A 60948-nucleotide genomic window follows, 5' to 3' on the forward strand; every position below is an offset into this window, starting at 1 on the left:
CAAATAAAACTGGAAAATATATGTAAAGTGCCATTACTTATGTTTACATAAGCTTCTCAGGTATTGACTGTGAATCTCAATGCTACAAATGCTGGTCTTTATATTGTTTAAAACTGATTCAATGAATATAGTGATAATAGAATATGGTAATGTGTTTGATTTATGCAAGTACAACCAAGTCCATTTTTAAAAATTTATTTATATAATGGCAAAGTCTAATACATTTTTAAACAATCTGGAGACATAAGAGCTGGCTAAAACAATCTATTTACAGTACATTACAGTACTCAAAGTATTTACATGTAACAGGGGTAACAGTAGTGGTTTTGTCTGTGAGGATCTGGAAATCAGTAAAGAATTGACCAGATACATTAGCCTGGTATGGCCACTTGTGAGGTCCCACACTGCCATGTAACATGACAGGACTGTCTGCTGTCGGCTACAGACCCCCCCTCAGGCGCGAAGCTCCCTCCTGCAAAGGCCAAGGTCCTCTGTGTTTGGTCCACAGGACGCCCCAGCTCCCTCCTCTCCCCGCCCATCTGCTCGACCCAAACATTCTTCTCATCCTCACTCCGACAACCCTCCTTACCTGGAAAGTTTGAGTTCCATCTACTCCTCCTGGCAATTTTGATGAAAACAGTGAGAGGCATAGGGGCAGAGGAGCAGAAGATTGTTAACTTCAACTCCACAGAGCAGAGGGATTTTGGACATTTTGTTGACTTTTTCACTGTGTGCGTCCATAGGAAACTGTAGGTTCATTGTGCTTTAATTATGTTACACATTTAAGTGTTTGCTGTCTAATTATGTTACATAGTTGAGTATTTGTTTTTAATTAGTCTGTTTGTTCCCTTTTGTTGCAGAACTACACACCCAAACACACATATATATGGACAAATAAAGTTTGAGAATCAAAAACTGCACTCTGCCTTTTTTATCATCAAACTCATCTGACCGCTGAAAGAGTCCTGACTTGACACCCTGAAGCAATTGCTACCACACAACCAGATACATACTTTCACACATTTACCAATGCCATTGGAGACAGGTGGCAGCATCTCATCATGTTTTCTGGCATCAGTGCAAGAGCCAATACCTGCCCTTCAAAGTTGCAGGAAGTGGCACTAGGAGACAAGAAGGGGATCTTGTGCTGCTAAGTAACATCCAAGTCAAGCAAAACCATTGGCCCATATGCATGGTGGTCAAAACCTTTCCCAGTTGTGACAGGAAGGTCAGGTGAGAAGAAGTCAAGGTTTCCTCTGTAGGAACCAGAAAACTTTTTTGAGACCCATAATGGACACTGTTATCCTTTTGCCAAACACCAACGACAAGGACAGAAAAAAAGAATTTGTAACATCCCATAGATGTCAGATGGGGAGTGTGCTGGCAGATTGTAACTCTTCCAGTAGATGGTGCTAATGTTTCATTTTGTTTGTCTTCTTCTACTGTTACAACAACAAATTGAAATTACTGCAGCTGGTCAGGTGACAGGAAGTATCACGTTTTAGTTTGGTCAGCAGAGATGGAGCCTTAAGCTGTGTCCCAATTCAGGGTCTGCATCCTTCGGAGGCTGCATTCGAAGGCCAATTACGTCACAGCGCTGCGCGAAGGCTGTCCCATTTGGTCACAATTCGAAGGCTCCTCCTTTCGCAGCCCACAAATGCGGCCTTCTTTTCCCTCTGTTTGGAGGACACATCGCTACTATCCTTCGCGGCCTTCCATTTCCCAAGATTCCTTGCGTGCCCGCGATCTTCAAAAATAATGGCGGCACAAAGCGGAGATCGGAGAATTGATTTAACTTAATGTGGGTTTTTACTCATTTGAAAATCAAACGCCAGATATGTTAAACTTAGAGGGACATTAAAATGTCATAATTTCATTCATAATACGTGACGTTAGTAATGCTAACACGTACCCACCTGGCAGCCCCGCTGTGCTGCCCGCAGCAGCGGAGAGCTCCGCCCGCTGACAGAGGCTCTACTGCGCGAAAAATCAGCTTCCGATGCGGACAGAGGCAATTGTCCTCCTTCTCCAGCAAAATTTAAATAAAAAGTAAATTTTAAAAATAAAATAATTTCTTTGCTTTAGTGACCCCCCCCCTCCCTCTCTCTCTCTCTCTCTCTCTCTCTCTCTCTCTCTCTCTCTCTCTCGCTCTCTTCCTCCTTCCCTCCCTCTCCCCCTCTCTCGGCCTCTCTCTCTCTTTTTCTCTCCCTCTCCCCCTCTCTCTCTGGCGAGCCTTGACGGCAGGAATCCACTGTCGTGGGGGTAAGGGCGGGAACATCTGGTGACGCAACCAGGCTAGACTGTCCCAATTAACAACCGTTAATGCCGCCTTCGGAGGTGCCTCCGAAGGCCGCGTAGGCTACGTCCTCCAAAGGATGCAGACCCTGAATTGGGACACAGCTTTAGTTAATTTCACGAAAATCCTCATCCATCCTTTTTTGTTGTTTTAACAGAGAGCATTGCCTGTAAGTGTTTTATCATCTCAATACATCCTTGAAACATTATCACCAATTAATTTAGCATTTTGATTGTTTTGTGGCTGTAGATGTTTTTACCATTCTCCCCTTTGTATATATTTCACGTTTGTTAAATGTCTGAAATTTGTGTTTTCACTCGGTCTGCAATGCAAATGTAACATGTGATTAAAGGAGATATACACAAGGCATTTGTTGCAGAGTTCATCTGCCTGCATAGCTGTTCTCAAGACAAACGGTGAGGGCAGAACAGTGTCAGAGAATAATATAAATGATGAATGGCTAATTTATGTAAATTGTTTACAATATATTATTTTTTAATTAAAAACAGGCATTTCATAAGTTAAGCATGCATTTTCTGTATTTAACATATACATTTAATTTACATGGTTTGGTCTACAGATGATGTAGACCAAGATGATGTACATTACCTAGTGGCCACAGGATGTATTACCGCATATGAAATATCTAACTAGAGGATGGAAACTCTCTGCCTGCTTGTTTCGAATTTCACTGAAATTAAAGATCCTGGGACATCAAAAGTCATTCAGTTTTTGAGTTTTTATCACACCATGTGGGCGTGGCTAGGTTTTTAAATTCAATGCTTCGCCATGACACAGTAAGTCGTTGTAACTCAGCCAGACAGGACTCCAGGACAGGACTCTCATGCTTGATGAGAGTCTACTACTGGCAACAGGAAGTATACCTTGTAACACAATTATCCTTTGATTTACATGAATTTTACATGGTTTGTTCTCTTAATGATGTTCACCAAGATGACATGGAAATTATGTCACCTCCACTGCCACCTAGTGGCCACTGGAAATACTATGCCATGTGACATTTCTCACTCCAGAGAGAAAACTCTGCGTGCATTATCTAACTTTCACAGAGATAAGCAACTGTGTCAGATGGAGTTCGGTGAGGAACCCCTACATGCATGGGGGTGCGAGAGCCCACTCATCGCTGCATGCAGCTTTAATAATTAATTAATGGTCTCTTGCGTGGGTGGGACGAAATGTATCAGTTGCGCCCCCTACTGATTTTCAACGCAGCAACTCCCGAAGCACGTTTTACCTCGAGCTGTGAAACTTTGACGGCCTGTGCAACACCCCAGTACCTACAAAAAAGTAATACCGTAAAACTAACAGGAAGTCATTTTAATTTGAAGTTGTAATTTTGGTGTATTTTTGGCCATTTTCAGGGGTCGTAATCTTGAGAATTTATCCTAGAGTTTTCATCAGATTGACTTTAAATGTTATGGCTACCTTCATAAGACATTTGACAGCAACAGGTATTCAAATCATGAGTTTTCATCACACCGTGTGATCTGTATGAGGCATCTAATTTGGATGTTCTGCCATGAACCAGGAAGTAAACAGGAAGTGGTATGTAACTCTGCTGTAAATGGTCCAATATGACCCAAACCTCCTGAACACATCAATATGACAATTTTAAGCGATAATGAGAGCACCACCTATTGACACAAGAAAGGCAAAGTTTTACAGCAAGATGTCCAGCACCTAGCAGGTTGACTCGATTGATCTCAAAATGGTCTCAAAAAGTCTTTACAATGTTGATGATGCTTTCGTTGAAAGGTGTTACCGAAGTCGAGTGGACAATTTCGATCTTTTGACATGACATCAAAAACTGTTGGAACTTCGCCCCAGATGGTTAGATCTTTACAAAATTTCACTGATTTGATGAGAGTCCAGGCCTGAAAACATCTGCAGTGCGATTTTGAATCACAGTCATAGCACCACCTATTGGTAGCAGGAAGTTACTTTTTTTACTCTTTGATTTTTTTCCCCTGTAGCAGTTTAACTTAATTGACCTCATATTCAATTAGAATACTGTTGTCATGGAGACCCAGTGGTTGCCACCAAAGAGGAAATTGTTGTAACTTCACTTTGCATCAACCGATTGGCCCCAGATTTCACAGTTGTGGTCAGGCTGCAGCACTTATCACATCAACAAGTCATTGAACTATGATACTCACTGAGCCACCTACTGGCGACAAGAACTAGTTTTTGATTTTCATGAAATCTACATGTTTTGGTCAACAAATTATGTAGATTTTGTGTGTCCAAAGGAAGTAATTCACCATGTGAAATATCTCACTCAAGGGTCCAAACTCTCTGTGTACCTTTTCAAACTTTCACTGAAATGGATGATTGCATCACTCAGAGTCGTGCCAGTATCCTCGACTTGCATTGGGGTGCGAGAGCCCATTCATCGCTGCTTGCAGCTTTAATTATTATTATTTTTCTCTCCAATGAATCTCATATTTGGAGGTCTAAACATGCTCAAAAACTCATTCAAGTTGGTACGATCGTCCGGTCTGGCGAAAGATTTCGTATTTCAGTAGTTTCGGAAATGGCCGTGGCAGAATGGCTCCATAGCACCCCCTTATGTGTAGTCCTATTGGCTGGTTTCACCTACAATTATGAAATTCGGTGCACATATGTATCATGCCCAGACACACAAAAAAACCGATTGGACCCACCCCCCAAACCCAAGAAGAAGTTGGACATTTTGAATTTTGTGCTAATTTTTGGTGATTTCAGGCCTCACACTTTTACTACAGGATTAATTTGATCCCTGCTTCCACCATTATGGGCTTCGGCTCACAGTGTGGTCTATCTTTGCTAGTCAAAGTGTGGAACGGTGGTAGCATGATGGCTCCACAGCGATGTTTTGACTGCATCATGCATCACGGGAGGCTTTCAGTAACCCTAATATTAACAACCAGGCGGTAACCAGGCGGTAACCAGGCGGTGTCTGACTTCACCAATATCTCTGTAGACACAATGCTACCCGCTAAGACCTATGTAATATCTAGAGAGTTATTGTAGATCATTACATATTAAACGAGTACTGCTCTGCACCACTGCATATAACGTTAAGTAAGTGAATAAATTACAGTGATAAATTACAGAGTTGTCATTTTATATCTGAAATATATGACAGCTACAAAATAAAAACTTACCACAGTGAAACGTCCTGCTCCAGTCTTTGTTGCGAAAGTGGTTCGGGTTTACTGGCTTGTGTTTTTCAGAATTAAACTGGGGCTCAAATTGGTGAGGGTAAACCGACACCATTGCCAGCTGTGTTTTAGCTCCACAGGTAGCCTCAGGATCTAAAAGAGTGAGATTCCAAACATGCGTTCTAAGTGGTGAACCAATCACAACAGAGTGTCAGAGAGAGCCAGCTGGCCAGTCAGAGCAAACCTGGCTTCTCGGGAGGTGGGACATAAGCTCAGACAGACTGTTTCAGACAGAGGTGCGGCAGTATGAGACACACAATGTGTTTTTTGAACATCAAAGTATGTAAACCTATTCTACTAGTCCCCCAAAATACAAATATGTTCCTGAAAGTGAGCATAATAGGGCCATTTTAAAGTGTAGCATGATGATAAGCCTTGGATGTCTAATATATTAAAGAAACTTAGAATTCAGAGTAAAAAAGCCACAGAAACCAGAATGAAACAGCTAGAAGGGACATGCAGAGAAAAATTAAAAGACAAATACAGACGGAAAAGTTAGTGGCCTTTCTGACTCCAGGCAATCCCTGAGAGGCATGGAAGGGAATTCAAACCGTGACCAATGTTCCACACAAGGGCAGATCCCTCTTCTATCACCTTGAGAGTGGCAACAGCTCTGAGGCTGCCACTGCAATACCCCCCATCTCCCACCATACATCTAATTTATCTATCAAGAAAGCAGAAGTCCTTCAACTCTTTAGAGGCTGTGACCCAAAAGCCCAGGCCCTGACAATATTTTGGGTAGGGTATTAAAGCATTGTGCTGAGCAACCAGCAGCAACATTTACTGACATGTTAGGTCCTCCTGTAATCTCCACAAAGTCCCTTCCTGATGGAAATCTTCCACAACTGCACCTGTGCCAAAAATTCCCAGACCTATAAAGCCAAATGAGTTTTGCCAATAGAACTGACATCACTGGTAATGGAGTACTTGCAGCATCTAGTCACAAACACCTCACTGACCCCTTGTTGTTAGCCTATAAAGCCTCTCTGGGACTGGAAGATGCTATGTTGACTTTACTGCACTTACTGCACACTCACCTTGAAACATGAAAGACTTGTGCTAAGATTTTAAATTGTGGACTTTTCATCCCCTTTTAACGCTATTCAACCCATTATTTTAGCAAACATTTTTGGCCTTTTTCTTTGTCCTGGGACCTCTGGTCTCTCATAAGCACCAAAAAACAGTAAAGAATGTACTTTTTAAAGAAATCAGTGTCTTTCAATGTTCATAACAAAATGCACAGAATGTTTTATTGTGCTTTTACTGAAAGTGTTTTTCCCCTCTGCATCATCTGCTGTTTTGGTAAAGGTTCCGAGACAGAAAATCAATAAACTGTTTGGAATTAGTTTACCAAATGTGGGATGCACCTACAGAGACAGAATGATGAGAAACAACAGACAGAGGTACCTCCTTGCCTGCTCATTTAATCTAATGCCATCTGGGCAATGATATTGTTCCCTCTATTGACTAAAAACTGAGCAAAGTTTCCATGTGTTCAACAAGCCATTATGTTTTGTACCAGGTAGTGCACAAGAACCTTATCCTTTCAACCTCCTTTTTTCCAGTATATTTATTGAGAAAAATGTGGTACAAGACAATGACATACAGTGATACACTTTCTTTTTTTTCCTTTTTCTCCCTGAGAAACATAATAATAAAGACATTTTAAAAAATAAAATAAAATTTAAGCTTCAAGCAGGGGCCTCAACGGGCCCTTGCACCCCCACGCAAGTCGGGATACTGGTGCGACTGTCCCGATCTTTAATTTTTAGTGAAAGTCGGAAAATGCATGCAGAGAATTTGGACCACTGAGTGAGATATTTCAAGGTGTAGTATTATCCTATGACCACTCGGTGGCGCTGGGGAACACAAAATCTAAGTCATCCTGGTCTACATCATCTGTGGACCGAAGTATGTTAATTCCATGTAATTCAAAGGATAATTGTCTTACAAGGTATACTTCCTGTTGCCAGTAGGTGGTGCATGGAGTATCATGGTTAACTGGCACGTTGATGTGTTCAGGGCTGCAACCTGATCACAACCGTAGCAAATTTGTGGCTAATCAGAAATGCAAACTGAAGTTAGAGCAGCTTCCTGTTTGGTGGCGAATACTGCATTGCCACGGCAACAGCGTTCATTAACAACATATGATCTTCACAAGGAGGCATCATGGAGGTCTTAAAGCAGCTTTTGTTACCAAGTTTGAGCTGAATGTGGTCAACCTGTGAGGGGATGCACATAAAAATATAAATAAAGACTTCTTGTTTCCAGTAGGTGGCAGTATGCTGATAAGTGAAATGAGCCATGCAGATGTGATGAGGTTGGGATTCACATCAAGCATGATAAGATTGGGGCAGATTAGACAGTGTCTGAATGAGTTACTATAACTTCCTGTTTCATGGCAATGCATGGAATTTGAAAACCTAGACACGTCCACATGGTATGAAAAAAACTCAGAAAGTGAATAACTTCACTTCACTTCACAAAGTCGGAACAAGCAGGCAGAGAGTTTTGATCCGTCAGATAGATATTTCATCTGGGGTAATACTTCCTGTGGCCACTAGATTGCTGTAGAGATCACATAGAATGTAAATCATCTTGGTCTACATAATTTGTAGACCATGGTAATGTGATGAAAATCAAAGTATAGTTGTGTTAAGAGGCTTATTTTCTTTTTACAGTTGGTGGCGCTGTGATCATTTTTTTTTTTTTTTTTTTTTAAACCTGTCCTGTTCGGCAGCTTAGGCATGCAGTATGAGAGGTCTGGATGCCTTGAGGTGCCATAACAGAATTGCTCTGCAAAGGATAAGTCTGACATACTTCTTCCTGTTGCAGTCTGCACTGAGATTTATTGGCAAGGCTACCGGACAGTACAACGTTAGAGTGGATAGGAAGAGAGAAAAGAGAGAGGTTGGGGGACACAGAGGGGAGGGGAGACACAAGAGACAACAAAAACAACAGCAACAATAACAACAACAACGACAATGAAAATGATGACAACAATGCTAACTACAATAATGACAGCTGCAAGTATTCACTTTTTTTTAATTTTTTTTTTTTATTGTGCAGTATGACATTACAGTGACAATACAGGACAGACAGAAAACAGGTGTGAACAACAAACAACAACAGATTTTGTGTGTGTGTGTGTGTGTGTGTGTGTGTGATTTGAGAGTAAGAAAGACAGTAATATATAATATAATAGTAGTAATAAATATTATAATCGTCAGACATGGAGATGGAGATGAGTATACAGATGGAAAAAATAAATACATAAACAAAATAACATAAGTAACAACAACAATAATAATGATAATAATAATAATAATAATAATAATAATAATAATAATAATAATAGTAATAACAATAATAATAATAATAAATAATAATAATGAGGGTGGAAGAGAAGGGAGGAAAGGGGGGGGTCTTTATGCGTCATGTCCCTACCCACCCACACATGACCAGCCTGCGGCCCCAACACCCCCGGACCCCCCCCAACCCCGCGTGCCCCGGACCGTATGTGGCACAACACCTTACCCTATGTCTAGATGTATATGTAGTCTTTATCATTATTATTTTTTTTTTTTAATCCATTGTATTTATTTATCTATTTTATTTATTTATTTGTATATTAATATATATATATATATATATATTTTTTATTTTTTTTTTTATTTTTTTTTTTTTTTATTTTAATTGAGATAATGAGATTGTCTTTTAAGTGGTATGTGGTGCATTAAAACCGAGGAGATGGGTTGTTATGAACTGACATTGTGTCCCCTTTCCTCTACCTAAACTAGTGTGTTGTGCATTAAAAAAGGTGATGTGCCACCTGAAAACAGTCCAGGGTGGGGGATTTTGGGTGGGGTGGGGGTGGATGGGGACCATAGGCCGTGGCCCAGCAAACGTGACCCAGCAGGGACCAGAGTGGTAATTAGTAAGTATAAATAAATAAATATATATATATATGTAAGTATAGTAAGTAAGTATATAAGTATATAAATAATTAATAAATGTTAATCATGTTAATCATAATAGTTATAGTAATAATGATGGTTGTATCAATTACCCCCCCCCCCCCCCCCCCCACCGCCCCCCCCCCCCCCCCCCCCCCCCCCCCCTCCCCCCCCCCCCCCCCCCCAAATACATAAATAAATAAATAGATAAATAAACAAACAAATATATAAATAGTGATCACAATGAATGGGAGTGAAGGTTACAGAAGCTGTAGTAATTGATGTAATAATAGCTTGTTGTAGGTGATGATTGTAAGAAAGTGATGAATGGTTGCCAAATAGTGTCATGATTATTGTCGGAGGAGTTTGTATTTTGTAAGGAGATATAACAATTTGTAGATATGTGTCCAGTGGTTATTGGTTGTCAGGCAGAAGAAGAAAGATAAAAATAAATAAATATATGAATCGGTGGTAATTACTAAGGATGGGAATGAAGGTGTCAGAGATCTGGGGCGGATGATGTGACTGGTTTGTGGCAGGTTATGATTGTAAAAAAGTGATGAATGATAGCCAGGTAGGGTTATGATTATTGTCAGAGGAGTTTGTACTTTCTAAAGAGATGTAGTCTGTGAGCAGGTTTTTCCAGTGTGTGATGTGTATGGAGTTCCGAGACTTCCAGTTCATGAGGATAGTTTTCTTGGCGACAGTCAGCGCCACTAGAAGTAAACGGATGTGTGTGTTGTCAAGTTTTAATGTGGATACGTCTCCTAATAAACAGAGGGAAGGGGAAAGTGGGATGTGGCAGCCCATAATCTGGGATAAAATTTCTGTGATGTTTCTCCAGAAGCGGTGAACAGGTGTGCAGTGCCAGGTTGCATGAATGTAGGTGTCAGTGCATTTTAGTGAGCAGTGTGCATTTTTAGTGAGCAGTGCTGCAAGTATTTACAACAGTATTAACGGTGGAAGCAGGCAGGAAATGAGTAAAAAAAAATTAAAAAATAAAAAATAAAAAAATAAACAAACATGTGTGTGATTGTATAACAGTTGTGTGCTGTGTGTGTGTGTGTGTGTGTGTGTGTGTGTGTGTGTGTGTGAGGGTTTGTCATTGGATGTGGTTTGTAGTTGACGGGGGGGGCGTAACAACACCCCCCAAACTCCCAAGGGCAAGCAGGCCAAGACCCAAGCCACCAGAGCACCCAACAGCCCCCCAAAACACGACAGACCCAACACCACGTGCCCCAGAGACAGCCACGCGCCCCACCCAAGGGGGAACACAGAGGCAACACACCCCCGGCGGGGGGAAGCCCACAGAGCGACAAGGGACAGGAGGCCCCCCGGCCCAGCCCAAGGCCACAAACCCCGGCACGATCTGAGCCCACAGCCACAGGGCCCCACCAACCCCCGGCCCCAACGGGGCGGGCCACGGCCCAATATGACAACCCAGCCCGCCGCCCCCGGGCCAACCCATATACCCCATGGGGAAGCCCCCCCACCCCCACCCCAGACAGGGGCAAAACCCCAGGGAGACCGGGGAGAGCAGGCCCCCAGCCCAGCCAGAAGCCAAACCCTCCACAGGTGCAGACAGTGTCCAGACCATCCCAGAGCTACCCAAACCCCCGGCAGGGCAACCGCCACACAGCAGCAGGGCCCAAGCAACCACCCAGCCCAGTCCCACACAGAGAGGCCAACCACCATCCCAGAATCACCGGCGACACCCCCGCAGCAGAACTGACACCACTCCCCCAGACCACAGACCCCCCTGTCCAGCCCTGCAGGGCCAGGGACAGAGGCAGTGGGAGACCCCCACCCTGCCCCCGCCGACCCCCTGTCCAACATGGATGCAGGGTGTATGCATGTGAAGGTGTGTGTATTTAGATATTTGTTATGAGATGTGTGTGTGTGACTACGGTGCAATTTAAAATTGGGGGGAATGGCTAGGGCATGGGCGCCCCACTGCTGGCAGACGGCGGAGTTTCCCAAAATGGGTTAGGGTTAGGGTCTCCTGTGCAATTAAAATTAAGGGGCGGTGCAATGACCAGAACAGGGAGGAGGGCCAGGCCGCCATAATGCAACCCCACCCCCCACCCACTGGCCCCGCCCCTCAAGGCCCTAGTGTCTTATGAGGTGGGATGTAATGGGATGGGGGTCGACAAGGAGGTAAAATGGGGGCTGTCCTCATGTGGCCAGCTTCCTGACTGGCCCTGAAACTTACCCCCATCACTGTCCCCACCTGGCCAACAGGGAGTCAGGCCTACCGGCCCAGGGGCCGCACCCAAACACCCAAGGGAGCCACCAGAGGACCCGAGACGGAGGCCCACCCCCCAATGCGGGAGCAGGCCAGGAGGACACCGACCCCCCGTGCACCACCCCCAGACACCCAACATGCCCCCCCACCCCCAACACCATCCCTCGGAGCACCCGGGGGCACGCCTGTCCCGAGACGCCAAAGCAGGCACCGACCCGCCCCCCGAGTACCGGGCCAGCGCAGGCACGGCCCCCCCCCGCATGCACACGACCCCCACGCCGGGGGACAGCACGGGCCCCAGGCCACCAGGCCCCAAAGCCTCAGACCCACCCGCACCAGCGAGGCAGCCCAGGCAGGGCCCAATGGCCACCAACCCCCCAACCCCCCAGAGCACCCCCCCCCACACCGAGGAGGCAGAGGCCCCGCTTTGGATTTCCAATTCATGAGGATAGTTTTCTTGGCAATGCTTAGAGCTGCAAGGAGCATGTAGGATTTATTAGTGTCCATATTGATGTTAGTGAGATCACCTAGCAAACAAAGTGAGGGGGAGGCAGGGATGGGGTGTCCTAGACATGTCAATAGGTCTTCACAAATCTTTTGCCAAAATATGTTGACCGGTGTACAAAGCCAAACAGCATGCATATACGTATCTAATGGGCCACCCGTGCAGTTCAAACAGACGTTTCTATGTGTAAGGCCCATCTTGAACATCCTTTGTCCTGTGTAGTGTGTTCTGTGAAGAACCTTGTACTGTATGAGTTGTAAGTTGGCGCTTTGGGTCATTTTGAAGGTATTTGAACAAATTTGCATCCAAAAATTTGGGTCTGTGTTGATGGATAAATCTTTCTCCCATTTGGAGATTGGTAGAGAGAGAGAGGTAGAGAGACTGTTAGATCTGTTTTAAATAATAATAAATTAATTTTGGAAAGTAATTTTGGAGGTGAGAGCTTTAGAAAATCTGTTATTATTGGTGGCAGCTCTAAGTTCAATTGGCTAAGGTTAAACCTTGCCTGAATTATGGATTTAAGTTGAAGATATTCCAGAAATTTGTTCTTAATACCATATAGTGCTACCAGCTCATTAAATGGAATGAAGTTACTGCCTTGGAGGATATGCTCCAGATGTCTTATCCCTTTATCGTACCATGTTGTGAAGTTTATTGTTTTTTTATTTCGCAGGATATCAGGATTGTTCCAGGTGGGCGTATGTCTGCATGGCATGGATGAAGACCTATTTATTTTAAGAAATTCCCACCAGGCTGTCAGAGAAGTGCTAATATTAATGCTCTTAAAGCAGCTATGTCTTTTGATAATGGGACTGATAAATGGCAGGTCAGCGATTTGGGTTTCTTTACAAAATGTCTGTTCAATATCTAACCATGCTTGATCTAGTGGACTTTTTGTAATCCATTTTAAGATATATTGTAGTCTATTGGCAAGGTAGTAATTATAAAAATCTGGTAGCTCCAAACCACCGTGATCTTTAGCCTTTTGAAGAGTTTTTAAACTTATACGTGGTGGTTTAGTTTTCCATAGAAATTTGGAAATGCTCGAGTCTAATGATTTGAACCAAGTGAGGGCGGGGTGAGATGGAACCATTGAGAAGATATAATTTATTTTCGGCAGGACCATCATTTTAACTGTTGCCTCTATCCTCTATTGTTTTAAGTAGGGGAATGTGATTTAGCCGTGTCAGGTCAGACAGCCTAGCGGAAATGTTGATACCTAAGTATCTAATGTTTCCCGATTGTAGTGGGGCGGTTGACCCACCTCTTGAAGTCAGAGTTTATAGGTAGGACTGTTGATTTGTTCCAATTAATAGAGTAGTGCTGTTGTCTCAGAGAGAGAAGCTTGTGCATTTTGAAGGAAAAGTAGTACATCATCAGCATAAAGGCTTATCTTATGGTTCACATTTGCTGTTCGAATCCCTTTGATATTATTATTTTGCCGAATTGCAGCTGCGAGTGGTTCGATAAATATGGCAAAAAGGGATGGAGAGAGTGGGCAACCCTGCCTGGTGCCCCTTTGGAGATTGAAGCTTGGAGAAGTTTGATCATTTGTTCTGACACAAGCACTGGGTGAACTTTATAATATTTTGATCCAGAATAGAAAGTTGTCTCCGAACCCAAATTTTTGTAATGCAGCGAAGAGAAATTTCCAATTCACCCGGTCAAAAGCTTTTTCAGCATCGTGAGACTATTATGGCTACCTTATTCTGTTGTGGGCTAACTCACAGCAACAAACATGGGAAAAAATGACAGTATATTTTTCCTATTTCCTGATTATATTTTTCCTTTTTCCTGATGATCTAAATAAGTCCCTAAATGTGTCTGTTGTTGTTGCTTAAATGTAATGCTGCACAGAGGGTCTGGAAAATTGCTAAATACAATAAAGTCAGTTGGTTTGTAGTCCTCTCCTCCTGTACCCTGGAACCTGAGGTCATCTTGTTCATTTGCAGGTAGATGAGGCCATTGTATTTTAACATCTTGTTTAACATGTTGCTTACCTTACCATTAAGTAAGAGAGGACTTTGACCCTCTCTCTCTCTCTCTCTCTCTTTCTCTCTCTTTCTGTGTGTGTGTGTGTGTGTGTGTGTGGTAGAGCCAAACAATGGGTGAACAATGGAGTAAGAGCTCTATCTAGTGGACAGCTATAGAAGGTAACTATTTCTAAAAACTCCCAGCATCATTTCCTGCATTATATGGTCTGTGAACAGAGTTTTCCTATTAGTGCATTTGGGAAAAATATGAGCCGAGGCTGATTTGCTCCATTTTTTCCGTGAAAGGCTTGTATCAGGTGATAATATGGGTGTATTGAAAAATCAGTCGGGCTCTAGCAGAAATTGCAAAAATTGGCCAAAAAATGTAAATGTAAATAAAATTTAAATTCTGTTGTGTTTAGGTCATGGCTCCAAGAGGCTTTTTTGTAGGTCTTAAGCTTTTACACATGTTTTTCAAGTTTCGTAGCTCTAGGTTAAACGGTTTGTGGGGGCTGCTTCGCTGAGTATTAGTGGGTGGCGCTACAGAGCATATTTTGGCACATCACAGCAAAAAAAATCATATCAAATAACACATCATAGGACTATTAATGTGTCTGCCATTTTTTCGTGAGTTTTTAAGCATTTTTAGCCCCTCATACACAACTTCCTGTTTTATGGCGAAGAACGCCACAGAACAGCAACAGCGTTCGATGAAATAAAAAACGGCAAGCAACTTAACATCACCATCTTTAGGAGACACTGGTGTCCAGATTTAAAGTCGATCAGCTGAAATCTGTAGCACAAGTGTTTCACCAAAGAGACACTAAAATTACTAAAAATGTGAAAATTCAAATTAAAATGGCGCACTTCCTGTTCGGTTTAGGGCATGGCTCCAAGAGGCTTTTTTTATAGGTCATGGGCTTTTGAACATGATTCTCAAGTTTCGTAGCTCTAGGTTAAACGGTCTGCAGGAGCTGCTTCAAAGAAATTTTCAAGAGGGTGCACAAGAACCATTTTTGCACATGAATACAAAAAAATCATATCAGATATCACAACTTAGGATTTTTGATGTCTGTGCCACTTTTGCTGAGTATTGGTGCACGACTTGGCCCTCAAAAAGTGCTTCCTGTTTTATGGCGAATAGTGCGTAACTATAGCGACAGCGTGTGATCAAAACTCAAAAGTATTTTTTCTGTGCATCATGAAAGTCTTTGCAGTATTATGAGCACATTTGAGGTTTCTCGGATGTATCTGCTACAGGAGACACATTAAAGTGTAAAAAAACTAACTTCCTGTTACTACTTGGTGGCGCTATGACTGTGATTCAAAATTGTGCTGCAGATGTGCTCAGGCCTGGACTGTCATCAAATGTGTGAAATTTTGTTGTCATGGATACACCGTTCAACAAAAACTGACAATATTCATTTTCCATCATCACCAACATCTTCATGATTTTTTGACACAATTTTGAGATCAGAGGTCCAGCTCCTAGCAGGTTGACTTGACTGAGTGTAAAACGGGACTCTTATCAAGCATGTGAAGTTTGGGGCATTTTAGATCATGTACAATAGTTTTAGTCTAGTTTTTTGGCCCCATCACTTCCACACCGTTACACAAAAGTGAAAAGTGGTCTCAAATTAGGGTCGCCCACATCTGAAGGTGGGATTTCCAAATTTTGAAGTCAATCCGTTGAAATCTGTAGGACTTTTGTTTCAAATTCCATCACCATGAAATCACAAAAAATAACATTTCAATACAAAATGGCAGACTTCCTGTTGGGTTTAGAGTATGGCTCCAACTGACTTTTTTTGTCCGTCCTGACATGTTCTATGTACCTCTAAATTTTCATCCCTCTACATGAAATGGTTTGTCGGGGCTGGCATTTAGGGGGCGCTGCTGAGCTCATTTTTTGACACCTATACACGACACCTATAAAATATAAAAAATTTCACCAGTCCCCATAAGCGTGCCAAGTTTTATGAGTTTTCGAGTATGATAAAGCCCTCAAAAAAGCGATCAATTTGAGGAAATAATAATAATAATAATATTAATAATAAAAAACTGACCAATTACAATAGGGTCCTCGCACCGTTTGGTGCTTGGGTCCTAATAATAAAAAATGGACCAATTACAATAGGGTCCTCGCACCCTTCGGTGCTTGGGCCCTAATAATAATCCCTACAGTTTCAATAGGGTCCTCACACCCTTCAGTGTTCGCGCCCTAATAATAATCCCTACAGTTTCAATATGGTCCTCGCACCCTTCGTTGCTCGGGCCCTAATAATAATCCCTACAGTTTCAACAGGGTCCTCACACCGTTCGGTGCTCAGGCCCTAATAATAATAATAATAATTAAAACTGCAAGCAGCGATGAACAGGCCCTCGCACCACCACATGTGTAGGGGTTCCTTACAGAACTCCATCTGACACAGCCGCTTATCTCTGTGAAAGTTAGATAATGCACGCAGAGTTTTCTAACTGGAGTGAGAAATGTCACATAGCATAGTATTTCCAGTGGCCACTAGGTAGCAGTGGAGGTGACATAATTTCCATGTCATCTTGGTGAACATCATTTATAGAATAAACCATGTAAAGTTCATGTAAATCAAAGATAATTGTTTTACAAGGTATACTTCCTGTTGCCAGTAGGTGGCTCATTAGGTATCATGGTTAACTTACATGTTGATGTGTTCAGGGCTGCTACCTGATCACACCCATAAAATTAGGGGAAAATCAGTTGATACAAAGTAAAGTTACATTAGCTTCCTGTTTGGTGGCAAAAACAGCATTGCCAAGGCAACAGCATTCATTGAAAACATGTGATCTTCACAAGGAGGCATCATGAAAGTCTTAAAGCAGCTTTTGTTACCAAGTTTGAGCTGAATGCAGTAAACCTGTAAGGGGATGCACCTAAAAATAGAAATCATGTAACTTCCTTTTTCCAGTAGGTTGCAGTATGCCAATAAGTAAACTGGGCAATGCAGATATGTTCAGGTCAGGACTCTCATCAAGCATGAGAGTCCTGTCCTGGAGTCCTGTCTGGCTGAATTACAACGACTTACTGTGTCATGGCGAAGCACTGAATTTAAAAACCTAGCGATGCCCGCACCGAAAAATATAAATCATATCTATATAGATATAGATTTATATAGATCTTTAAGATATCTTAAAATATAAATATCTTAAGTTTAAATAATTAAGTTGACCTACAGTGTGCATGTAAAGAAATCCAGTCCAGTGTGCGTTAATGTAACGCATAAAACCTGATTTAGCATAACAATAATGTAATGTTTTCAGACTCTGGGGCTGGATTAGGGCAGAGGGGAAGAAACTGTTCTCAAGTCTTGAGGTTTTGGTCCTGATGGACCTCAGCCTCTTGCCAGAGGGGAGGGTCTCAAAAAGTAGAAGTGTACAGGTCATGGAGAGATGGCAGGTGGCAGCCAATCACCCTCTGCAGCACGGATAATACATACCACACTATGATGGAGGAGGTGAGGATGGACTCAATGATGGTGGTGTAGAAGTGCACCATCATTGTCTCTGGTAGGTTGAATTTCTTCAGCTGCTACAGGAAGTACATCCTCTGCTGGGCTTTCTTGATAAAGGAGCTGATGTTCAGCTCCCACTTGAGGTCCTGGGTGATGATGGTCCCCAGGAGGTGAAAAGACTCCTCAGTGGAAACTGGGGAGTCACAGAGGGTCATGGAGGCAGGGGCAGCAGCGATCCTTCTGAAATCCACTACCATCTCCACTGTCTTCAGAGCATTGAGCTCTAAGTTGTTCTCACTGCACCAGGTCACCAGATGGTTAACCTCCCTACTGTCGGCAGACTCATCCGCACCAGAGATGAGTCCAGTGAGGATGGTGTCTTCCGTAAACTTGAGTAGCTTGATGGACTGATGACTTGAGGTGCAGCTGTTTGTGTACAGGGAGAAGAGGAGAGGAAAAAGAACACAGCCTTGAGGGGAGCCGGTGCTGATGGTTTTGCTGTCAGAAACATGCTTCCCCTGCTTCACCTGCTGCTTCCTGGCAGACAGGAAGTCTGTGATCCACCTGCAGGTGGAGTCAGGCACATTCAGCTTGAAGAACTTGTCCTGTAGCAGATCTGGAATAACTGTATTAAAAGCAGAGTTGAAATTCACAAACAGGATCCTGGCGTAGGTTCCTGCTGAGTCCAGATGCTCGAGGATGAAGTGGAGAGCCAGGTTGACAGCGTTGCCTACAAACCTGTTAGCTCAATAGGCGAACTGCAGGGGGTCCAGGAGAGGGTCTGTGATGTGTTTCAGGTGTGACAGTACCAGGTGCTGAAAGGACTTTATCACCACAGAGGTCAAGACGAAGGGTCTGTGCTCATTGAGTCCTGTGGTCCTTAGTTTTTTAGGGACAGGGATAATGGTGAAGGCCTTGAAGAAGGATGGCATGTGGCATGTCTTCAGCGAGATGTTAAAAATGTCTGTAAACAATGGAGAAAGCTGATAGGTGCAGTGCTTTAGGGTGGAGGAGGAAACAGAGCCCAGTCCAGCTGCTTTGCGGTGGTTCTGTCTCCTTATTAATATCTCTCTTCAGGACGGACAGAGGTGTTGCTGAGGTGAGGGGAAGGGGTAGCTGGGGTGGATGGTCGTGAAGAGTCCTGGGCTCCTGCTGTGATTGGGGCAGCACAGGTGATGAGTTGTGGAGTGGAGTCATCATGGGGGATGGTTCCAGGACTGTTCCATTATCTTTCAAATTGACAGTAAAACTCATTCAGGTCATTGGTGAGGCGTAAATTATTCACAGAGTGGGGGTTTTGGGCTTGGTGAGCTGTCTGAGGCCCTTCCAGACTGAGCAGCTGTGTTTTATCTTAAACTAAATATGCGAAAGATGCGGACAGGAAGACACAGCTCCTGACCTTCCAACTACCTCCTCCTACCAGTCATCATCAAACTGGAGACCCATCTCTTCCTCCCGAGCAGCCCTAGTTTTTCGGGTGGAATGATCGCTGAGGTCCAAAATGCGGTTATACAACACTGAAACAGTCCCTCTACTTGGTGTTTGAAATGAAAGTAAATCTTCCCACTGTTTTTGAAGGGGTAGATTAAGGAAAGCAAGAAAACATTTTGAAATTTAATTTTATTAATATAGTATTAATTTTATTTTCATTTTATTGTTGAGAGAGGCAAAGAGAGAGGCAAATTATTCCATCTCTGAAAGTCCAACTTTCGAAGGTAGGCTGGGTAGAAAAGCCCTCTCACCTCGTTGAAGGTTGCCAGAGCGCCCACCACCATAGCAGTGTGGTCGGGGAAGCCACACAAAGATCTGCTCATCTCCAATAGAAATTCTTTTAGCCTCTCTGGCATGTTGTAAAACATCCACACAGTCGCTGTAGTAATGGAACCTTGCGATGATCACTTCATGATGATCACATCATGGTCACTTGCATGGTCAGGGCTCCAGCTTTAACGCCCCCTTAACAGGACAGCAACTGTAACAGTGTCGGTGATCGTCTCAGTGACACCCACAAGCCTTATGTTATTGTGACGTGATCTGGACTCAAGATCCTCCCACTTGTTTTCCAGCTTGGATACGTGAGCCGCTAAACTTGATGCCTCAATTTCTCCCACAGTACTTTTCAGCGTGGTTTCAAATAGGGTTTTTACCGATTGAAGGTCAGCTCTGATAGCGGCCAAATCATCTCCCAACGCCACTCGGAGTTCGGTCCTGAAAATAGCTGCAATCTCCTGTCTCAACGACGCTAGCACTTCTAGCTTCAGTGCCTCCATGTCGGCAGTGCTGCCCTCTGCTGAAGGGATGGAGTCGCCCGGTGAACACGGAGCACCTGCGCTCGGTTTGCACACCAGGCCGCGTCTGCCTGGTTGTCTTACGAGACTCAGTGGGATATTTTTGCATGATGGCGCAGTCAAATAATGACAATGCGATAGAAAAACATATTTAGATAAAATTGCACTTAAAGAAATTCCAAATAAGTGCCAATGAATCACAATATTTACAGACGGGAGATTGTATAAAGGATTATAAAATCACCAATTGTTGATATTTGGATGTGCATGTGCCCATGCATGCATGTATGTGCATATAAGCACATGTGGCATATGATCATGTAATGTGTATAAGTATGTGGATCTAGTTGTTTGTGTTGTTTATGTACTCAGGTGCAGGTGTATCTATGTGCATGTGAAATTAAGTTTAGGTATACATGGATAGACATGTTTACATATGGTTTGCATGTTAGGTTCTTCTGTGTACATTATACAAGATGATTTAATTTAAGTTTAATTATTATATTTTAAACAAAATCAGTGTTACTACATGTATCCATATGTGTACACTTATTTTCAGTTTAGTCTGTCCACATGAACTAATAAAAAAAGTAATAATATTTACAGAAGTCCATCGGAATTTAAAAGAAGCATGTCCTACACCATTGTTGCGTCCTACACCATTGTTGCCCCCCCACCCCCCCCCCCCCCAACCCCCAAGTACAAGGACAAGTCGGTCTGGTTGTTCTCCCCTCCAAGTGTTTGTTTGAGCATATGAATGAGAATGTGTTATGTCAATGTATGCTGAAAACCAATTTGCCCACTGTGGCAAATAGCAAGTATCTATATTTTACCAGGGTTTTTTTTGTTTGTTTCATTTTAGCGTGTTACTATACATGCCATGTTCTGTAATTTAATGTGCGTGCATTAATGTCGTCCTTGCATTACTTGCAGCATATAGACCACCAGGAAGGTATTCCACAAAGGAGGTTCAACAAACTCTGAGTCTAACCCTGAACTCTGAGTGGATTTACACAGAGATGGGAAACTCTGAGTATTCAGTTCCAGAACAGTTGATCTGAATAAGTTCAATCAACTCTGACTATGTTCACCTTGACTTCAGCACATGCACGACCTATGTAAAAAGCCATCATCAATGGAGCCCCAATACCTCGATTGACCATGACAACTGCTGAGAAACACAAACCAAGCTACTTTACCCCAGTGGACCTAGAGGTCCTCATGCTGCCTACGGAGAATATGAGCCCATATTTAGAAAGAAAAGTAACACTGCTGCAGCAGCTAAAGAGAGAAAAGCGGCATGGGAGAAAATTGCTGCCTGTGTCATATGTGTCAATGCGTAAGTTTGAATGCATATGCCCATTGACCAAACATTAACCAACATTTTATTAAAATCATAGCATACAGGTGAAAAAGTGGTGGATTGAATAGCCTACATTTTGATTTTCATTTAGGTGCAATCCCACAGGGGAAAAATGCCCTTTGAAGCAACTGAAAATGAAATATAGAAAAACATAAGTCAGAAAGATAAGACATATTTCACTCAGCCATGATTGTAGGCCGACCTCACTTTGGTTTTATTCATATACAACCTTAAACAAAGTAAATATTTATTCAGTGGCTGTTTCAGCATGTAGTCATTTAAACCCCCAACAGAATGCATTTTAACACATATATGTCCTCTCACCTAATATCCTGCAGTATCCAGTAAATTATCATTTAATATTAATATAAAGCACACACCGTCAACACGATATTAACTTTCTTCATGGGACTGAGAATTACTATGATGATTGTGTATTGGATTGTGGTGCAAATGTGGGGATGGTACTTTTATTTAGCTAACTGATATTTGGGGTCATTGATTTGTAAACTAAAATCCTGGCGTTGTGTATATAACAATTCAATTAAACTAATTATAAAGCAACATTTCATTTTCGGAGAATGTTATTAAGATGAATGATTGAGTGTAATGAAAAACTGTGCCATTATAACAAATATTCATCGGGGAATGAGAGCACATCCATCGAGGTCTGAAAATCCTCTTCCGACGTAAGATACTGCGTGATAATTGTGCTCCGATATCTATCGGATTGCAAAAATACGGACAATCTGTGTCAGTTTTGCTTCAGGCGGAAGGAGACAGGTAGCAACTCGGTGTTTCTTCTAGAAAACCTGCCAGCGATGAGGTTTTGTTCACAGTCAGTTACCATGGTGACTGACTCCGAGTTTGACTTAACTGTCTTTGTAAAACGGATAACACCGTTTCCCTCATCGCAGGGTTAACATACTCATAGTTTTCACATAATTTACTTTCTGGCACACCCCAGCAAGTATCTGTATCTGTTCAGTCACAGCGGAACCACAGAGAAGCAGAAGTGAACAGAGTAACCCCAGTAACACCGTTCCACATTGTGCGTGACACCGGAAGCAAGTTTACCTTGGATTGCACAGTGTAAAAGAAGCCCGCAGCTTTGTCTAACAGGTAAACTAGCTCATATGAAAAGAAAGATGCTTAGGTAAATGCAAATAAAAACAATGTCTCGGAATGGCGGAAAAAATGCTAATGAATGCAATAATGATACTTAACTTACTTCTCGGAACATGTCCACTTTTTGCGTGTTGCTTTCTGGGAAGAGTTAACAAATCCTCTTGTGGCTTCTCCTGTAAGTCGGGCTGAGGGTGAATGCTGCTCCACAGCACGGACAGCATTTTCATTATTGCTCAGTTTTTAGTGCTGCGAGGACCTGCTCTCCTTTCCAACGTTAATACGGGGAAACTCCCTGCTTGGGGAATGAATTGAACAACAACGTTACTCTTGTAGAAATACTATGTAACTCAGTAATTACGGAATCAAGTACTCTCATCATGGTAGTTAGCTAACGTTAGCTACAACGCTAGGTTACTTGGACAATCCTTTGAACTTGCTTGCTGACAGGTTAGCTTCCGTCAGCTAACTTCGCTATGTGAACTAAGTAAGCCAGGGAAGTGGCGATAAAGAAACGCCCTGCAACTCACTGGTTGGTGGATATGCTTTACATGTTTAAATATAAATTTATTTGCTAAGCAGATGCTGTTAATGTATTGTTAGGGTGTTGTTTTATCAATAGCAGCTGTATGCTATGAAATTGTAATAACCTTAGGGTAACGTTGCTTAGCTAACGCCTGCAACAGAAGTTGCTAACTAGCCACGTAGCTAACCAAGACTGCATGTACAAGCAGATACAATTGCTTCTAAAAAATAATGACATGACATGGTTGAGAGCGGTTTCCTACAGAAATTTGTCATTATTTTTCACAAAACCACAAGTCATTGTATGTGATTTTAGCCTACAAACCTTTGAAGTATTCTCTGTGGGTACATTTTTGTGTTGTACAAGTATTACACATTGGTCAGTGTGATAACTTAATGAGACCGTAAGAGACATTTCTAAAACAATGCAGCATATCACAAAATAGAAAAAAACTTTTGTAGATCAATTATCAGCAGATGTTTGGCAATATGACTAATAATTGATTTAAATGACTAATTAATTTCAACTGTGTTTCATCTATTTCTGTGGTCGACAAATGCACTAATAATGACTTAATATTGTTCATTTTTATGTTATGGTTTTTTTTTTTTTTTTGTTGCTTTCTATGATTAAAAGTTGTACAAGTAATTTCAATCATGTAACATGTAATGATAGTACTTTGAGTTACCACTTACAACAGTTGCAAAATATGTATTCACTGAAGTAGTAAATACATTTTTGTAATATACAGGAATTTATCTATATTATAACTTTCACGGTAAATTGTTGGTTACATAACACATTTACAAATATATAGACAAGTATGAAGTTATGGAATGTTACATTCAATTATCACCTCACTCTGTTTTGTTTAAGCTCCTTCAGAATTAATTAATCATCAGGAAATAAATCAATAACAACTCAATCAAAGCAGAACTCTAATGCATTCATCAAAGTCAAGTCATTCTAGTACTTTGTTGTTGTTGTTGTTGCTTTTTTGTATGATTGAATATCTCTGGGTTTTTCACTTGGTCAGAAAAAAAAATCATATTGGAATCCCTCAAGTTATCTGAAAGGTATTAGTTTTCAGATTCCTACTGTGTGGCTGTTGGCTGCTCGAGATACTTATGTCATCTTGCATATGAGTGATGTGCTGACGTCAGATCCTGCATTGTTCTTGTAGGTGTTGCAGGTTGCTCTCATGTGCCCATGGAGAAGGCATCCTTTGAGGGGTGGCTGGAGTCAGTCTCTGCCACTTTCCTTACTCTAAATGACCAGCAGCGCAACCAGTCTCTGGACCACCTTATTTCTTTAAGTGGTGCTGCCCAGCTTCGCCATTTGTCTAATGGACTGGAGACACTACTCAAGCGTGACTTCCTGCGCCTCCTTCCTCTGGAGCTGGCCTTCTACCTGCTGCACTGGCTGGATCCTGAGACCCTGCTCACCTGCTGCCTGGTCTGCAAACAGTGGAATAAGGTGAATACCATGCTGAATCCTAACATCTGGAAATAGCTTATCTTATCTTCTCATTTGTCTTAAATGTCTCCTTGTTTTCCTCACCATTCATAGGGCAGAAATGCATGAGGTACGAAAGCAACGGGTCATGTAGGGAAGCGGAGCGGGGTTTTTTTACCTGCTACATAGAGTCTGCCTTTGCAGTGTGTCGTTGCTGCCAGCTTCACTGTGTGTGTATTTGGTTTTACCAAGTAATAATGCAGTTGGATATGGAGGGTTTGGATGCATGGACTACATTAAGTGGTACTGAATTAAGTAACTGGATCATTTTAAATACCACTGATTTGATTGACTGATTTTAATGTGAAATACATAAATAGCGCAAGGTTGCTCTGCTGCTTCATATTACCTCTGGTACAATGAAGGGTTTGTTTTAATCATTTTTAAACAGATTATACTATTTTTTTATACAGTTCTATGTAGTTTTACCAGTTGGAGGGCTGTGAAGCCACAAGCAGAGGGGAAAAATAGATCTGTGGTCAGTGTAGCAGCTTCAGCATTTTGGCTGTTAATCCCTTCCATGTAAGCAGGCTTGTACTGATTATCAAATGTTTTTATATTCAAAGCTCGATCATCTGTTGGTGCACAGTAGGTGCTCTGCATTGTTACCTGCATGGACCAAAGACCTGTGTTCAGAATAGTGTTGTCATGATACCAAAATGATGACTTCGATACAACACCTGCCCAAAGTATCTCGATACCGATACTGAAACGATACCATGGCTGAAACCTAAAACACCAGGAAAAGTAATGAAATAATATATAAGATGAGAGCCCTGACAGGCCAGAAATGAAGGGCTTTGAAAAGGGAAGGCAGAGGAGAGGTATTTACACAACATTTGAGCTATTTTGTTATCAGTTTATGAACATAACATAACATTTTTTTCTTGTCTTGCAAAGTCAACAGAGTGTATTTGTTTTGTCTTTGTCACACTTTGTGTCATTTTCAAACACAGTAGGAAATAAAGGCTGCCTCAGCTGGGTGGTTGCAGATTTTGCTGGCGCATGTCTGTCAGGTGGTGTGGGAGAGATAGATAAATTATGCTACTGTTAGTTTCAGTAGTTTTATAATTCAGTTTGATAGTCTATAAAAACAATACACAGAAATGACAGTAAGTATAAATCTGTCACTTCGTGATTAGGCTTTAAAAGCTCAAACCCCTGATTATTAGCCTGCACACTACAGCGGTACACGAAAGTAGTACTGTAGACTCAACACAAAATACAAAATACACCTCGTTATTAACTGAGGTCTCTGCTCTGCACGTACTTACTGGGGCATGTAATCATGTCGTTTATCACATTAGCTAACCAACCTGTTGCTCTTTGAATTCATTTATCAAGTAGGCATGTCTGTTTGCAAGATGCTTTGGATGCTTTTATCTTAGACACGGGCTTTTTGTGTTGTCCGTGGGGTCACCCTGACTGTCAGCGGTGTAAATTAATAATACTATTTTTGCTTCGTACATCTACATTGTCAACAAGCTGTGGACGGTCGGCAAGACAAGCGGAAATTTTGCCTCATATCTAAAATCAGTATCACAATTAATTGAACATTTTACTTCATTTACAACTAATGAACTATTATTTTGCTTTGTCCTTCTTTTTTGTGATTTGTTTTGTGTTGGAGTGTAATTAACATATTATTCATTATTATTTATTCAACTTTCCAGCATTATATAAAAATTAAAAGCTCCATCTTAAACAAACTGTAGGTAAATTTAAGCACATTGTGTTGATGATAGGCACACCTCTCCTGACTGCAGGACTCTGACTTCAACCTCTGAGAGTCTTCTGTGAAACTTCTGTGCCATTAATCATTTTGATCAGGATTTTTTTTTTTTTGAGTAGGCCTACTTTTCGTCTCCGATAGCTGCCAACAGCTCGCCAACTTCCCAGTTAGAGAGAGGGTGAAAGTAAGGTAATGTGCCAGTGGCCCCAGGCCCCAAAACATTACATCTGCCCCTGGTAATAATAATGAGAGCTCTGTGCAAGCGGCTGGATGAGACACGGAGCTCAGTTTGAGATTCATATTCTGTAATACAGCAAAATGAAATCACCCACCACATATGCACTGACTGCATACACTGGACTGCCCAGTTTATAAATATAAAAACTCTTCCCTGAATCTTCACTACAAAAACAAAAGTGACGGTGGTAGATACAGATACAAAAAGAAGTTATCTAATAAAACTGGTCTGAAAACAGCAACCTCAGTGGACTCAGATCCTACATAAAATACAAATAGTGTACACAAAAAATAAAATCAATCCTAAGTCTGAAGTGTACAGTTTGCAAATACAGCCAACACACAGTGATACAAAAATAATGTTAATTATTCATTGTAAATATGAACAGAGATATCAAATAAAGTGCCTTCAAACGAGGTATTGTGCAAAAAAAAGTACCTTTGCTGCAAACTTCTATTGTGAAATGCTGCCTGAAAAGGCATCTAAATAGAGGTAGAACATAGCTAGTTAGCAGCTAAATCCCAAAATAACAAGAAAGTCCTGCTCCTGAATATTTTATATTCAAGAAAATCAGTGACTTTAAGTGCATTTCTCCTGAAAACGCAAAACTAAAAATCTGTCAAAAATGTAGTTTAGTCTCTTCTAGTATTTTACTTGTATGGGTATATTCTCATTTCTATTTTTGTCTACCCGTACCTTTTTTTGCTCATACTTGTGTATTATTTAAGGATGGCTTTCATTTTAATCTAGCTTTGGCTGTACACTTTTTTTTATGCACAAACACCATGTTTTAGATTCTTTGATAGGAGACAAGTCTATTCACTGCTGTAGGCTTCAGTGCTGACCTTTGGCAGATTACGATTTTGCCTCCTGTGCTAAACAGCTTTTCAGATACTGCACTGGTATCTTGGATACAGAGGTATTTTTTGGCTGAACGGCTGACCCGAGGATAGTTTGCCTCATGCACCTTCCACCATGTGAGAGGATCACTCTTTTTGTCTGCATCTGGGCACTGCAAGTACCTGTTTAGCTCAGCGTTGATCATCTCTCTTTCAGGTAGTCCTGTCTTGTCAGTTGCTGCTGCTGCCCTTTTGAAGAAACTCCCAAGAGTTTTTTTTGGTCTCTTTGCCTCTGCCGACCCTGAAGCTTGTGGTGGCATTTCAGTGATTTCAGAGTCAGATGTGCCACTCTGCCCTGGCAAGAACAGTTCCATCTCTTGATCTGCATTGGCTTTGATTATCTGGGTCTCCTCTGGGCCTATGTACTTCATTTGGAAGTGTGGGTCAAGCATAGTTGCCACATTTATCAGTTCTTGAATGTCTGAGTTTTCTGCATACTTGCTGTTCAGGTACTCCAGTGTTGAGCTCTTGATTTTGCTTGTGAGGTCTCTGTCGCTCTCCTTCACTTGTAGTAGGTCGCTGTTAAACAGCTCTAGTACTGGTTTAAAGCACGAGGCAGTGACATAGTCCTCTGCAGACAAAGCATCAGTGAATTTGTGTATTGGACCAAGGGTCTTGTTCACCGAGTCAAGAACCTGTATCAGGGTAGGAAATTAACTATTTAAAATGTGGAGATATAATAGCCACTGACAAGATAATGTTCAAATCCACCAGCCACTCAATACCATTTTAAAGGTTCCGCTCAGAAAAAGTAGAATATTGTGGAAAAGTTAATTTTTCCCATAATTTAATTAAAAAGTGAAACTTTAATATATTCTAGATGCCATAATATATTACATTTTCACCTTTAGAATTAATTTACATAACAAAATTAATTTTTCCATGATATTCAAATATTTTTCGATGCATCTGTATTATCTTGTGTCTGAAGTCTACCAGACACTTTCATATTCTACCAGCATTTCGCAGGGGGTCATTACCATCACTGCCCCGTATATCTTGCCATGAAGGGATTAAGGGATTAGGTGTCTTGTTGACATGTCAGCAGCCAAGACCTTTGTGTTTGCTTTTTCCTGTTCCAACAAGCGCTGGATCATCTTGTGCCTTGACCCCTATCTTGTGGGAGATTCTGTTCTTAGTTTGTGGTGGGGCAGGCCAATCGTTTCTTGAGCAACTGTGAGAAAAAATGCTCACAATCTTTTTGCACTCTCTGATGCGTCTGTAAATTCTGGCATCCTTCACACTTCTCTCTGTAGACAGAGAGAAAAAGAGAGAGAGAGAGAGAAGGAGGGAAGGGAAGAAGCAAAGATAAAGAAGACAGGAAATCACATTTTAATACAGTATCAAATATCAATATCTTAACACAAAGAGGAAATATGATTTTTTTAAAAACAATTCCAACATATAAATAACATTATAACATTACTGTGACTTCACAATTGTAAACATATTAAATACTAGTATCTCATAAGTCTGATATACTATATGAAGTTTATGAGAAACTTTGTCAGAATTATTATTGGCCAATATTTCCTATATTTCAAGTCAGTTTCTTATTATTTTGAGATGCCAAGTCAAAATTCTGAGTAGTAGGCCCTATTGAGACAATCTATAACGCATGGTCTAAAGTGCATGGCAAAAATACATTTAGGCCGTGCCAAAGTCTATTTTACTAGTTTAACGGTGGATAATCTGAGTGCCGCGCGCGGTGCAGAGGGGTTGTAATTAGCCTCTGAATTAGTCATGGGTGTGTTTTGGGCAGAACATGAATTAACCAATCTGTGCATCATTCCCTTTAAAAGCCAGGTGTGCCAGGAATTGGCGGATTGCAATATAAATGATGGATTTAGTGAATTACAGATGTGAGAGGTGTTCTGCTGAAGAAACACAATCTCTCCCATGAAGCTGATTGGAAAACTTAACACTCTGGGCTTTAGTACAACACTCTGCAACTGGACACTGGACTTCCTTACATGCAGACCCCAGAGAGTTCGAATTGGCAGTCACACCTCCTCTGCATTAGTGCTCAACACCGGAGTCCCCCTGGGCTGTGTGCTCAGCTCCCTCCTGTTCACACTGTACACCAATAACTGCTCTCCCAGACGTCATAGAATAATATTGTGAAGTATGCGGATGACACCGCCATAATTGGTCGTATTACAAACAACGATGAGAGTTCATACTGGGAGGAAATCAACCTTGCATCAGTCTTGCAGAGAGGTGCATAGAGAACAACCTACTGCTCAATGTCAATAAAACCAAGGAGCTGATTGTTGATTTTAGAAAGAAGGAGGCAAAGACACACACCCCTGTCTACATCAGTGGAGCTGAGGTGGAGCAGGTGAACAGCTATAGGTTCCTTGGAAATACTATCCCTTAGAACCTATCTTGGTCATCGCACATCACCACCCAGGTTAAAAAAGCACATAGAGAGGCTCTACTTCCTACAGATACTTAGGAAGGCTAAATTCCAGAGCAAGATCCTGGTTAATTTCTACAGAGGAGCAATAGAAAGCATACTGACTGGAAACATCATGAACTGGCATGGTTCATGCATGGCCCAGGACAGGAAGACTCTACAGCAGGTGATTAAAACTGCCTAGAGCATCACTGGTTCCCATCTATAGAGCATCAGTGACCTCAGTGAAGTGAGGTGTCTGCACAGAGCCCAAAGGCTACTGAAAGACAGCAGCCACCCCAGGCGCAGTCTGTTCCTCCCTGCTGCCATCTGGAAAAAAGATACAGAAGAATCTGCTGTTGAACCACCAGACTACAGAGCAGGTTCTTTCCTCAGGCTGTGAGACTTCTCAACTCCTCCTTCGTTGCCAAAAGATGTAGCAGGATTTAGGATTACCTTGAATTTCATTTCTTCTTAAACTATGTCTAAGAAAAATGATAATTAAGTAACCTTGTACCTTGAAAAGTTACCTTGTATCTTTAAGACTGACACGCCCAGGGGCGTTCAGATAGGCGCAGGTACTTTTGTTATTTAAGGGAAGTGGGCACAGTGCGTGAAAATGACAACTGCGCCAGTCTGACGCTAGCAATGACACTTGCGACGCCTTGTGCCGAGTGTAAGATGGAGCCCTGTGAGTCAAATATTATTATCATTATTATTACCACAGTGGCAGAAATGGACTTCTGTACAGGGTACATATTTTAAACCTCAAGCCAAAAGGGATGTTATAGGCAGTGGATTAAACAGTTGTTTTCTGATGATCCCCTGATGTCATCAAACTGCGCCAGCTGTCTCCAGGCAACACCAACCAACAACTGCTTAATGCTTACACTACTGTATCTAAGTTAGTACTTCTTATAGGAAGGAAACTTATTGATGGCCAAAGCATGCCAGTCTTGTCCAGTCATTAGGTTGAAGAGCTTTCACAACGTTTGCCCCGCTGTCCATCATCACACACACCCAATTCTTTTCATTGAGACGCCAAGAATGAAGAAATTATATTAATCCATTTTCTCCTGTACCGTCCTCTGGAAAGTAGTGTGTTTCAAATGACAAGGCGTTGCATAACTTCATTCGGTTTTAATGAAGAGCACAGTTAGGCTGAAATAAGGCTCTGTAGCTCTACTTGACAATAAGTCCATAGTAGATGTGTAGTTCTATACAGAAGATATTCTGGTTGCTGTCTCTATACGGTGTTTTCTGTAAATGTCTGGAAGTGAGGTCTTGGAAATATATTTCCTTGAAAGCAGGCAATACCTCGGGTCCAGTTTATGAACGAGGTGTCTGAAGCCTACCCCCTACCCCACAAATTGAAAAGGCATTATATCTTTAGCCACGGTAGGAATTTGGCTTTAACACAGGGCAACCCATTAGTGATTAGGCTTCACGCAAGGGTCGCCATTTGTTAAAGTATGACTATCATAAATAATTAATAATTACAGAAAATAATTATTTCACGCAAGGGTCGGCTTTTGTTAAAGTATGGCTATCATAAATAATTAATAATTACAGAAAATAATTATTAATTCTGTTGAATAATGTGACTTACTTTCCATTAATCACCTTGTGGGGCACCATTCCCGAATAGGGAAAAATGATAGCTAATCAATGAAATTAGTCTCATAATAGACTTATCTATCAATTTGGAACTCTAACTAGTAATTACATTAATAATTATAACCAAAATTACCACATTAATAGTAAAGGGTGAAGGTTTTCGGGGTTCTTGACACAGCAGTTGGCGATTTACTCACTTTTGCACAATATTACTACACGTAAGTTTACTCGTATATTAAGCAGACAGCAAATATGATTCCAAAACATTTATTCAAAAAAAGCAAAAAAAACCCCACAGTAAATCCTAACTGCTAATCTATACAAGTATAAGTACAAGTGTGGGTGAGTGTGTGTGTGTGTGTGTGTGTGTGAGAGAGAGAGAGAGAGAGAGAGAGAGAGAGAGTAATAAGAGGGAGTTTGATTACTTTTTGTTTGTTGTTTGACCAAGTTAATTAAGCTACTTATTTATTCTATAAGTTTTAGCTGCTACATTTTATTTTATTTTATTTTTTTTAAGAAGTGTGATTTTATAACAGATGAATAAATAACAATTCAGCACATTTATATCTATGTGTTACTTTGTTACATTTTGTGTTACAAAGTTAGGAGAGTGATATTTAAGTCAAGTCTTATCCCTCTAGTCGCTCCCACATGGTGAAGTATACAGTTTATTAGTTTAGTAATGGTATCTGATTGGTATTGGGTATCAATCTATGCGCAAAGCCTAGGTATCGGTATCAGTATCAGTATCATTATCGAGGCCAAAAATGTCAGATCAGTGCATCTCTGAAGTCTCTAAAAGACTATGAAGTCAATGGGTATCTTAATTGATTTAATACCAATTAAAGAATTAATCATTCTTGTATTTTAAGTTTTTAATACAGCTTAGTTTATCTGGACCTAATGCATTGTAATACTGCTTGGGACACCTCATGTCCCACCTATTTAAAGATTTAAAGATTTTTCAAAAAAATAAAAAGTATGAGAGTGATTGGCTATCTCCATCTCTTTTTGTAAATATATGAGCTTCTATATTTTGTAAAATGTGAACTCCAGTCGATTTTCAAGATTCAAGATTCAAGATTCAAAGTGTTTATTGTCATATGCACAGTATGGAAACATGTTTGCCTGTACAATGAAATTCTTACTTTGCTGTCCACAGAATGCCTAAAAAACGTTTAGCAAATATAAAAGAAATATGAAATAGAAATCTAAAAATTTAAAAATGTAAAAATGTACAATAGAAGAAATTTAGAAATTTACAATAGAAGTAGAAAGAAACAGTGCAAATAAAACAGTACAGTGCAAATTTGAACAGTGCAATTGTGCATGTGCAAACGGAATAGTAAACTGTCTGGTACAGTTATGAGGTCGTGTGTGAGGTAGTTGCTGTGTGGCCTCCTGTCAGCAGTTTAGGAGTCTGATTGCAGCGGGAAAGAAAGAGTTCTTTAGTCTAGTGGTCCTGCATTTCACACTTCTGTACCTCCGGCCTGAGGGTAGAAGTGTGAACAGACCGTGCTGGGGGTGGGTGGGGTCCTTTAGGATGGAGGCAGCTCTGCTGTGGACTCTGCGGTGGTAGATGCTCTGCAGAGAGGGCAGTGGAGTCCTGATGATCTTCTCAGCTGTCTTCACCACTCTCTGCAGGCGTTTGCGGTCCACAGCAGTAGCGCTGCCGTACCACACGGAGATGCAGCTGGTCAAGATGCTCTCAACGACGCAGCTGTAGAAGTTGCTGAGGATCTTTGGCGACATGCCAAATTTCCTCAGCCTCCTCAGGAAGTACAGCCGCTGTTGCGCCTTCTTAACCAGCTGTGTGGAGTTGAGTGTCCAGGTGAGGTCCTCGCTGATGTGGACGCCCAGGTATTTAAAGCTGCTCACCCTCTCCACTTCAAGCTCCCAGATGAAGAGTGGCTGCTGAGATCTCCTCTCCTTCCTCATGTCCACTGTCATCTCCTTGGTCTTGTCTGTGTTGAGGGTGAGGTTGTTGTCCTCACACCATGACACCAGACTGGCCACCTCCCTCCTGTAGGCCGCTTCGTCACCGCTAGTGATGCGTCCTATCACTGCGGTGTCGTCTGCAAACTTCAGGATGATGTTTTCCTTATGGGAGGCGACGCAGTCATGAGTGAACAGGGTGTAAAGGATGGGACTGAGGACACATCCTTTTGGGGTGCCAATGTTTGTTGTAATGCTGGCTGAAGTCCTGTTACCGATTCTGACAGACTGGGGCCTGCCAGTCAGAAAGTCTAGGAGCCAGTCACAGAGGGCGGGGTGCAGACCAAGTGAGGACAGTTTGTGGGTGAGCTTGTGGGGGATGACTGTATTAAAGGCAGAGCTGTAGTCAACAAAGAGTATCCTGATGTAGGAGTCTTTGTTTTCCAGGTGGGAGAGGGAGTAGTGGAGGGCGGCAGCAATGGCGTCAGAGGTGGACCTGTTGGGCCGGTAGGCAAACTGCAGGGGGTCCAGGGTGTCCGGTAAGCTGTTCTGAATGTGGGCCAGCACCACTCTCTCAAAACACTTCATGATGATTGGAGTGAGTGCTACTGGCCTGTAGTCGTTCAGACAGGTGGGTGGGCTCTTTTTGGGGAGGGGGACGATGGTTGTGGTTTTGAAGCAAGAGGGAACAATGCTCTGACTGAGGGAAAGGTTGAAAATAGAGGTGAGAACATCAGCCAGCTCGTTGGCACATGCTCTGAGAGCCCTCCCAGGAATGCAGTCTGGTCCTGCTGCCTTGCAGGGGTTGATTAATGTGAACATATAGCAGAGTTGTGTATTCTATGTATAATGTGTATACCTAACTCATTATTTGCCAAGCCCTTACCAGAATTTAAAAAAAAATCTTTTTTATACATTTACTCCAACTCCACTACACACTACCTTCTATCTTCTGTATAAGATGACTTTCCTTTTTTAATATTCATTGAAATACAGAGGATCATCTCTTTGGAACAACCTACTTCTATCTCTACAATCAACATCCATATTATCAAAATTCAATAAAAGAATAAAATAGGGCTGCGTGATTATGGCCAAATTATCAATCATCGTCTTTGTATCAAAATAAGACCTCATCTCCTTGAAGAAAAGTATAACTAAAATCAGAAATGAAACCGAAAGCACCGAATGAAATAGAGGGAGGAGAGCAGGCATCAGAGCAAGGCTGACCTGACGTGGACTGAGAGCTGTTCCTTTACCAAGCCTTCTTCAGGCTACTGACCAGTTGCAGGAGAATAAAGTGGATGAGATGCCACTGAGGCTCACTCTGCACACCTGCACATCCTCACAGAGACATACAGGTAGTTAACCCCTAACATCCTGGATCAAGCTATTGCACTGGTTGGGTGGACCTTGTTTATAGCCAACAGGACACAAGATGCAAATTCAAAAAATGAACTGTAGGAATTGTATGATGCCATCAGCAGCAACATGGCCTAGCAACTGGATAGAATTTTCACAGTAGCTGACGATTTTAATTAACTCATCTTTCAACTCCACAGATGTTGCAGGATCAAGGACACATTTTAGTTTCATTCTTTATACTTTGTTTAAAAAATGACTAATAAATCTGCCTTGTACTTTGTACCTTCATTAGCTCTCTGTCATTCTGCATGTTGAGATATATTGTTTCATATTGTTTCTGCCATTTTCTCCTCTCCTTAAGAAACTCTTAAGCCTCTTAAAAGCCCTCCTCCCTGAAGCTTAGGAACTCTTTTCAGGGCTCAGACGCTTTTGTGAATAGCCTTTATGATCACAAGGACTTAGTCTTAACTTCTACGGAAAACTTTAGAAAATGTCATAATTCTAAGAATTTTCTTAAAATGTCACTAGAAGCAATTTTAGAACTAGGAATCTTTGTGAATACAGCCCCTGAAATGCTGTGGAGTTTTCCATGAGCAGAGCATGTATTTTAAATGGCAGTATCATAGATGATTGTGTTCATTTAATTGTAGGAACCCAGACTCATAATTGTTAATGAAATTCAATTCACTGTGCTGCTCAGATCTGAAAAGGAGTCTCATTTAAGAAGATGTATGCACTTCATTGTTTCCTGTGTAATGTATCACAGCTTCTACAAAAAATGTTTTTTGTAATTTTTAAATTTGTATACGTTTTGAAATATTGGTTAGTCTTGAAACTTTGATCTATTATGCAGTCTTTGTTTTTCTCTTCTCTTATATCTTCATAAGGATTTTTTGTATCCTGCACAATAGTCATACTTTTTAAATATAAAAATGTCTTCTCTCCCTTCTCTCCCTGAAGAATCTACTGGATATACCAGGCCAGCACTGAGAAGCCCAGGAAGAGCTTTTACCCTCAAGCCAAAAAGATCCTAAATGAAGACGCTGACAAATTGTTATGATTTTATATGTTCAATAAATTGATTGATTAAAAAGTAGCTATGAAAGATGAGATACAAAAAGAACAGAAAAATAGTCCAATGCCTTTATTTGTTAATCTGGCCTGCAGTTACAGGGGTGCGTTGATCGTGGTGCAAAAAAGTCACATTTTCTACTCATACACTGTATTGCAATGGAGTAGGTAAAGTTCCTGTAAACGCTAGGTGTCTTGGGTAACATCAGTTCACTTTTTTGAATTGATTGAAATGTGACCATAACACAGAGTATTGGAAGCTGGCATCAAACGTCAAGTTTGATTAGTTATCTTTTTTATCTGTTGTAAAAATCTGCCAATCTTGCACTGTTTTATTTAGGCAAAGGTGTTGTACAGTTTCTGTTGTTTCAACAATATATAATAACTTCTTTAACTGAAGAAAGGCTTCTTTGAAAAAACTTCAAAATAGTTTGGTTTGGTATGGCAGTAGTATGAAAAGTAACAGAGCTGCAGGCTGTTTTATGTCAGTTATTTTAAACTGGCATGCAATTAAGTACTTATCATTAATCAAATGAGGAGCTTACCTAATATGAAAGGCTAGTAAAGAAATAATTCAATTTTAGAATCTGAACACCATATTTACTAAATAATATAAAGAAACTAATAACTACTGTATCAGCTCACCCTTTCTGGAAGTGGAAGTACTTGTCATTCAAGCATTTGTCTCCTTGTAGGTGATCAACTCTTGCACTGAGGTGTGGCAGGGTGTGTGTCGAGAGCTGGGCTGGAGGATTGATGAATCGATTCAGGATGCATCGCACTGGAAGGGGGTCTACCTGAAAGCTAAACTGCGTATGGTGCAGCTGCATGATCAAGAGGCCTTTGAGACATCGTCCCTCATTGGGCACAGTGCTCGAGTTTATGCCCTCTACTATAAGGATGGCCTCCTCTGCACAGGTACACTGTGGCTCTGGTTTATTTTCATGGCTTGAAATATAGTGCTGAAAAGCTACAGATATTGTTTCAAATATATGTATTGATTTAAATGGTAAATGCCAGCGCTTGTATAGTAATTTTCTAATTGTATGACCACAAAGTGCTTTCATACTACTTGTCTCTTTCACCTATCCACACATACATTTGTGAAACATGTTGTGAAATGCAGTGATAACAAGTGAAGGCAAGTGGGTTATTTGTGTGTGTGTGTGTGTGTGCACGTGTGTGTGTGTGTGTGATTAATTACTTGAAATTATGATGATGACAATTAATATTAATAATAATAACAACAATAATACGCTTCAAAATAATAATTGTCTAGTTGTAATAGTGATAGTAATATTAGCAATGATAATGACACCAATACTACATAAATTCTAGAGAAAAACAAACATTTGGAAAATCATTCTATAAATAAATAAGTAGATAAGAGAAAAAAACCATGATAAACTGAAAAAAGAACAAAACAAAAAAACAATTACAATCATATTTAAAATTAAAGCTGCAAGCAGCGATGAACGAGCCCTCGCACCTCCACACACTTCAAGGCTTTTGGCAGGATGCCGACTGATGCGACCTTTCTCTCTGAGAATGGGGAACACTCCACGCAGCAGTGAATTAGTGTTTCCTCGATGTAGTGTTGAGGCTGGTAATTGTTTAGTGATCAGCTGATGTCTTGTGCTGTAAACAGAGCTGCAGAATGAGTAGCGCTCGAGATGGCTTGGCGCACGGCGCAGGTGACAGAGACAGCTGCATGAGCGGTGGCACAGGGCAGTAATGCCATGTGCCTGTAAAAACGCATCGGAGATTCGTAGCAGAGGTTAATACATGACTATTTTGGCATAAATATTTACCCGCCAGTGTGGCGAATAACTTTCAGAGATTTGATCACATTTGGTGCTTGGCAGGTGTTTATTTGGGACCCCGCCGTCAGTTTTTACCATGATTTCAAAGCACCGATCACGCACAGTTATGATAATTAAAATTTGAAAGGTATTACTAACCCTCATGGAATGTCACCGCAGTTATCACTGAAAACCGTGCCATCTGTATTCCCTATGTATTTTAATGTGGCTTACCGTGAAAACATGCTGCTCCACTTCGCTCTGCTGTGCACTCTGTGCTGAGAGTAGTAACAATAGAGTAAGTAAATGACAGTATATTTCCCCCCGTAACCTGATGATCTTAATAAGTCCAAATGTGTCTCTTTTGCTCTTGTTGCTATACAAATACAGTGCTAATGAGAGGGTCAGAAAAAACGCTCAATAGGGATAATGTCAGCACATTAAAAGTGCTTGTACATCTGGAAAATGATGAGGCCATTGTTTTTTATTAACTTCACAGTATGTATTTCAATGTTGCTTACCATGAAAACACTCTGACTGACTGAGTAAGAGCGCACTCTGCTGGACAAACTATAGACACAGTTTTGAAACCACCAGCCATCATTTTCTGTATTATATGGTTGGTGAACAAAGTTTTCTTATCAGCCAAATTGGAAAAAATAAACGCTGATGCCAAAATGCTCCATTATGTCTGTAAAAGGCTCATATTGGCTAATAATATCAGTGAATTAAAAAATCAGTCAGGCTGTACAAGAAATGGCAAAAATGGGCCCATAAATTTCAATAAAACAAAAAATGATTGGCTTCCTGTTGGGTTTAGGACATGGCTCCAAGAGGCTTTTTGTAGGTCTTGGTATGTTACACGTCAGCCAAGTTGTAGCTCTAGGTTAAACGGTCTGCGGGGGCTACTTCATTGAAAATTTCTAGGGGCGCTACAGAGCCATTTGACGGATCAGTGCAAAAAAATCATCAACTATGACAATTGGCAATTTCTAGCCACATTTGTTGAGTTTTGGTGCATGCCTTGCCCCTCAAAAAGTGCTTCCAGTTTTATGGCGAATAATGCGTATCTTTAGCAACAGCGTTTGATGAAAATGCAAAAGTGTAATTTCTGTGCATCATGAAGATCTTTACAGTATTCTAATTAGACATGAGGTCAATTAAGTTTACCTGCTACAGGGGAAAAATCAGAGAGTAAAAACAGTAACTTCCTGCTACCAATAGGTGGCGCTATGAGTAAGATTCAAAATTACACTGCAAATGTCTTCAGGCCTGGACTCTTACTAAATCTGTGAAATTTTGTAAAGATCTGACCATCTGGGGCGAAGTTACAACAGTTTCTGATGTCATGTCGAAACATCGAATTTGTCCACTCGACTTCGGTAACGCCTTTGAATAAAAACTCTCAATCTTCATTTTCAAGCATCATCAATGTCTTAAAGATTTTTCGAGACCATTTTGAGATCAATCGAGTCAACTTGCTAGGAGCTGGACATCTTACTGTAAAACTTTGCCTTTCATGTGCCAATAGGTGGTGCTCTCATTATCGCTTAAAATTGTCATATAGATGTGTTCAGGGCGGGACTCCTATCAAATGTGAAGTTTGGGTCATATTGGACCCTTTACAGCAGAATTACATACCACTTCCTGTTTACTTCCTGGTTCATGGCAGAACATGCAAATTAGATGCCTCATACAGATCGCAAGGTGTGATGAAAACTCATGATTTGAATAACTTTTGCTTTCAAAAGTCTTATGAAGGTAGCCATAACATTTGAAGTCAATCTGATAAAAGCTCATGGACAAGTTTTCAAGATTGCTACCCCGAAAATGGCCAAAAATACACCAAAATTATAACTTCAAATCAAAATGGCTGACTTCCTGTTGGTTTTACGGTGTGGCCCAAGACTTTTTTGTCGGTACTGGGGTGTTGCACAGGCCTCCAAAGTTTCACAGCTCTAGGTAAAACGTGCTGCGGGGGCTGCTTCGATGAATCAGTAGGGGGTGCAACTGATACATTTCCTCCCACCCACACATGAGACCATTAAAATATAAAATTTTTCACCAGACCCGATGAGTCTGCAAAGTTTCATGACTTTTTGAATGTGTTAAAGCCCTCAAAAAGGCAATTCATTTGAGAGAATAATATAATAATAATAATAATAATAATTCCTTTAGTTTCAAGAGGGTCCTCGCACCATTTGGTGCTCGGGCCCTAATAATAATAATTCCTTCAGTTTGAAGAGGGTCCTCACACTGTTCAGGTGCTCGGGCCCTAATAATTCCAAGGATTTTAAGAGGGTCCTCGTACCGTTCTGTGCTCTGGCCCTAATAATAATTATAATAATTCCAAGGATTTCAACAGGGTCCTCGCACCGTTCGGTGCTCGGGCCCTAATAATTCCAAGGATTTAAATAGATCCCTTGCACCCATTCGGTGCTCGGGCCCTAATTAAAGCTGCAAGCAGCGATGAACGGGCCCTCACACCCCCCACGCAAGTCGGGGTTACTGGCGTTACTCCGACTGTCCCGATCGTTAATTTTAGTGAAAGTCGGAAAATGCATGTAGAGAGCTTGGCTCGTTGAGTGAGATTTTCACATGGTGTAGTATCATTTTATGACCACTAGGTGGTGCTGGAGAACACAACATCTAAGTCATCCTGGTCCACATCATTTGTAAACCAAAGCATGTTAATTCCATGTAAATCAAACGATAATTGTGTTACAAGGTACACTTCCTCTTGCCAGTAGGTGGTGCATTGAGTATCATGGTTAACTGACATGTTGATGTGTTCAGGGCTGCAACCTGATCACACCTGTAAAGAATTTCGGGCTGATCGGTTAATGCAAACTGAAGTTAGAGCAGCTTCCTGTTTGGTGGCGAAAACTGCATTGCCACGGCAATTGCTTTCATTAAAAACATATGATCTTCTGAATGTGGTCAACCTATAAGGGAATGCACCTAAAAATATTAATCATGTGACTTCCTGTTTTCAGTAGGTGGTAGTATGCTGATAAGTCAAATGAGCCATGTAGATGTGATCAGGTCCGGACCGTTTGGGGCAGATTGGACAATGTCTGGCTGAGTTACTACAGCTTCCTGTTTCATGGTGAAACATCAAACTTGAAAATCTAGTCACGCCCACAAGGTGTGGCGAAAACTCAGAAATAACTTTTGATGTCCCATGATCTTTCATTTCAGTGAAAGTCGGAACAAGCAGACAGAGAGTTTCAATCCTAAAGTTAGATATTTCATGTGGGGTAATACTTCCCGTTGTCATCTTGGTCTACATCATTTGTAGGCCAAACCATGTAAATGTCATGTAAATCAAAGTATAGTTGTGTTACTTCCCTTTGCCAGTTGGTGGTGCTGTGATTATCGTGCTTAATTGACATGTTGAATAGTTCAGAGCTGCACCTTGATCACACCTGTAAAATTTGGGGCCAATCAGTTAAGTGAGGTTACTACAACTTCCTGTTTGGTGTTGAACACCGTGTTGCCATGGCAACAATATTTATGAAAGCTCTGAAATCACAAGCAGGCATCGTGAAGGTCTCAACACTTTTCTTATCAAGTTTGAGCTGAATATGGTCAACCTGTAAGGAGGTGCACATCAAAATATTAAACATATAACTCCCTGTCTCCAGTAGGTGGCGCTTTGATTATAATTAAATTTAGCCTTGCAGATGTGTTTAGGCAGGGACTCTTATTAAGAATGAGGACGATGTTTGGGAGATACAACAACTTCCTGTTTCATGGCGAAACATCAAAGTTGACAACCTAGCCACGCCAACATGGTGTGACGAAAACTCAATTTTTTAAATCAGTTGTTATATCACAGGTCTTAAGGTCTTGAAGTCTTTGAAGTCAATCGGAATTTGTAGATGTACATCAAAGGAGAACACAGGATGTGTCATGTCATTTCCTTTTGCCAGTAGGTGGCCCTATAAGAAATGGTAAGGATTATGTAGATGTAGTCAGGATGGGACTGTCATCAAACGTGACATTTGGTCCTTCAGAGAACATGTTTTAATTTTGAAGTCAATCAGATGAAATCTGTTATCTGTAGGAGAAGATGTAAAAAACATGACCCCTGAAAATGGCCAAAAACACGCTAAAACTGCAGCTTCAAATCAAAATGGCCGTCCTCCTGTTGAGTTTGCAGTATGGGTCTATGAGGCTTTTTTGTTCGTCTTGGGGTGCTACATGTTCCTACCAATTTGGTTAATTGAGATGAAAGCAGAGGCGGGGGCTGTTTCACACAAATGTAATAGGGGGCGCTCCTGAGCCATTTTTTAAAAAAATTGCGCCTGAGAACCTTAAAATATCATATTTTCCACCAGACCTGATAAACTGCAAAGTTTCATGAGTTTTTGAGTATGATAAAGCCCCCAAACAGGCAATTCATTTATAGGAACAAGAAGGATTCCTTGGATTTCAATAGGGTCCTCGCACCCGTTTGGTAGTCGGGCCCTAATAATTCCTTGGCCCTAATCATAACAATAATTCCTTCAGTTTCAAGAGGGTCCTTGCACCATTCGGTGCTCAGGCCCTAATAATAATGCTAATAATTACTTCAGTTTCAAGAGGGTGCTCGGGCCCTAATGATAATATCTTCAGTTAAAGAATATTAGAGTGAGTTGTAGTGTCTTTCGTACCAGAGCACATGGAAAACAAAGTACTGTTATTATCATTATTACTGCCTTCGTGTTATTATTAATAGTAGTAGTAGTAGTAGTAGTAGTATGGTAATGGCAATATTAGAGATAAGAATACATTTCAAAATTATATTTCAGACTCTAATAATGATAATAGCAATATAACTACCCACAATAGGAATAAAGTAGTAGCGTAGTAGTTCAGTGATTCAATAGATTTAACTGTTAAAAATTAATGTTATTGACGAACTGCTTCCAGGGTATTTCAAAATCAACTGCTTGTTTTTTGATGATTGCAGATAATTTTTCTATTGATATGTATTCTATAAGTAGGTTTTTCAACAGTGAAATGTTGATTATATTTCCCTCCTTATCAGGTCATGAGGATAGTTTCCTGGTGATGATGAGGGCAATGGAGAGTATTCTACGGGATGTGTTGTTTAAGTTAATATTGTAAGTGTCATCTAGTAAGCAGAGAGAAGGGAAAAGTGGGATGTGGCAGCCCAAAAATGTGAGAGGTTTTCAGTGATGTTTTTCCAGAATTATGTAATTGTTGTGCAGTTCCATGTGACATGCATGTAGTTGTATGTGGTGTTTTGTGTGCAGTGTGGACAGATATTGGTTTTTATAAAACCCATTTTGAACATCCTTTCCCCAGTGTAGTGTACTTTGTGAATAGTTATGTACTGAATTAGTTGTATGTTTGTGCTAGTGGGTATGGAGATGTTTGTGCAAATTTGGGTGCAGAATTTGGCATGAGGCTTGATTTGTAGATCCTGTGCCCATTTTTCTGAGGAGATGGATATTGTGGGATTGGGTCTGGAAATGATCTCATATATTTTGGATAGTAGTTGGGGTTTTTTTAGAGTAGTGATGTTGACCAAGTCTGATATTAGTGGGTGGAGATCTAAGTTAATTGATTCAATATTGGTTTTGGGGTTGCTGATTTTTTCAGAATAGATTATTTAAAGTGGAGAAATTCTATAAACTAATTCTACCCAAAGACGTACTTCTGGACAAAATGAGTCCAGATTATTCCAGATGGGAGTGTGTTTAAAAGGTGATATTGTGGTGTTAGTCATTTGGTGAAATCGGGTTTTTAAAACATGGGTGCTGTGTAATGGAGCAGTGTATGAATGGTTGGTCTGAGATATGGATTTCTTTACATATTGTTTGCTCTCTGTCTGTCCAGGACTTATCACATTGGTTGGGGTTGATCTATTTGTAAATGTATTAGAGTTGGCGGTCAATGAAATAGTGAAACAGTGAACAGGTAACTTATCATGGGTAGTATGGTCATTTTGATTGTAGCAGGTCTGCCTATGAGAGATATTGGTAAATTCATCCAACGCTGAAGGTTACTTTTCTAGGTCTAGGCCTACTCTTGTGAGAAGTGCGTTGAAGTTGAGATGGACTAACTCTGACATCCTTGGGGAAATTTTGATTCCTTAATAACTGATGTTTCCAGGACATAGTGAGTATTGTTGTTGAGATGGATCCTGTCTGTAGCCGCTTCTGAACACAAGTGGTCCAATGCCTTTATTCCTCTTGTGGCCCGGTCAATGGAAGTCAAACCTTACCTTCCTAAGAGTCGCCTTGTTGAAGTCTCCAGAAAGAATTAATGCAGTGTTACGATTTCCAGTGTATAAGCAGTTAAGGTCTTTGCAGAAATCTGACAAGGCAGTCCTGTTTCTGTCTGTGGTGGAATGTAGACCGCTGTCTGACCGCTAATGGCTGATGTGAATTCCCTCAGCAGAAAGTGCAGTCTGCAATTGACTGATAATAGCTTCAGATCAGGTGAACAGGAACAGGATAGCAGTTTAGTTTTGTGACTGTCACACCAGCTTTTAAATGTCATAAAGCACACACCTCCTCCCCTTTTTTCCCGGACTTCTCTGTTCTATTACATCAATATACAGAAAAAGTCACATTCAGGATTGAGACAAGTTTCAGTTAAACAAAACACATTGCAGTTCCTGATATCCGCATGAAACTGATAGAGGGGCGGAGATCATCCACATTATTATCCAACTCCTGTACATTTGCCAGTAGGATGCTCAGCAGGGAACATTTATATGGCCAGGACCATAGCACACTCAAAGTGTGCATAAGGAATGTTTAAAGTATTCTTAATCCATTTTTGCAGAGTGAGCACCATACAAAGCCTGCTTAGAATTAGTGTGTAGACTGCCTGACGACACTTCTACAGAAAAACAGGTATTGAAATCCATAGCCTTTTTCTTTTAGGACAAATACGTATATGAAACACCCCTTCCCACGCATATGCCTTATGCATTACAATTTTTTTGCTCCAAGTCTTTTTATTTATATTTGTACATAGAAAAATAGTGTACATGGAGATGATCAGGAATAATACAAATATAAACATAAACCACCCCCCCCCCCCATCCCTGCAACAGTATTACTGTACCATTCGACAACCTGGCATTGATGAGTTGGATGCAACCACTTGCATTACACGCATCACGTACATATCGTGCATATTTTATACAAATAAATAAAAGTGACACAGTTAGAATAATAACAAAAATAGTAATAAAAATAAATAAATAAATAAAAATAAAAAATGAGGAGAGGTTATTGTTCGTTCGGACAGCTGCAAGTGGAGAAGAATACAGAACTTAAATCCAGGAGATGAATTTTTCACCAAAGCCAAATTGTTTGAGAGTGTAAAAGAGATAATCCCACTCCACCTGATCAACGCCTTCTCAGCATCAAGTGATAGTAATATTTCTGGAATGTCGGGCGGAGTGGGACCATAAAGAATATTAAATAGGCGTCTAATGTTAAAAAAGGAGTGACGACCTTTAATAAAGCCAGTTTGATCGTCGGCTATAATTGAGGGCAAGACCGCCTCTAAGTGGCAGGCCAGCATTTTGGAAAGGATTTTATTCTCTACATTTAAGAGTGAAATGGGCAGTATGAGCCACAATCTAGATGGTTTTTATCTTTTTTAGGAATAAGGGAGATGATAGCTTGTGTAGCGGTTATTAATAACTACGTTAAAATTTGGATTTTGCACTCGTTAAAGTAAAAGGGGCACCATTCTCCATTCAGGAGAAAATTAAATCTTAAATTTTGACAGTGTTAAGACATGTCATTACTTTAATCAATCTCATAGTCTGTACCGTTTATTCTGTATACATTGATCTTGTTTCTCTCATGAAATAATATCCACAGACAACGACTTGGCGATAAATGAGGATAATTTATTTAGACTAATAAAATGAAGAGTAAATAGATGAAATAATATGACATATAAAAAGACAGAGAATACATAAAAGGGAACCTACGTGATGTATGTTCAGGTGATGTAAATAATTAATTATGGATGATAGTGGAGGAAATACGTGACCGTCTAAAGCGTGGATGCGCACTGAACGGTGACGTAGAATTTAGAAATTTGGCATTAAAGCTTCGCTATACGACATCAACTCTGATCACAAGAAAATGTTATTCTGCCTACTTTTGTCGACTTGATTAGACTTCTCCGGGGAGGTCCAGGTCCTCGCGTCACTCCAGGGGAGAGCTGCGGCGCGTCTTCCAGACGAGGTGACCCGCTGAAAGGCGGCGGCGGCCGGGCAGGTGGAGTCGGTGTGCGGCGGTCTTTAACTGGCCTCGGTGTTCGCCTCAGCGAACCGGTAAAAGTCTTTAAACAAAGTCCTTAAGGGCAGGCAACGGATGCTGATAGTTTGGGCAGCAGGTGTTGCTTCTAGATCCGTGGCAGAGTTGATGGCGAATCGCGGAGTGTCCTTCTCAGTTAAAACTCGCAGAAATAATCAAAGTAATCCCACTGGTCTGAGGGAGTCACTTTAAATTATTAATTTGATTTTACTTAAAAACGAATTACCAAAAGTGTCTTTACTGACCAAAAACTGGTATAAAGAAAAGCGTCAAAAAAGATTTAAAAGAAAATGGCTTCAAAAGTTAAAGTTCAGCAAAGCTCTGGTGAGCTGTTGCGGCTCCGCTTATAAAATTGAAGAAAAGAAAAGTTGCGAGCGCGGATGTACGAGACGCACCGCGGTAAAAAGGAGCGAAGAAAAACTTCAGAAGAGAGAAGAGGAGAAGCCTTGAGAAGAGTGAGCTTAGAGAGAGAGAGAGAGAGCTCTGAGCTGACTTTAGAGAGAGTCACTCAGTTTTTATCTTTCGATTTGGGGGTGCGGATGGAAGGCGGAGTAAGCGAACTTTTGCACCGAGCGATCGCGCATCTGGTATAAGTTTCTAAAAGACCTAATGTAATTTAGGAGACATTTATGTCTCTGAACTTTATGACGAATTACGCGATCTAACCCGTGGTGTATAAATTCACGTATCTCCTCATCACTATAGTCTCATCACAGTAACTTCAAATGCATGTTAGGAGACCTAAAAGTAATTTATAACGTAACACATGATTCTGAAGATCCTTTGCTCAATTTTGTGAAATATGTGACCACACATAACATAACATTGTACCATGGATCCTAAGAAACTTGTGATTACTTAGATATTGGATTACTTTTAACATTATACAATGAATTCAAAATACGATATAACTACAAAGTTGGTTACGAGCTTACTAATAACTAAGACCACTAGATGGCAGTATAGCTCCATTATAACAAAGGGGAACAAAACGTACTTTACCTAACTCATTCAAATTACATGAGATGAAAAGAATGGGAGGTGCTCCTATCTGCTTACTGAAGCATGGAGACAACCTCACCCCCAGTCACAAAGATTAGGGAAGAAGGGAAATTTTAACTTACAACCTTGGTCCAAGTCATTCTGTCAGATGTTTATCACAACACAGGGTTATATAATGACTTTACCCAATGTTCGACCAGTTGGTCATCTCAGCAGGGGAGGCAATACGATGGTTGTTTGGTATTGCTTGGGTGATCAGGAGGTCGTTCAGATGCCTTACATCCTGTGGTATGCTGATGGGACCTTCGGAGTGCTTACCTTCCACCATATGTCAGGATGGAGGGTGTCAGATACTAACACTTTCCCGTGGCTTAAGAAGCCAGAGCGTGTTTACAGACATCCCCAGGGAGTATAAGTTAAGTTAATTAACAACCCTCTGTTGGATGTTTTGGGTTCGTAAAACAGTGTCTCTTGACGTGTCCCCCACTTGCCCAGGGGACATTGAGCTCTGGAGTTCCTCAGAGGGACAAATGTAATGACCACGCCAAGGCAGTCCGCTACACTTGTCGCATAGTTAGAGGAAGAGAACCAGTGGTGTGTGATTCCTTGAATACAGAGAGCAGGATGGGAGACAGCTGGTCTGCAAATTTTTTAAAAAATTCGCTCGGGAACCTATCGGGTCCTGGGCATTTTCCAGCTTGCATGAGCTGAATTGCATTCATAAGTTCCTGTACAGAAAATGGTTTGTCTAGCTCGGATGCAGTTTCGTTACTAATTGTGGGGACATTTATTTTCCTGAAAAAATGATCAAATAGAGCATGGTCGCCAAGAGATTCACTATCATACAGCTTTGAGTAAAATCTATGATAACATGAATTAATCTCAGAGTGATCTATATGCTTAGAGCCCGATTCATCATTTATCTCAGCTATAGTTCTAGCCACAGTTTTCTGGTGGAGCTGATGGGCAAGAATCTTCCTATCTTTTCACCACATTCGTATATTTTACTCTGTGACTTATTTATTAGGTTTTCAATGTGTCTTGTTGATAGCAGATTAAACTCTGTTTGAAGAGTTAATCGCAGTTCGAATAAATCGTCGGATGGGGTGACAGAAAGTGTAGTATCTAATTTGAGAATATCATTTGTTAACTGTTCAATTTTCATATTGTGACATTTTCTTGTCTTTCTGAGTCAATACTTTCTTTCGTTTAGTCGGATGGTTCAAGGATTTCACATTTCAGCTGACAAAGGTTACATCACAATTAATTGATTTGTTTGAAAAGTCTGTGTTAGTCGTGGCCATATTCAAAAAAAAGAATGATTAGTGGTGCATTAAGTCTGCCTGCATTTATACTTTCAAAAATGTTGAAAGGACCTTTAAAAGATGAATAAGCATAAGCAATGAACCAAGGAAAAAAGAAAAAAAAAAGAAAAAAGTTGACTGTAATCCCAGGTACAGTAAATCCCCAACCCTCACCTGAAAGAACAAGGTGATTCCAAAACCCCTCGCAACAGTATCTACACATTTAAGTGCTTGTGTGAGGATACACTAGCTCCAAAGGAAGAAACTCTGCTGTAAAACATAGTTTCGTATGAGGCACCTGAGAAAATGTTTCACGTTTAGACGAAAGACAGATACTGATAGAAATAGAAACACACAACAGTCATCTGGAACAGACTGGAGCCATTTGGCTCTGTAGAGTGTATCAGTCAAGGTGATGTGTTCGCGTGACAGAATGGACAGCATCAACTTTATTCAGACATGAAATTGAGCTACTCTTACTCATTTCAAGTTATGGTCAGTCTTTAGATGAGTCCTGTAGGATTCTGGTTCTCACGTAGGCCATGGCTTCCCCTGCGTTTTTAAACTGCATCTCAGTTCCGTTATACGTGATCCGGAGTCGAGCTGGGTAGAGAAGGCCATATTTAACACCGTCTCGTCCACGAAGTAATCGTCTCACCTAGCCGAAAGTAGATCTGGCCTGCACGACGCTCGGGTGATAATCCGGGAAAATGGAGATGTCCGTCCCTTTGAACCGGAGCGGCCCGGACTCCCTGGCGCGGCGAAGGATGTCGGCACAATCTTGGTAATAGTGGACTTTTGCCTCGATGACACGGGGCTTACCATCTTGGCTTCTCAGCTGTAGACCCCTGTGAGACCGGTCGATCAGGACTTCTTTGTCTATCTTCAGCACATCTCTTAATATTTTGGAGACAGCTGCTTGAGCCTGGGGTCTCTGGGACATTTAGGATTCGGATGTTGGAGTGTCTCATTCTTCCTTCCATATCAAGACATTTCTCCCGCAGGTTGCCGACTACTGTCTCGAGTTTCCCCACTTTTGTTAGCAATGAAGTCACGTCGTCTTAACATGACGAGAGCCCTTGCTCCATATGTGCCACTGTTGTTTTCATCGTCTCCACGTCGGAGTGTATTGCTGCAGCATTGTTTGCTAGTTCCGTTTTTACTGCCTGTAGCTCAGATTTGATGTTTTCAAAATCTCCGGCCAGCGCGGTCTTGAGTTCCGACCTGAGCAGCATAGCTATGTCCGCTTTCAACACTGCGAGGATTTCCGCTTTCAGGTTTGTGACATCCATGTGGTCTTCAAGGCTTGGGTGTGTTATGCTTGGGTGGTGAATCCCCCGAGCTTGAGGCTTTGTGCCCAGTTGCATTGGCTCCTCCGGTGAACTCGAATTTTCGCAAGTTGTAGGCCATTTGTGTATACATGTATTATATACATATATTTACATATACTGAAAAAGAATGAACTCAGAGCGATGTGTCATAGTTTTCCGTTTTTAACCCGAATTTCAGCAGAGCATGTTGCTTGTGCTGCCTACTCCATCGCCTGCTCGCTAGCGCCCCCCTCATTACAATTTAAACCCTTCAGACAGAGTACTGACGTAGGTCTGACCCATGCCACTGTGCTGGTCTAGATGGGGTATTATAAAGGTATGCCAGAGCGTGCAGCAATAACACAGATGTCCTCTTGTTTTTTTAGGATCTGATGACCTCTCAGCCAAATTATGGGATGTGCGCACTGGCCAGTGCATCTATGGAATTCAGACACACACATGTGCCACGGTGAAATTTGATGAACAGAAGCTGGTGACTGGGTCCTTTGACAACACTATTGCATGCTGGGAGTGGAGCACAGGAGCTAAAATCCAGCAGTTCCGTGGCCACACGGGAGCAGGTTGGTTTATACTATATGTTCAGTGAATGTCTATTCTGGGCTATTCAGAGTATTAAGCAAAACTTCACTTATATTTCACATTTAATTACAGCGTACAGTGTTCAGGTAAGTGCAAAAAATACAGGTGAACTAACAAAAATCCAAATCAACCGTATACAAATAAACAGAATTGGTAGTATCCGGAGTATTTCAGTTTGGACAGGGGTGGGTAGAGTTCTGAAATCCTATGATCAAGTAGAAGTACAGTTACTCCCATGAAAATTAATACTTAATGCTTAAATAAAAGTACAAAATGCAATTTGATTAACTTACTCAAGTAAAAGTAGAAAAGTACAAAGTGGATACATTTCTCAAAGTACAAGTTACTTTCTACAGGGTTAGTGCAAAGTAATGAAATAACAGCACTTGTTTTGAAGAGCAGATCGGCTATATAGACAAAATGGGATACTTTATACAGCTTAGATATGATTAATCTCCAGCTCACTCTCTGTCTCTTCCTCTCTCTTCCTCATTATAACACTATCAAAGATTAACTTTAGGTATGACAAATTAACATTATGTTACCTAGCTAACTTCATTTTCACCTACAGTATTTGCACCCTCAGTCAAGTCAAGTCAATTTTATTTATAGAGCCCATTATCACAAAACATGGTTTGCCTCAGAGGGCTTTAGAGTCTACGACATCCCTCTGCTGTTAGACCCTCACATCACCCAAGTAAAAACTCCAGAAAAAGAACCCCTGTAACAGGGGGAAAAAAACGGTAGAAACCTCAGGAAGAGAGGTAGAGGATGATGAGGGATCCCTCTTCCAGGACAGACAGACGAGCAATAGATGTCGTAAATAACAAATGAAATACAATCATGGCAAAAAAGGAAAGAGAAAGAGAGAGGGGAGGAGAGGCACGGCAATAACAGAAACAGATGCATGTCATATTACAATAACGGTAGTTGTGAAATTATTAATTGCACTCTATGATGATGTTGAGGGTGATGATAACAGTCTCATGCATATGTTGATAGGGAGGTGTCCAAAGGCAAGATCACAACATAGGCGCGACCAGACGACTATCAGGGTGAGCGGGGGACACAGTATCAGTACAGCCACAGAATGAGCACAACCAAAGGCAGGGTCGCAGCATCAGCACAGTTATCACCACGGTCAGGCACAGTCAAGGTTACGGCCAGGATCCAGGAAAACTAGGAAACAAGGGAACAGGAATGCTCCCGAGAGGCAACAGGATTAGAGTAGTACAATTCAACAGTCCCAGGCTCTGTAATCGCGAGCCCCAGGTAGTGAGAGTACCACATGGCTATCACAGATGTAAGGCTAAGCTAAACTACTGACGCTAAGCTAAGCTTGCAAATGACAATGCAGTTAACAGACATGGATGATTTTCCGATGGCGGCATTGAGAGAAGGAAAAGGAGCTCAGCGTATCAGAGGAAGTCCCCCGGCAGGTTAAACCTATGTCAGCCTAACTATGGGCTGGTCCAGGCAGCCTGAGCCAGCCCTAATTATAAGCTTTATCAAAGAGGAAAGTCTTAAGTCTACCCTTAAAAGTTGAAAAGGTGTCTGCCTCCCTGACCGAAACTGGAAGATGGTTCCATAGGAGAGGAGCATGGTAGCTGAAGGCTCTGGTTCCTATCCTACTTTTGGAGACTTTGGGAACCACATGTAACCCTGCATTTTCAGATTGCAGTGATCTTGAGGGTTGGTAAGGAACTATGAGCTGTGACAGATAGGATGGAGCCTGACCATTTAGAGCTTTGTAAGTAAAGAGGAGGATTTTAAATTCAATCCTGGATTTCACAGGGAGCCAGTGCAAAGACGCTAAAACAGGAGAAATATGATCCCTTGTCTTGCTTCCCGTTAAAACACGAGCAGTGGCGTTCTGCACCAGTTGGAGAGACCTAAGAGATTTGTTGGGGCAACCAAATAATAGGGAGTTACAGTTATCCAGCCTAGAGGTGACAAATGCATGTACTAATTTTTCAGCATCTGTTTGGGAGAGGATATGTCTAATTTTCGCGATGTTACGCAAGTGAAAGAAAGTTGTCCTTGAAGTTTGTTTTATATGGGAGGCAAAAGATAAATCTTGATCAAATAAAACTCCGAGGTTCCGTACAGTAGTGCTAGAGGCCAAGGTAATGCCATCTAGAGAAATTGCATTGTTGGAAAAGGAGCTTCTGAGGTGTTTGGGGCCAAGAACAATAACTTCAGTTTTGTCTGAATTCAACATCAGGAAATTACGGCTCATCCAGGCTTTTACATCCTTAAGACATGTTTGAAGTCTAGATAGCTGATCGGTTTCATCTGGTTTCATAGATAGATATAATTGCGTATCATCAGCATAACAATGGAAATTTATGTGTGTTTTCTAATTATGTTGCCTAGAGGAAGCATATATAAAGTAAAAAGGATTGGTCCAAGCACCGAACCTTGTGGCACTCCAAAGCAGACCTTAGTATGTGCGGAGGGTTGATCATTGACAAATTGGGAATGATCTGATAAGTATGACTTAAACCAGGCTAGTGACGTTCCTTTAAGGCCAATTAAGTTTTCCAGTCTGTGCAGTAAGATTTGATGGTCAATGGTGTCAAATGCGGCACTGAGATCTAATAGGATTAAAACAGAGACCAGACCTGTGTCAGAAGCGATAAATAAGTCGTTATTAATTTTTGCAAGTGCCGTCTCTGTACTATGATGAACTCTGAAGCCTGACCGAAAGTCCTCGAATAAACTTATCTTAAAGAAAGTCACAGAGTTGATGAGCAACCATTCTCTTGGGGATTTTAGAAATAAAGGGGAGATTAGATATCGGTCTATAGTTAGCTAAAATCTCAGGATCGAGAGTGGGCTTCTTTAGAAGAGGTTTAATGACAGACTGTGGTACACAGCCTGTTAATAAAGACACATTGATTATATCTAATAAAAAGTTGTCTAATAAGGTCAAAACTTCCTTAAGGAGCTTAGTTGGGATGGGGTCTAGCAGGCATGTTGATGGCTTAGATGCAGAAATCAAAGTATAGAGTCGATGAAGGTCAATGGGGGAGAAACGGTCCCAATAAATTTCAGTCCTTGCTGCCATATCCAGGCTATCTGAGTCCAGGGTCAGGTCAGTTAAGGGCAAGAGGTGATGGATTTTATCTCGAATAGTTATAATTTTATCATTAAAGTGCAGGCCTTCCTTCAGAAAAATTGATAGGCAAGTGGCAAGTATCTTCAGACCTTACCTGGCGGAAAAGTGTCATTTTGAATAGGGGTCCGGGACACTTTGTTTGGATTTTAATGTTAACAATACAGCGTGTTACTTTTTTTTTGTAAAACACAGCATTTTGTCCCATACACATAAGATATTAAGAAGAAGAGACAAAGAAGAAGAAGAATGTGTGTCTGCTTGTGTGTGTGTGTGTGTACAGCCCCTTTGATTTTCATTTCCATATGCCCCCAAGCATGCAGTCCTCACATTTACTAGCCTTAAAAAAGGTATTTGGCAAATAAAGTGAAGTAAAAAGTAGATAAGTGGCTCAAAAATATACTGTACTTGACTAAAAAAGAGAAGTACATTTTAAAAAAGGAACATGAATGGTACATGTCCCTTAAAAATATCCTCTTTTACTCATGTGCATTACTTCTAATGAGTTTCTAACCATCCCTAACCTTAGACCATAAACTCTGCAAGCTCTGCACATAAATTCTATTTGCTATCAGTTAAACTGTATCATTTATAAACTTGACAAGCAAAATTTTTGGGTTTATGATGCCACTGATTTCTAAAATGACTTTGGATTTTGGTAACATTTTGTGTCTGCTCAGTCTTTAGTGTGGACTACAATGATGAGCTGGATGTGCTGGTCAGCGGCTCTGCAGACTTCACTGTGAAGGTCTGGGCTTTGTCTGCTGGTGCCTGTCTCAACACTCTGACTGGACACACTGAATGGGTCACCAAGGTAAGCTCATTTAACCTAATGAAGGTTTAATTTTAGGAAAATAGTATTTTATTCATGCATAAATTGACACAATACTGAAATGTCAGTAATTTGATGTTTCCGGTTGCCTTTCCTTTGAATATGTTAACTGCTTGAGTAATGTGTCCCTCAGCAGTAATAAAAGTGAAAAGTTTGCATGTCACTAAACTGACAGGATAGGCGTTGAACCATGACTGAGCATTTGCTTAATATGTTTTTAAAACATGTATCTCGTGCTGTTCTGTCATGCCAGGTGATCCTGCAGAAATGTGAAGTAGAATCTATGGTGCACAGTCCTGGTGATCATATCCTCTTAAGTGCTGATAAGTATGAAATTAAGGTAATGCTCCAAGCCATTTATTGTGTTTTCACTTTGAGGAGTTGAGAAACTAAATCATTTGAAGCTTAAACTATTGTTTTGCTGGTGTCTTCATGTTTGAGCTGCTGTTCTTAAAGAGTCAGAAGAATGGAGCAAACACTGTGTCCCCTCTGCAGATCTGGCCTTTAGGGAGAGAAATCAACTGTAAGTGTTTGAAGACGCTGTCAGTGTCAGAGGACCGCAGCATTAGCCTTCAGCCTCGCCTGCAGTTTGATGGACGCTACATCGTCTGCAGCTCTGACCTTGGAGTTTATCAGTGGGACTTTGCCAGTTTTGAGATTCTCAGGTAAACTAGTTCATATGACATGGTAACATGACATGACTTAATAATGACACAACTAACTAACAGTAGAGGTCAGATTGGTCTGGTCTTTATTGTTAGTTGTAACAGTGATTAACACACAGTCCTATTTTTTGTCTGAAAAGCAGTTTTCAGGCAGTAGTTATTTTGTTGTATTATTATTTAACTGTATTATCTAATATTAGTCACTCTTTTATACTTATTTTTTTGTCTTTTCTATGTATTTGTTTTATTCATTTGTACTTGTGGATTTATTTATCTATTCATTTATCTATCTGTTTCTCAGTTCATTCATATAGTTATTTGTTTATCTATTTATTTAATCGTTTATATATGACAGACTGACTGACTCACTTGTTGATGATGATAGTTCAATTTCAGTTCAATCCAATTTTATTTATAAATCTCATTATCACAAATCACAATTTGCCTCAGAGGGTTTCACAGCATACGGCATACCTCTGTCCTTAGACCCTCACACCAACTTAGGAAAAACTCCCCACCAAAAAAACCTGTAACAGGGATAAAAAATGGTAGAAACCTCAGGATGGAGGGACTCTTCTTCCAGGACAGACAAATGTGCAATAGATGACATAAAAAAAAAAACAATTAAATTACAGTACATGACAAAATGATATATAGAGAACAGAAAGAAAAAGAGGGGGGGGGATGCACAGCAACAATAAAAACAAAATATAACAATAGTAATAGACATAGAAATTAATACATGTAATTTATGATAGCATAATGCAAATAAATGCAAATATTACAACAGAATGTGCATAGAAAAATGCGTATGAAAAAAAATAAAACAGGCAGATCACGAAAAAAGGCAGGTTAAGTACTAAAATTTAAAAAGTTTTAGAAAATGTGAAAATAAATGCACTATAAGACGATAAAAATAATATAAGAGGTAATATAACAAAACGACATCAGTGGTGATAAAACAAAGATAAGATGATAAAAACAGGTGAATAAGAGATGGATGAACATGTAGATAAAATGTAAAAAGTTGGTAGGAGCAGGACATAGGAAGGTAGGGTACAAATGAATAGAGTAAGAGCAGCTAAATGTATAGAGAAAGAGATTTTAAAAAAATGAAAACATACAAATGAATAAGTAGGTAAATACAACAATAATGACATCACATAAAAGCAAGTCTGTAAAAGTGAGTTTTAAGAAGTGATTTAAAAGATGTCACTGATTCTGGACGCATCATCTCCTCAGGCAGATCATTCTTAAGTCAAGGGGCCCTGATGGCAAACCTTTTGATTTAAGCCTTGACTTTGAAATGACCAGGAGTCCCCCACCTAAGGATCTGAGACATCATTTTCAATGTTACAACTGAGATTCCTATGGAATTCCAGCAGGTTCGAATGTTTCATTTCAGTCAATACAAAAAGCCTCATGTTTTGCCATTTATTACAAGGAAACATTAGATAAACACAAATGTTGTTGAATTTCCTATGTTGTTTGGTGCATATCAGTGGAAGGCTAAATACAGCAGTAGTTGACAACATTAATGATATAAATATAATAATAATAATAAAAATAAAACAAACGTAGAAAAATACTATAAAAAATTATATAGCAAGTATGTGCGATATAGTTTTTTTTGGAATTACAAAGCATGATGGGATATGCATTATATTATCACAGTATAGATGAAATGTGTTATGGTGATGGTCAAATATGTCAGTTACTGTTGTGTATAGTGAGTGATGTCCTCGGGGGGGGACCTTGTTATCACTATTACTTGGTCCAGTGCTTGATAAAGCAGGATCTTCCAGCTCTGCAGGCCCTGCTCGTCTCTTCATGGGGGTAGAAGCTGCAGCTGTTCTCCTTCATACCTGTAACAATAATTTCATGATTTAATAACTGCAGCAATGACCTGTTTTATAGTGTACTGATAGACATGTAAAACAAATGTGTAATGTCATCATATAAGCAAAGTGAAGTTTACAAACTTTTAATCTTGCCTCATCTCGTAACAGTAATGCAGAGTGGTTACATTAAGGTGAACTGGTCAATTTCACTGGTTATTTCAGTCGGTCTGCTGTTGTGTCCATATAACCACAATTTACAGTCAGCAGTCATAATTAAGGCAACTCACAACTGACAACAGAGCAAGAAAACAGCTGGTCAAAATCAGGCTACTCGCGTATGATCTTCACATGTGGTGTTTGTGTACAGTTATAATTAACTTTATAGGTTTTTAGCTTAGCTTAGTTTACTAAGTTCAGTTTTAGCAACGCCACTTCTACGCTGTATCCACTCACTCTGTGCTCTGGCAGGCTTGACTTTTCTTTTTTTTTTTTTTTTGTCGTTTTTTAAATTTTCTCGGCTCAACTTCCCCCTCCTCTTCTGTAGCACACTCAAGGCTACAGTGACTCACTATCGCCTCTCAGGCAAGGATCTATTATCTCAGAAGGGACAGCCCGTCCCTGGCTGTTTAGCAGTGGATATCTCTGCAATACAATACATAGGCATCTTGGACATAACATCAAAGATGTCGCTTATTCATACTCGGTTGATAGGGTTTGTTTATTTTTTTAATGTTTAAACTAAAATTATGACCAGATCTTACATATACCACCTTTAAAGGTCATGATATGTCATTTTATATTATGAGGACAAGTTGTTTTAGAAAAGTCTCACTTCAACAAAATGGCTACTGTGGGTGGGTAATATCATTACACATGAATGAAATTTTTTTGTGATTTGTGATTTAAAAAGTTTGATCAATGACCATAATTACAATTATTTAGTCGAATTATTTAGATGAGTACTACTACTAGTACTAAAAATTTTGATACTTAACTCAGTACATCATCTGAGGTGCATTACTTCAGAAAAAAACACACATGAACAAAAATTCAAATAATAAGTTTTCCTCCTCCTTTTTTTCCATCACAGTTTTCTTGAAGTCGTGGATTAGGACAAGAGAACTTATATCGTATGACAATACGATAATGCTGCTGCCAGAATTTTTAATCTAGCATGTTTTCATGTTCCCAGGGTGATAAAAACACAGGACCCAGCTAACCTGTCCCTCCTCAGCTTTGGAGAGGTGTTTGCACTTCTTTTCGACAACCATTTCCTGTATGTGATGGATCTTAGGACAGAGGCCATCTCGGGCCGCTGGCCTCTACCAGCTTACAGAAAATCCAAACGAGGATCAAGCTTCCTGGCTGGAGTGACCTCCTGGCTCAATGGCCTGGACGGGGACAATGACTCTGGACTGGTGTTTGCCACCAGCATGCCCGACCATAGCATTCACTTAGTACTGTGGAAGGAGAACGGATAGAAGCAAATAAGGATTTCATATCCCAGACTGCTAGGATGTGAGCCGCCACCATGTTTGCTCTGGAGTTTATGAATCTTAACAGCAACATAGATCATGCATGGACCAAAGCATTTTGTTTTCATCTGTTTCTTCCCCCAGCATACAGTCCTCCTAAAGAAACAAACCTGAACCTCCAGAGATGGAAATAGAAGGTAACTTAAGAAAGATGATGAAGTTATTACTGATAAGCTACACTCAGTGCTAGCTCAACGCTTGCTCCTGGTTTCTGTAGTGTTTTAAACCTCTTTTTGGTCTTCTAATGTTGGACACAGAGTAAAAAAGTTTTGAAAGCAAAGATATATTACTGACAACTAATAAATAGTAATGTTTGAAAGGAAACCAAAATTCTCCTGTAATAGATTTAAAGGTAGAAGTGTAAAATGTTTGCTCTTTGATCTGTGAGAATATTTGTATCTGACCTTAAATCTATAGTCTAGTAATCGGGACACTGCCCACTGTGGACGCTGACCTTATTTTTAGCAGGGTAAGGCTATAAGTCATATGTGTAGTAGCTAGAGAACATGGCCTGTGTCTAGCTAGCTACTGAGCTGATTTGCAGAAACATCGATTTCCCTGAAGAGCAGGCTTGCCTTAAACACAGTTACTGTAAATAATGAAGAACATTTCCTTTGGCATCGCATTTTGACCTCAAAGGAGATATTCCTCAAGCTTTTTACAGAATATCCCAAGGGAAGCTGTATACTGAATTATATGTTGAAAATTGATTTGGCACATTGTTGTTTACCATGTAAAACATTGTGAGGTTTCATGTAATTCACTGAATATGCTTTTGGAAGGGATCTCTAGTTTAAATGTCAGCTTGAGAAATGTGATGTGCCTTTTCAGTTAATTTGATGTTCCAAACTAGAATTACTTCATTACTCTTCTTGGCACATTGCAGTAAAGTGATGACTGCATTGTAAATCTTAGTTTTATGTTGAATTTTTTCATATTTCCAGTGCTCTAACACTCTAAGATGTCTCTAATTTTATAGTTCTCTACCAGACATGACTTGCTCAGTGAATCATTTGTATGAGTCACTGGCTGTGTAAAACATCAGGTTTATTTTCCTAAAGGTCTTGATGCATTGCATAGCTGGGGAAGTGACTTGGCAGCAGTTGGTTCTTAACAAAATTACAATTTTAGACTTCAAAGATTTGTGGGATTGCATCCCTGGCATAACTAAAACTGTGAAATCATGCCTCTTGCATCATTAGACTCAGTTTAATTCTTCAATTTGGTTTTCTGCTTTGACAAAACTGACGAGTGAGGGCTTTTTCCAGATGTTTCGTCTACCTTTGCATTAGGTAGGCCACAGATAACCATGGATTCATTTGCAGCAAACCTCATTTATGACAGATGAGTTCTTGTGCACAGACTAATCCTCTTTCTCACATGGATATTTGTACACAGCACATGTACAGACTGTTCTTTGTTAGTTTTTTTTTTTAATCTAATTAAAACCACCAGTATACTGTATACTGTACTGTTGTCTGACCGTTGCACCACATTATATCCCTTCAACAGCACTCAGATCAAACTGAAAATAAAGTAATATGATTTGTATATAAAGTGATAAATTAAAATGGACCAGAAGAAATGTAAAATGGGACATAAAAGTTTTTATTGCTGGATCTTTTCAGAATTGATTGCCATTGCATTAAAGGACCACACAGTTATTGTTTCAGTAAAACTTCTATTGCACTGTTACAGGTCTTTGGTCTCCTGCATCGGCCTACAATCAGCTTCAGTGTTGCAGTTCTTCAAATAAATAAAAGAAGCAAATGCCCCAGGTTGTGTCTGTGTGTTTGGTTATGAACCATTTTAAGATGTGAGTCATCTTGTTTACTGGTGAATGCTGTTTTAGACACACTAGCAGCAGCTTTAGGGATGGAAATGTGGGTTCAAATACTTCTAAAACTATTGACATCCCCATCGGAGCACCTTTTGTTGTACTGTGTGTACTCATGATAATTAGTCTGTTTTTAACAGTAAATTCATTTATTTACATACAAATCCTAACTGGGAAATGCTCTTAAAAATAGTCCAAAACTTGGACAAACTTTGTTGGATTTATGACCAGATTTTGTAAAAAGTCATTGCACATGTTTGGAACTGGTGGCACCTCCCATTGAATGATTTGTAAATAATTTTACACATGTGGTTCAAAATTATTACATATACTGCAGGCTAAACTTAAATCTTTATTGACGTATATTGGGGACATTGACATATCAGTTGCAACAGAATAACAAACAAAAAGACAAAGCTACCAAAACAAAAGCTGCTTGGGTGCATATACATTTTCACATCCTTAAAGACCAGTGTATCTATTGATTATTGTTACATTCCAGTGTAATCCTGTACAGAGTCATTTTTTTCCCATTTTCTCTCTAGTTGTGCTTCATGTAGTATGTGTCAATTTTTCCATTAAAAATATTCCTTCTGCAATTGGTAGCCATTGGTCCTCCATTCGTGGTGTTTCCTAACCCCAGTTCCTAGTGAGAGCTTTCTTGCTTGCCACTAAAAGTATTTTTGATCAAATATCTATCATTGGCAATAACATTTTCCTCATAAAATTGACATAGATAAAGCACCAAACAACTGTCAGGGACCTCATATCCTAGCTTTAGCTCCTTGCATACAATTTCCCAACATGCAGTTATTTTCTGATGTATCCAAAAACATGAGAATGGTCTACATCAAACAACCTGCACTCTTGCCAACATTTCTGATGACTGTGCAACTGCTTACTTTTTACTTTTGGTGTAATAAAGAAGTGACTCAGATTCTTCCATGAGAATTTCCTCCAGGTTCGCAAGTTAGAGGATGAATGGAGTATCTTCCACATATCATGCCAAACTTTGTTTGAGATTTCCATTTCACATGATA

At 40.5% G+C, this 60948-nt stretch overlaps 1 protein-coding gene across 2 annotated transcripts; it reads left to right on the forward strand.

Annotated features, from left to right (window-relative positions):
- The first annotated feature begins 22391 nt into the window (after positions 1-22391).
- On the forward strand, positions 22392-59845 carry fbxw2 (F-box and WD repeat domain containing 2). 2 transcript variants are annotated; one of them, XM_042509048.1, is made up of 9 exons: positions 22392-22460; positions 24173-24465; positions 36455-36677; positions 49867-50061; positions 53879-54012; positions 54284-54370; positions 54526-54695; positions 57729-58208; positions 59770-59845. In XM_042509048.1, exons 2-8 carry the CDS (start codon positions 24199-24201, stop codon positions 58015-58017), a joined length of 1365 nt encoding a protein of 454 aa, XP_042364982.1. In that variant the 5' UTR covers positions 22392-22460; positions 24173-24198; the 3' UTR covers positions 58018-58208; positions 59770-59845. The 2 variants fall into 2 exon arrangements, with proteins under 2 accessions (XP_042364982.1, XP_042364981.1); XM_042509047.1 differs by lacking the exon at positions 22392-22460 and adding an exon at positions 22718-22995.
- Positions 59846-60948: the final 1103 nt, after the last annotated feature.

The sequence above is a fragment of the Plectropomus leopardus genome, chromosome 20, assembly GCF_008729295.1.
Source record: "Plectropomus leopardus isolate mb chromosome 20, YSFRI_Pleo_2.0, whole genome shotgun sequence".
Taxonomy (NCBI): domain Eukaryota; kingdom Metazoa; phylum Chordata; class Actinopteri; order Perciformes; family Serranidae; genus Plectropomus; species Plectropomus leopardus.

Excerpts from the sequence above, each read along its gene's own strand:
- fbxw2 (XM_042509048.1), top strand. The coding sequence starts at position 24,199 with ATGGAGAAGGCATCCTTTGAGGGGTGGCTGGAGTCAGTCTCTGCCACT. Across the intron at positions 36,678-49,866 it reads GGATGGCCTCCTCTGCACAG|GATCTGATGACCTCTCAGCC; the intron begins GTACACTGTGGC and ends TTGTTTTTTTAG. Across the intron at positions 50,062-53,878 it reads CCGTGGCCACACGGGAGCAG|TCTTTAGTGTGGACTACAAT; the intron begins GTTGGTTTATAC and ends GTGTCTGCTCAG.